The sequence below is a fragment of the Schistocerca americana genome, chromosome 7 (assembly GCF_021461395.2).
Source record: "Schistocerca americana isolate TAMUIC-IGC-003095 chromosome 7, iqSchAmer2.1, whole genome shotgun sequence".
Taxonomy (NCBI): Eukaryota; Metazoa; Arthropoda; class Insecta; order Orthoptera; family Acrididae; genus Schistocerca; species Schistocerca americana.
Window position 1 is genome coordinate 594,828,992 of NC_060125.1, and position 72,089 is coordinate 594,901,080.

Genomic DNA, 72,089 nt, shown 5'->3' on the forward strand with positions numbered 1-72,089 from the left:
GTCTTGTGTTAAGTAGCGAGGAACGCAACGGGCATATAGACTACTGGCCATTAAAGTTGCTACACCACGAAGATGACGTGCTACAAACGCGAAATTTAACCGACAGGAAGAAGATGCTGTCATATGCAAATGATTAGCTTTTCAGAGCATTCACACAAGGTTGGCACCGCTGGCGACATACAACGCGATGACATGAGGAACGTTTCCAACAGATTTCTTATACACAAACAGCAGTTGACCGGCGTTGCCTGGTGAAATGCTGTTGTGATGCCTCGTGTAAGGAGAAGAAATGCGTACCATCACGTTTCCGACTTTGATAAAGGTCGGATTGAAGCCTATCGCGATTGCGGTTTATCGTATCGCGACATTGCTGCTCGCGTTGGTCGAGATCCAATGACTGTTAGCAGAATATGGAATCGTTAGGTTCAGGAGGGTAATACGGAATGCCGTGCTGGATCCCAACGGCCTCGTATCACTAGCAGTCGAGATGACGGGCATCTTATCCGCATGGCTGTAACGGATCGTGCAGCCACGTCTCGATCCCTAAGTCAACAGATGGGGACATTTGCAAGACAACCACCATCTGCACGAACAGTTCGACGATGCTTGCAGCAGCATGGTCTATCAGCTCGGAGATCGTGGCTGCGGTTACCCGTGACGCTACATCACAGACAGGAGCGCCTGAGATGGTGTACTCAACGACGATCCTGGGTGCACGAATGGCAAAATGTCATTTTTTCGGATGAATCCAAGTTCTGTTTGCAGCATCATGATGGTCGCATCCGTGTTTGACGACATCGCGGTGAACGCACATTGGGTGCGTGTATTCGTCATCGCCATACTGGCGTATCACCCGGCGTGATGATATGGGGTGCCGATGGTTACACGTCTCGGTCACCTCTTGTTCGCATTGACGGCACTTTGAACAGTGGACGTTACATTTCGGATGTGTTACGACCCGTGGCTCTACCCTTCATTCGATCGCTGAGAAACCCTACATTTCAGCAGGATAATGCACGACCGCATGTTGCAGGTCCTGTATGGGCCTTTCTGGATACATAAAATGTTCGACTGCTGCCCTGGCCAGCACATTCTCCAGATCCCTCACCAACTGAAAACGTCTGGTCAATGGTGGCCGAGCAACTGGCTCGTCACAATAGACCAGTCACTACTCTTGATGAACTGTGGTATCGTGTTGAAGCTGCATAGACAACTGTACCTGTACACGCCATCCAAGCTCTGTTTGGCTCAATGCCCAGGCGTATCAAGGCCGTTATTACGGCCAGAGGTGGTTGTTCTGAATACTGTTTTCTCTGAATCTATGCACGCAAATTGCGTGAAAATGTAGTCTCATGTCAGTTCTAGTATAATATATTTGTCTAATGAATACCGGTTCATCATCTGCATTTCTTCGTGGTGTAGCAATTTTAATGGCCAGTAGTGTACGTTTGAGCACCCCCACAGGCGGACGAGTGTGTCAGCACTACCAACGGAGATTTCCAGTTTAATAGCGAAGTGTTTCACTGTGTTCCGTGGGTCACCTCGAGTGAGAGTGTCCGCATGTTCCATCGCGACAGGTCACAGCTGCGTGCGGCCGGCTGGCACGCGGTAGATCGGACGAGTTTACGCGACCTCGTGGCGGTGATAACAAACCTCTCGCCCAACGGCTCACCGTGCTTTCGTTCAGCGCCAGGTCTCCGTAGACATTCTTCAAGCGCCTACGAATATCTACGAGGCTCTCGTTTTCCTTGAAAAGAAATTCAGTGACAACTCTGAGCCTGGAACGCACCTCCATTGCAGACGCCATTTTAAAGGCTACGTATAGCGCCGGCACCTATCGGAACTTCATCTACATCTACATCTACGTGATTACTCTGCTATTCACAATAAAGTGCCTGGCAGAGGGTTCAATGAATCATCTTCATGCTGTCTCTCTACCGTTCCACTCTCGAACGGCGCGCGGGAAAAACGAGCACTTAAATTTTTCCGTGCGAGCCCTGATTTCTCTTATTTTTCGTGATGCTCATTTCTCCCTATGTAGGTGGGTGCCAACAGAATGTTTCGCAATCGGAGGAGAAAACTGGTGATTGAAATTTCATGAGCAGATCCCGTCGCAACGAAAAACGCCTTTGTTTTAATGATTGCCACTCCAATTCACGTATCATGTCTGTGGCACTATCTCCCCTATTTCGCGATAATACAAAACGAGCTGCCCTTCTTTGTACTTTTTCGATGTCATCCGTCAGTCCCACCTGATGCTGATCCCACACCGCACAGCAATACTACAGAATAGGGCGGACAAGCGTGGTGTAAGCAGTCTCTTTGGTAGACCTGTTGCACCTTCGTTGTGCCAATAAATCGCAGTCTTTGGTTTGCTCTACCCACAATATTATCTATGTGATCGCACCAATTTTGGTTATTTGTAATTGTAGTCCCTAAGTATTTAACTGAATTCACAGCCGTCAGATTTGTGTGACTTATCGCGTAATCGAAATTTAGCTGATTTCTTTTAGTACTCATGTGAATAACTTCGCACTTTTCTTTATTCAGGGTCAATTGTCACTTTTCGCACCATACAGATATCTTATCTAACTCATTTCACAAGTAGTTTTTAACATCTGATGACTTTACAAGACGGTAAATGACAGCATCATCCGCAAACAATCTCCTATGTCGTTAATATAGATAAGGAACAATAGAGGGCCCATAACACTTCCTTGGGGAAAGCCGGACATTACTTCTGTTTTACTCGATGACTTTCCATCTATCACTACGAACTGTGACGTTTCTGACAGGAAATCATGAATCCAGTCGCACAACTGAGGCGATACTCCGAAGGCACGCAGTTTGGTTCGAAGACGCTTTCGAGGAACGGTGTCGAAAGCCTTCTGGGAATCTAAAAATATGGAATCAATTTGACATTCCCTGTCGATAGCATTTATTACTTCATGAGTATAAAGAGCTACTTGTGTTTCATAAGAACGATATTTTCTGAACCCGTTCTGACTATATGTCAACAAATGGTTTTCTTCGAGGTACTTCATAATGTTCGAATACAGTGTATGTTCTAAAACCCTACTGCAAATCGACGTTAGTGATATATGCTTGTAATTCAGCGGATTACTCCTACTTCCCTTTTTGGGTATTGGTGTGACTTGAGCAATTTTCCAGTCTTTACGCACGTATCTTTCTATGAGCGAGCGGTTGTATATAATTGCTAAATATAGAGTTTTTTTATCAGAATACTCTGAGAGGAACCTGACTGGTATACAATCTGGACCGGAGGCCTTGCCTTTATTAAGTAATTTAAGCTGCTTTGTTACACCGAGGATATCTACTTCTATGTTTCTTATCTTGGCAGTTGTTCTTGATTGGAATTCAGGAATATTTACTTCGTCTTCTTTGGTGAACGAGTTTCGGAAAACCGTGCTTAATAATTCTGCTTTAGTGGCACCGTCATCAGTGACTTTACCGTTGTTATCGCGCAGTGAAAGTATTGATTGTGTCTTGCCACTGGTGTGCTTTATGTATGACCAGAATCTCTTTGGATTATCTGCCAGATTTCGAGACAGAATTTCGTTGTGGAAATTATTAAAAGCATCTCGCATTGAAGTACGCGCCATATTTCGAACTTCTGTAAAACTTTGCCAATCCTGGGGATTTTGCGTTCTTTTAAATTTGGCATGCTTGTTTCGTTGCTTATGCAACAACGATCTGACCCGTTTTGTGTACCATAGGGGATCAGTACCATCACTTATTAATTGATGTGGTATATATCTCTCAATTGCTGTTGATACTATCTCTTTGAAAACATTCCACAATTTTTCTACGCTTACGTGATCAGATCGGAAGGAGACTGTGTCTTAAAAAGGCGTTAGCCGGCCGCAGTAGCCATGCGGTTCTAGGCGCTACAGTCTGGAGCCGCGCGACCGCTACGGTCGCAGGTTCGAATCCTGCGTCGGGTTCGTGATGTCCTTAGGTTAGTTAGGTTTAAGTAGTTCTAACTTTTAGGGGACTGCTGACCAAAGAAGTTAAGTCCCATAGTGCTCAGAGCCATATGAACCATTTAAAAAGGCGTTAAGAGCTGAAGCGGGACTATTGCACGATGTCCCACAAGAAATTCTGCATTTTTCCAACCTAAAATGGCAGAAGAAAGTGTTGCATTACTATTGAACACCCCTTGCATGCGAACACAGAACAGACAGATGCTGAATCCATAAACGCACGACCGCGACGAAGTGTTGACCCTGCAATACTAGAGAATGGGAGTAACTCACCGAAGTGCGTCGTAGTTCGCACGCCGTGACGTTTTGCTAGCTATCGCAGGTCCTTGGAAGGACGATGACGTGTTCAGGGCACACCGAGGGTAGCAGCCTTGAGGACAAAATTTGTTGCTGCGTGATTCAGCGGCGGAAATCCGGCTGAATCAGGCAGGGAGCGATAAGGGGCGGAAGGTAGCGTCCTGAGCAGGTATAAGAGCGGCGCCAACCCACCGACAGCGCACACACCTAAGTTAAGGCCCCGACGTCGCCGCGTCAACATGCTTCCCGCCGTGAAGGTCGTCCTGCTGGTGAGTCTGCTCTACGCGTTGCTCTGCACAGCCCTGCGGGAATCGCATTCTGTGTGTCTGGGGCGCCGGGAGGTAGCACACACAGACAATGTTCTCAATAAGGCGATCTGTATCCAGAAAGCGACTAAAATTCCTTATCTACCAAAATGGTAGGGATATTTCTCTTTAAAAAGACGCATGTATTTTGTGCTGAGCTCACTTACAATATTTTTACTTTATTTTCTAAAAAAAATGGAAGTGGCTTAATGCGAGTAGGACTCTTGTACTGATTTAGCCAAGATGTCTGTAGGTGCAAAAAGTGGCAATTGACCCTGAATAAAGAAAAGTGCGAAGTTATCCACACGAGTACTAGAAGAAATCAGCTAAATTTCGATTACGCGATAAGTCACACAAATCTGAGGGCTGTAAATTCAACTAAATACTTAGGGATTACAATTACAAATAACCGAAACTGGAACGATTACATAGATAATATTGTGGGTAGAGCAAACCAAAGACTGCGATTCATTGGCAGAACACTTGGAAGGTGCAACAGCTCTACCAAAGAGACTGCTTACTCCACGCTTGTCCGCCCTATTCTGGAGTAGTGCTGTGCGGTGCGGGATCCGCATCAGGTGGGAATGACGGATGACATCGAAAAACTACAAAGAAGGGCAACTCGTTTTGTATCATCGCGAAATAGGGGAGATAGTGTCACAGACATGGTACGTGAATTGGAGTGGCAATCATTAAAACAAAGGCGTTTTTCGTTGCGACGGGATCTTCTCATGAAATTTCAATTACCAGTTTTCTCCTCAGATTTCGAATACATTCTGTTGAGACCCACCTACATAGGGAGAAATTATCATCACGATAAACTAAGAGAAATCAGGGCTCGCAAGGAAAAATTTAAGTGCTCGTTTTTCCCGCGCGCCGTTCGAGAGTGGAAGGTAGAGAGACAGCATGAAGGATGTTCATTGAACTCTCTGTCAGGCACTTTACTGTGAATAGCAGAGTAATGACGTAGATGTAGATGTAGAGGGTGTCATACAAACTTACTTGTTTGTACAATAAATAAATGTATATATGTGTGGAGGGGAGGGGGATAGATAGATACTGGTAAGATATTGGCCCCAGGAGTTCCAAAACCGTATCAAAATCTGTACGGCAGTTCATCAGACTAGCGTAGACATACAAAATGAAGCGAGCAGGGGGTTTCAGTGCATATTATATCCAGGGAGGGAAAATTATAAAAAGAATTTTTTTACCTACTAAAACATGACTCTAGATCAACGAGAAGCGCCATGTAGGTATTGATGAGTGTGTTTTCTAGTATCAAAGTATGTGACATAAATGGCCATATCTCTTGACTAAAGTGACTTAGAAGCTTAACATTTTTACATCTCCAAGAGACCACAGTCGTTAATACGTAACATAAATTTAACCTTGATACGTCGACCCCTTCCCGAGATAAAGGGCTCTTAAAAGTCGAACAGACAGACAAAAAGTGATCGTGTAATGCAGGGATGGCCAAGATTTCGGCTCGAGGGTTAAGCCTGGGCCGGCCTGCCAAAGCTGTCAGCTTCGCTTCACATTTCCCCGACCGCCAAGCCATGCTCAGCGAAAGGAGGTGGAAGGGTGGGGGGGTGGGGGGGGGGGTGGGGGAGGGAAACTGCGGAACGGGCCGCATACAAATGGCAGTGCAGTAGCACTGCGTGTTAGTTGGTTTTATGTTTCACTTCGCCCAGCAACAAAGATCACAAACAAGACAACTTATCAGTGTTAAATAATTATTTTTGACACACTGAAGACATAATGTAATTTTTATCCGGTAAAAACTGTCGGCATATGGACAGACGCAAACAATTTCACAGAGTTTCGCACTGACGTTGCCGCGTATTTGTGACTTATTTAGTTTCATAAAAGAAAAAAAAAGGTCTTTTACGCAGATGTATCGATCGAAATAGTGTAGCAGTTTTGCACCCTCACTATGGCGACTTGGAAACTCTACCTGAGGAAAGCAATGTAGACTTCAAAAATGGTTCAAATGGCTCTGAGCACTATGGGACTTAACATCTGTGGACATCAGTCCCCTAGAACTTAGAACTACTTAAACCTAACTAACCTAAGGACATCACACACATCCATGCCCGAGGCAGGATTCGAACCTGCGACCGTAGCAAATGTAGACTTCCCGGACAGTTTTAACGTAAAAAGATTTGTCACTGAAACTGGAATTACCTTGCAGGTCAATCAGCTACGTCTGCACATGCACAGGGCGCTTTCATGTGAAACGGCAAACGGTCTCGAAAACAGCTCCAAAACAGATTTAGGAATGGTAGTGTCCTCAAAACCTTTATGAAACTATCCTTTTAATTCTTGCAAGGTCATAGCGAATTGTACAGACCACGTGCTTTTTTTAACGCCAGTGAGCTTAGGGAACTGGACTGCCTCTGTCAGAACGCGTCCCTTCTACAACGCGATTTTCTTTTTAAACGCATCCTCATTGAATCAGAAAGAAGTTACCTTGCAATGTTTTAGTATGTGTAGCGTGCAGTCAAGTCTGCTTAAAATGTGAAGTCTTCAGTCCATTCCGTATGTTCTAATTTTCATTCCTGTACTCCTTTTCCCTTCATAAATTCAAAAACAGCGACTTTTAAATCGAAAAGTCGTTCCTGGCATACCACTTGTCTTAATCAATGTACTTTGCAATAATACACTACTGGCCATTAAAATTGCTACACCAAGAAGAAATGCAAATGATAAACAGATATTCATTGGACAAATATATTATACTAGAACTGACATTTGATTACATTTTCACGCAATTTGGGAGTATAGATCCTGAGAAATCAGTACCCAGAACAACCAACTTTGGCCGTAATAACGGCCTTCATACGCCTGGGCATTGAGTCAAACAGAGTTTGGATGGCGTGTACATGTACAGCTGCCCATGCATCTTCAACACGATACCACAGTTCATCAAGAGTAGTGACTGGCGTATTGTGACGAGGCAGTTGCTCGGCCACCATTGACCAGACGCATTCAGTTGGTGAGAGATCTGGAGAATGTGCTGGCCAGTGCAGCAGTCGAAGATTTTCTGTATCCAGAAAGGCCCGCACAGGACCTGCAACATGCGGTCGCGCATTAGCCTGCTGAAATGTAGGGTTTCGCAGGGATCGAAGGAAGGGTAGAGCCACGGGTCGTAACACGTCTGAAATGTAACGTCCACGGTTCAAAGTGCCGTCAATGCGAACAAGAGGTGACCGAGACGTGTAACCATCAGCACCCCATACCATCACGCCGGGTGATACGCCAGTACGGCGATGACGAATACACGCTCCCAATGTGCGTTCACCGCGATATCGTCAAACACGGATGCGACCATCATGATGCTGGAAACAGAACCTGGATTCATCCGAAAAAATGACATTTTGCCATTCGTGCACACAGGATCGTCGTTGAGTACACCATCGCAGGCGCTCCTGTCTGTGATCTAGCGTCACGGGTAACCGCAGCCACGATCTCCGAGCTGATAGTCCATGCTGCTGCAAGCATCGTCGAACTGTTCGTGCAGATGGTTGTTGTCTTGCTAACGTCCCCATCTGTTGACTTAGGGATCGAGACGTGGCTGAACGATCCGTTACAGCCAGGCGTATAAGATGCCCGTCATCTCGACTGCTAGTGATACGAGGCCGTTGGGATCCAGCACGGCGTTCCGTATTACCCTCCTGAACCCACCGATTCCATATTCTGCTAACAGTCATTGGATCTCGACCAACGCGAGCAGCAATGTCGCGATACGATAAACCGCAATCGCGATAGACTACAATCCGACCTTTATCAAAGTCGGAAACGTGATAGTACGCATTTCTTCTCCTTACACGAGGCATCACAACAGCGTTTCACCAGGCAACGCCGGTCAACTGCTGTTTGTGTATAAGAAATCGGTTGGAAACTTTCCTCATGTCAGCACGTTGTAGGTATCGCCACCGGTGGCAACCTTGTGTGAATGCTCTGAAAAGCTAATCATTTGCATATCACAGCATCTTCTTCCTGTCGGTTAAATTTCGCGTCTTTAGCACGTCGTCTTCGTGGTGTAGCAGTTTTAAAGGCCAGTAGTGTATCCATACTCTTCGTTCGTGTTCATTGAAAACTGTTGCAACTGACAATGGAGTAATGGTGTGACTTCAGGGATTTTATTATTTGTACCATCAGTTTCTTCAAGTTCCCCATGCCTGCAAATTTTACGCAAAGTACTTCTCGATGTACCTGTCTGTCGTTTATTCTAATTTTTGCTCTTCTCCCTGCATGGTACTGTAATGTCGTTTCACAGCAAGTAAGCAGTACCCGCCGTTTATACAAATTGAGAATCCTCATCCCTGTCTTCTGTCATTCCCATTCATTTTAAAGGATTTTAACGATAGAGCGCTAGATTGCTTCTTGTTATGCAAACAGCTACTGGGTCTGTGAGCGTCCTTCATCCCGAGAACCGATGGGTAAACAGCGCTGACACTACGACTCTGCCGAAGTCAGAGTGTTGTGTCGGCCGAAACATGCCGCACCGCAGTGCAAAATGAAATTTCGCGCTGTTCCGGGTACCTGCGAGAAGGGCCGAGCAAACACAAGTGACAGGCCGGCTCCTGGGACGCCCACGGCCAGCGCATGCCGCCCCCAGCCGTGCTACAAGGGCTCCGTTCTTATAGGGGAGTCTCGTAGGACCGTTGCTATACACAATATACACTCCTGGAAATGGAAAAAAGAACACATTGACACCGGTGTGTCAGACCCACCATACTTGCTCCGGACACTGCGAGAGGGCAGTACAAGCAATGGTCACACGCACGGCACAGCGGACACACCAGGAACCGCGGTGTTGGCCGTCGAATGGCGCTAGCTGCGCAGCATTTGTGCACCGCCGCCGTCAGTGTCAGCCAGTTTGCCGTGGCATACGGAGCTCCATCGCAGTCTTTAACACTGGTAGCATGCCGCGACAGCGTGGACGTGAACCGTATGTGCAGTTGACGGACTTTGAGCGAGGGCGTATAGTGGGCATGCGGGAGGCCGGGTGGACGTACCGCCGAATTGCTCAACACGTGGGGCGTGAGGTCTCCACAGTACATCGATGTTGTCGCCAGTGGTCGGCGGAAGGTGCACGTGCCCGTCGACCTGGGACCGGACCGCAGCGACGCACGGATGCACGCCAAGACCGTAGGATCCTACGCAGTGCCGTAGGGGACCGCACCGCCACTTCCCAGCAAATTAGGGACACTGTTGCTCCTGGGGTATCGGCGAGGACCATTCGCAACCGTCTCCATGAAGCTGGGCTACGGTCCCGCACACCGTTAGGCCGTATTCCGCTCACGCCCCAACATCGTGAAGCCCGCCTCCAGTGGTGTCGCGACAGGCGTGAATGGAGGGACGAATGGAGACGTGTCGTCTTCAGCGATGAGAGTCGCTTCTGCCTTGGTGCCAATGATGGTCGTATGCGTGTTTGGCGCCGTGCAGGTGAGCGCCACAATCAGGACTGCATACGACCGAGGCACACAGGGCCAACACCCGGCATCATGGTGTGGGGAGCGATCTCCTACACTGGCCGTACACCACTCGTGATCGTCGAGGGGACACTGAATAGTGCACGGTACATCCAAACTGTCAGCGAACCCATCGTTCTACCATTCCTAGACTGGCAAGGGAACTTGCTGTTCCAACAGGACAATGCACGTCCGCATGTATCCCATGCCACCCAACGTGCTCTAGAAGGTGTAAGTCAACTACCCTGGCCAGCAAGATCTCCGGATCTGTCCCCCATTGAGCATGTTTGGGACTGGATGAAGCGTCGTCTCACGCGGTCTGCACGTCCAGCACGAACGCTGGTCCAACTGAGGCGCCAGGTGGAAATGGCATGGCAAGCCGTTCCACAGGACTACATCCAGCATCTCTACGATCGTCTCCATGGGAGAATAGCAGCCTGCATTGCTGCGAAAGGTGGATATACACTGTACTAGTGCCGACATTGTGCATGCTCTGTTGCCTGTGTCTATGTGCCTGTGGTTCTGTCAGTGTGATCATGTGATGTATCTGACCCCAGGAATGTGTCAATAAAGTTTCCCCTTCCTGGGACAATGAATTCACGGTGTTCTTATTTCACTTTCCAGGAGTGTACATAAATCACCTTGTGGATGACATCGGAAGTTCACTGAGGCTTTGTGCGGATGATGCTATGGTATATCGAGAGATTGTAACAATGGAAAATTGTACTGAAATGCAGGAGGATCTGCAGCGAATTGACACATGGTGCAGGGAATGGCAATTGAATCTCAATGTAGACAAGTGTAATGTGCTGCGAATACATAGAAAGAAATATCCCTTATCATTTAGCTACAATATAGCAGGTCAGCAACTGGAAGCAGTTAATACCATAAATTATCTGGGAGTACGCATTAGGAGTGATTTAAAATGGAATGATCATATAAAGTTGATTGTCGGTAAAGCAGGTGCCAGACTGAGATTTATTGGAAGAATCCTAAGGAAATGCAATACGAAAACAAAGGAAGAAGGTTACAGAACGCTTGCTCGCCCACTGCTTAAATACTGCTCAGCAATGTGGGATCCGTACCAGATAGGGTTGAGAGAAGATATAGAGAAGATCCAACGGTGAGCAGCGCGCTTCGTTACAGGATCATTTAGTAATCGCGAAAGCGTTGCGGAGATGATAGATAAACTCCAGTGGAAGATTCTGCAGGAGAGACGCTCAGTAGCTCGGTACGGGCTTTTCTTGAAGTTTCGAGAACATACCTTCACCGAGGAGTCAAGCAGTATATTGCTCCCTCCTACGTATATCTCGCGAAGAGACCACGAGGATAAAATCAGAGAGATTAGAGCCCACACAGAGGCATACCGACAATCCTTCTTTCCACGAACAATACGAGACTGGAACAGAAGGGAGAACCGATAGAAGTACTCAAGGTACCCTCCGCCACACACCGTCAGGTGGCTTGCGGAGTATGGATGTAGATGTAGATGTAGATAGACTGAGGCATGGAATCCTAATATGCTGACACAGGCTTATTGTGACAGGTGCTCTGAAAAAAAAAATTCTGTTGCTCAGACTGTTAAGTTATTGCACAGATGATGTACCTGTGGAACAGGCAGTTAAAGTTGGTTAACTTGGTACTACAGGCAATTATTCACATTTCAGAAGTCTCAAACATGGAGGTATAATAAAGGGAGAGGGCGCTGAATTTTATATGAAGACGGAAATGGTGTTCGGTCTGTATCCATTTCCTGAAAATGCTGAGAACATACTTTGCTACAGTTGATCGGTTTCTAGCGTTCCTTTTCACAGGGTTCACCCGGAGAACTTTTAAAGTTGGACTGACAGGAAATCTAAAGTCAAATTACAGAAATAAAAGGGCTGTAGTGAAAGTAAACAGCGCAACCAAAATTCACGTACTTAAAGGAAAAAATCGCTTGAACAAGTCTAGCTATGAATGAAATGTGATCCGTTTACACTGTAGACTACAATCAGTACGATTAGTACACCCGTAAATGAAGCGAGCTGAGATTATAGATCCAAACACTTCTACTAGATGCTAATGTTTGGGGCAACTGATATGAGGACCGTCAGCTTCAGATTTGTGAACACATGGCAACTCCTCTTATTATACCTCCATGGTCTGAAAAATAGCATTGCTTTGTGAATTGTATCGTTAGTTCATTGTAAACATGGCACGATTTTATAAAAGGATTTTTTTGTGATAATGTGGACAATACTACTAGGAGCAATGAGGTTGCGTATGAGGAGAAGTCAACTCCGAAATCCACTGCGACGTCCTCTGCAAAAAAGGTTCATGGATCTACGGACCAGAATTCTGGTCCAAATTACGTTTTCAACGCTCTCGCTCTGATTCTGTGGACTGCCATAATCAATAACTCAGTATCAGATGCTTCAAATGGCTCTGAGCACTATGGGACTGAACATCTAGAACTTAGAACTACTTAAATGTAACTAACCTAAGGACATCACACACATCCATGCCCGAGGCAGGATTCAAACCTGCGACCGTAGCGGTCGCGCGGTTCAAATCAAAGTGGTATAGTGGGAGCCTCAGAACAGTACATCTCTTGTTCTTTAAAACTATAGCTGCTTCAGAAAAGAGCTTTGAATTGTTATAAGACACAACTTGTAAAAACCTATTTCTTCTTAAGCTCAATTTAAAATTAATTTTGTTCTGGACGAAACATCCAGTTACGTCCTTTTTGTGAGTTGCGATTGTGGGGTATTTATTGGTCTGAATAGTACGATACGATGCGTTATCAAGAACAACAATAATATTGGGATTTTAGGAATCAGTTCCTCTTCTAACCATTCGTGATAATTATCCCCATTCATATCATCGTGATAATCTTAGGATTTAGATTTCGAATAACAAATTAAGTCTGTTCCCTCTGTGAAACCCACTACGCCTCCAGCTTGGACAGAGATAGCACTTTGCCTGCACCCGGAACTTTTACGTGCTACCAGTACTTTTTCATGGTACAGTGCATATGCTCTCACGTGTCGTCCATGGGTGCCATTGGTTTATTTGGACCTTTTTGATCGTTTCTGGTTGTCCTCAAATATTCCGCGTGCCTTGTAACAATGTTGGTACATTCTGTTAGTACGGTTCTGTTATTTTTACAGTTTCTGAAACGAAATACCATCTTTTTCAAAATTATCCGAAAACGTTTCCCTTCACCCTTGAAAATTTATCTCAGTTTTCCAAGTACACTACTGTTTGTAAGACGTGAAACACCAGTACCGATAGATGTGGTCACAATGAAATTTACGAGGGCAGTTCAATAAGTAACGCAACACATTTTTTTTCTGAAACAGGGGTTGTTTTATTCAGCATTGAAATACACCAGGCTCTTCCCCAATCTTTTAGCTACACAACACTATTTTTCAACGTAATCTCCATTCAATGCTACGGCCTTACGCCACCTTGAAATGAGGGCCTGTATGCCTGCACGGTACCATTCCACTGGTCGATGTCGGAGCCAACGTCGTACTGCATCAATAACTTCTTCATCATCCGCGTAGTGCCTCCCACGAATTGCGTCCTTCATTGGGCCAAACATATGGAAATCCGACGGTGCGAGATCGGGGCTGTAGGGTGCATGGGGAAGAACAGTCCACTGAAGTTTTGTGAGCTCCTCTCGGGTGCGAAGACTTGTGTGAGGTCTTGCGTTGTCATGAAGAAAGAGAAGTTCGTTCAGATTTTTGTGCCTACGAACACGCTGAAGTCGTTTCTTCAATTTCTGAAGAGTAGCACAATACACTTCAGAGTTGATCGTTTGACCATGGGGAAGGACATCGAACAGAATAACCCCTTCAGCGTCCCAGAAGACTGTAACCATGACTTTACCGGCTGAGGGTATGGCTTTAAACTTTTTCTTGGTAGGGGAGTGGGTGTGGCGCCACTCCATTGATTGCCGTTTTGTTTCAGGTTCGAAGTGATGAACCCATGTTTCATCGCCTGTAACAATCTTTGACAAGAAATTGTCACCCTCAGCCACATGATGAGCAAGCAATTCCGCACAGATGGTTCTCCTTTGCTCTTTATGGTGTTCGGTTAGACAACGGGGGACCCAGCGGGAACAAACCTTTGAATATCCCAACTGGTGAACAATTGTGACAGCACTACGAACAGAGATGTCAAGTTGAGCACTGAGTTGTTTGATGGTGATCCGTCGATCATTTCGATCGAGTGTGTTCGCACGCTCCGCCATTGCAGGAGTCACGGCTGTGCACGGCCGGCCCGCACGCGGGAGATCAGACAGTCTTGCTTGACCTTGCGGCGATGATGACACACGCTTTGCCCAACGACTCACCGTGCTTTTGTCCACTGCCAGATCACCGTAGACATTCTGCAAGCGCCTATGAATATGTGAGATGCCCTGGTTTTCCGCCAAAAGAAACTCGATCACTGCTCGTTGTTTGCAACGCACATCCGTTACAGACGCCATTTTAACAGCTCCGTACAGCGCTGCCACCTGTCGGAAGTCAATGAAACTATACGAGACGAAGCGGGAATGTTTGAAAATATTCCACAAGAAATTTCCGGTTTTTTCAACCAAAATTGGCCGAGAAAAAAAATGTGTTGCATTACTTATTGAACTGCCCTCGTATTCCACCGATTAGCGTCATGACGTTACGCATTACAGACCTGCGCGTCCACTGTAGTGCGACTGTGTGGCGCAATCACAGCCCAATGGTGCCTCAAACCATCATACTTGGCGTTTGTCCTCTATGCCGCTCAACAATATTGTCTGCCCGATTGCGTTCACCACGGCGACATCGAACGCCTGTAGGGCAGCTTGAGGCAGGACTCATCCGCGAGCACTTCATTTTGCCACCCCAGTGTCTGCGTTCACGTGCCCATCGCTGTCTGCGGAAGCTGCTGAGGAAGAAGAGGCTGTTTCACTCTAGGTTCGACAGAGAGCGCACAAATGACGACAAACAAATGTTAGTAGAGATGCGTGCGTCTGTGAGAAGATCCACGCGAGAAGCATACAACAAGTACCACCGTCACTCCTTAGCAAAACATCTGCCAGAGAACTGGGGGGAATTCTGGTATTCTGTAAAATCGCTAAGCAGGTCTATGGGTTCCATTCGGCCCGTTGTTGACCAGTCTTGTGCGGCAGTTCAAGATAGCAAAACGAAAGCCGAACTTTTAAATTTCACATTCAACAAATTGGTCATACAGGAGACTCGTACAACCATACCATCATTTGACCATAGGGCAGACTCCTGTATGGACGACATAGGAATAAGCATACCTGGCATCGCGAAACAACTGAACGACTTGAAAACAAATTAATCAGCAGGTCCGGATGGAATCCAACTTCGATTTTACAAAGAGTACTCTACAGCCTTGGTCCCTTACCTAGTTTGCATTTCTCGTGAATCTCTCGCCAAAAACAAAGTCCCAAGCGACTGGAAAAGAGCGCAGGTGACTCCAGTAAATAAGAAAGGCAAAATAACGGACCCGAAAAATTACAGACCAAAATCCCTAATTTCTGTTTGCTGCAGAATCCTTGAACACATTCTCAGTTCGAATACAATAAACTTTCTTGAGACTGAGAAACTTATGTCCAAGAATCAGCATGGTTTAAAAAAGCATCGCTCGTGCTAAACTCAGCTTGCCCTCTCCTCACATGATATACTGAGAACTATGGATGAAGGGCAATAAGCACATTCCATATTTATATATTTCCGGAAAGCATTTGACACGGTGGCCAATTGCAAGGGATTAACGAAGGTACGAGCACGTGTAATAAGTTCACAAATATGTGAGTGACTCGAAGACTTCTTAAGTAATACAATTCTAAGGAAGTGTGATAGGACCGATGTTTTTCTCTATATACATAAATGATTTGGCGGACGCGCTGGGCAGCAATCTGCGGTTGTTGGCTGATGGTGTACGGTAGATGTAGAAGTTGAGTGACTGTAAGAAAATACAAGACGACTTAGAAAATAATTTCCAGTTCGTGTGATGGCTAGCACCTAGTCCTAAATGTGGAAAAATGTAAGTTAATGTGGATGAGTAGGTAGAACAAATCTGTAATGTTCGGATACAGTATTACTATTGTCCTGTTTGACATAGTCAGGTCGTTTAAATATCTAGGGTTAACGTTGCGAGGCGATGTGACATGGACCGAGCGTGTGAGATCTGTGGTTGAGAAGCCGGATGGTCGACTACGGTTTGTTAGGAGAATTTTAGGAATGAGTGGTTCACCTGTAAAGGAGACCGCATGTACAATTCTGGTGCGACCTATTCTTGAGTACTGCTAGAGTGTTTGGGATCCGTACCAGACCTGGTAGAAGGAACACGTCGAAGCAATTCAGAGGCGGGCTGCTAGATTTGTTACCGGTTGGTTCGAACAACACTTTGTAAGTAGGCTGTTTAGGTTTTTTTATTGGTAACGCCACGTAGCGCTCTGTATGAAAATCACTGGCTGTGCTGTGTGCAGTCTGTGGCTGGTTTGCATTGTTGTTGGCTATTGTAGTGTTGGGCAGCTGGATGTTAACAGCGCATAGTGTTGCGCAGTTGGAGGTGAGCCGCTAGCAGTGGTGGATGTGGGGAGAGAGATGGCGGAATTTTGAGAGCGGACGATCTGGACGTGTGTCATTAAGAAAGAGTAAATTTGTAATACTGGATATCATGGACTGATATATATATTATGACTTTTGAACACTATTAAGGTAAATACATTGTTTGTTCTCTATTAATATCTTTCATTTGGTAAATATGCCAATCAGTAGTTAGTGCCTTCCGTAGTTTGAATCTTTTATTTAGCTGGCAGTAGTGGCGCTCGCTGTATTGCAGTAGTTCGAGTAACCAAGATTTTTGTGAGGTAAGTGATTTGTGAAACGTATAGGTTAATTTCGTCAGGGCCATTCTCTTGTAGGGATTATAGAAAGTCAGATTGCGTTGCGCTAAAAAATATTGTGTGTCAATTTAAGCACAGTCATGTATAAATTTTCGAAGGGGACGTTTCAACTTGAGTATTTCGGAGTTGCACAACGAATTTTTTTGGGGTAGGGGATGCATTGTTGTGACTGTTATTTTGTCTCAGGATCAAGGTGATGAAACCCTGTTTCGTCCATTGCCACACACCTTGCAAGAAAGCCGTCTTCATCCGCTTCAAATTGGCGGAAGATTTCTTCACAACACTGCACACGCTCCCATCTCTGATCTGCATTGAAGTCTTTCGGGACCCACCGAGATGAAACTTCAGCATTCCCAAAATATCCACAACAATGCCATGACGACGCCCATGGGAGATTCCAAACGTGGTTTCAATGTGCTGCAACGTTTTTCGACGATCCTGCATTTCATCAGTGGCAACGGTGACAGGCCTTCCGCTCCTTGGCGCATCTTCTACACTCGTTCTTTCATGTTTGAAGTAGGACCCCCCAGTGCACTGTTGCATAAGACGGAGCACTGTCCTTAAGTGTATTCCGTATTTTCTCCGCAATTTCTTTGGGCGTCATTCCCTTCAATCAAGATATTCAATCACAGCACGGTTCTTGATTCTCTCGATATTCGCCATTTTGCTTACACTGCGCTGTACAAAGCATCCTAGCGGCAAAATTAACGAAGTTGGTGCCGCGAAATATGACTTGCATACCCACAAAGGGTCACCATAAAAGTGGGTGGTGTTGTTTGTGCGAAACATCACGGTAACTATCTCGGGCTAGAAACTTTTCGACCGCCTCTCGTGTAACCATCATTCTCAGTGTGGTGTTTTCTTTCTTCTGCTCGTAATAGTCAGAAAATTTTCTAAAAATAATTGGTGTATCGAAATCTTCTAGAGAAATTACTTTTGTAGAACGACTTTGTTTTCTAGAAGTTTTAACTTTTTTCTCCGCTTTCTTCCGCTTCCTTAAAGTCTTTCAAAATAAATTTTACTGTTTTTTTTTTAACTTCCCTACCATTTTTGCAGTCCGAAAGACTGTTTTCCGTAGAGTTATCATTACCTGATTATGCCTTTTTTCTTCCTGGAAACATTTTACAACCTTGAATATAATCGCTTTTTCAAATGAATGTGTCGGCTTTCGCCAAGGACCTTCACGATTATGGATAATACTGCGCTGCAGTACTGACGACTTCTCACGAGGACACAGCGAACCGCTTGATAGTGTATGCGTAACCGAGGACTTGAAAATATTCTCATTGCCATGGGTTTTCCCCAGTCACCGCTGCACTTGTTTCCGGTAACGTCGCCGCGTGTTTGCGATAACGGTCACGAGAGAGATAACGGTCACGAGTGACCAAGACCAGCATTACCGTGGCTGCGTAGTACTATAATTATAAGTGGCTCCAGTAAACTTATATGAAGACTCCAATTATTAATAAACGTAAACGTGATCCGTAGTAGCCTTTAACGTGGTGTTTATTTAATCGTGCGATTATCTAACGTCGACTAAGCGTCATTGTCAAGCACGTCTGTAACATCTGTATTTCATTTTCAAATCACTCTTAATTACACGGTTCTAGGCGCGCAGTCCGGAACCGCGCGACTGCTACGGTCGCAGGTTCGAATCCTGCCTCGGGCATGGATGTGTGTGATGTCATTAGGTTAGTTAGGTTTAAGTAGTTCTAAGTTCTCGGGGACTGATGACCATAGATGTTAAGTCCCATAGTGCTCAGAGCCATTTTTTTGAACTCTTAATTACAAGTAAAAAGTAGCCACATTTCGTCATTCACGTAAGGATCCACACTACAATGACAACTTTTAAGATCGTATTCTGAACTTTGCTCTATGTACAGCAACTTTAACCGTATACATTCGTTCAGCATCTTTCTCCAAATATGTTGAGATTTAATTACATTATCCCATACCGTACTGGACAAAATCCGTAAAATTTTGTTCTTGGGGGGATCCACTACCTGCAGATTCTTAATAAACTTATAGTCCGTAGTAGAGTGTAATGCGACGTCTGTTTAATCATGCGATTAGCTAATTTCGACTAAGCGTCATTGTCCAGCACATTTGTAACATCTGTATTTCACGTCATTTTCAAATCACTCTTAATTACAAGTAAAAAGTAGCCTTTTACTGTTACCAGGTTGCTGTACATAGAACAAAGTTCAGAATAGGATCTTAAAAAGTGTCGCTGTAATGTGGATTCTTTCGTAAAATGACGGAATATGGCTACTTTTTATTTGTAATTAAGAGTGATTCGAAAATGGCATGAAGTACAGATGTTACAGATGTGCTTGACGATGACGCTAATCGCACGATTAAATAAACATTGCATTACGGTCTACTACGGACCATGTTACATTTATTAAACACCTGGAGCCAGTGGGTCCCCACAAATACAAAATTTCAACTTCAATTATTATTCATTTGTGGAGTTCTTAAATTACGAACTGGTATGTGTATATGTACTCAAACTACATTGAACAAAAAACCCTTCAATAAAACAATGTATAACAGACTCGAGCATAATGTAATCTCCTCAGTATATTGGTGACACCAAAGCTCAGCTTATTCTGTCATACCAGTATTACTGTAACTCAAAGTTTTGTGACGTACATATGCAGACAGAAAGCGACGAATGAAAATTTGTATCAAGGTCGGAATTCGAACCTGAATCTACTGCTCACTGGGCAGATGTGCTAACAATGCATGATCCATATAGTTTCATTTGATCAAAGTTTTGTATTAACTCTGTACTGTTTATTACTATTGCTGACTGTATGGTCAATGTCGCCTAAAGCCAAAACACCTAACTGGATTTTTTCATTTTGAGAAGAGAGAAGCAGCGATCTGTTTAACTTGCTAAAAACATTCTAAAGCCAAGAACGCATAACTATTTCTTTATTTAAAACAACCGGTTTCGGCAGTCTTTGCTGTCATCTTTAGCTCTTAAAAGATCTTTTTGTTACGAAACGCGTTCATTTTAAGTTGGACATTGCGACAAATTGCCGTGTGGATAAAAAACAGTACATTATAAAAGGTTTGTCATAACTAATGGTTTATATTTTTAAATATTTTAGTTGTGACAAGCATTTTATAATTTGCTGTTCTTTATCCACATGACAACTTGGCGTGAGTTCCAACTTAAAATGAACATGTTTTATAACAAAAAGATCTTTTAAGAACTGAAGATGACAACAAATTCTGTCGAAAATGGTTGATTTAAATACAAAAATATTACACGATATTGGCTTTAGAACGTTCTTAGCAAAATACCTAAATAACTAAATAAAAACAAAGGAAGTAGGGTGTGCCTCGATTAATTTTGTTGCCTCAGTGGTGTACCTACACTCGAAAAAAGGAAATTGCCGTAGTGAGGAAGCTGCGCTAACGTCTCCCACCGCTTATCATTATGCGGCGGGGCGGGGGCGATTTTCGGGCTCTTAGGTTGGCCATTCTAAGGTGTCGCCACTCGAGAACACGAAGAAGAAAGGTCTTCGTATGCGCCAGCGTGGACTCGAAGACAAATTAAACTAAACGGCTCTTCTCCTTCAACGATCTACGCCATCTTCGGGCTTTTTTTTTTTTTAAACAATTAGCTTGGCAGGTATTGAAGGCATGTTGACCGTACCATCCGATGATCGATGGTACAGTACTTCAGCAACACATAGGCGGCTCCAGAATGCCAAGCAAATTTGCATATTAAGTTTACCAACTAATTGAATATGCACGCAGTCGACCAGTGATTGCAGTCATTGGATTCGATCATTTCCCCTCCTGCGTGAACCTTTGACTGGATTTCACGTTGTTGCTGTTGTGGTTTCATGCAGCTCTCCATGCTACTCTATCCTGTGTGAGTCTCTTCATCTCCGAATAATTAATGAGAACTACCGGCTCGATCTTTGCAATCACCGATATCACCCATATTATCAACATCAGATATTCATTAATCGCCGGAAACATGATATGGCTAACAATTGATTGAATTAAGCCTTCTGCTCTCGTCTCTTGGCCTCCATCCCCAATTTTGACCACACACACTTCCCTCCAATATTAAACTGGTGATCCCTTGATGTCGAAGGATGTGTCCTATCAAAAGATCACTCCTTTTAGTCAACTTAAGCCAAAAATTTCTATTTTCCCAATTCCATTCAGTACTTACCCATCAATTACGTGGTCTACCAATCTAATATTCAGAAGTCTTCTACAGCAGCACATTTCAATAGCTTCTAGTCCCTCCTTGTCTAAACTACTTATTGTCCACTTTTCACTTGCGAACAAACCTACACTCCAGACAAAAATGCCTTCAGAAAATGCTTCCTGACTCTTAAGTCTATATTTGATGTTATCAAATTTCTTTTCTTCAGAAATGCTTTGCCAGTCTACATCTTGAATCCTCTCTACTTCGCCATTATCACTTATTTTATTGCCCAAATAGTAAAACTTAGCTACTACTTTTCATATCTCATTTCGTAATCTTATTCCCTCAGCATCGATTGATTTAAATTGCCTGCACTTAGGACAAAAAAAGTACCGCAAAGGAATTATCCGAATGCTACGGAAACGGGTAATGTGATGTACATGTACAGACTAACAAATGATTACAGTATCAGAAAATTTGGGTGATTTATTCAAGAGACAGACCATGACAAATTGGGCAAGCCAATAACGCGTTGGTGCACATCTGGCCCTTATGCAAGCATTTATTCGGCTTGTTATTCATTGACAGTGACAGCGACGAATGAAAATTTGTATCAAGGTCGGAATTCGAACCTGAATCTACTGCTCACTGGGCAGATGTGCTAACAATGCATGATCCATATAGTTTCATTTGATCAAAGTTTTGTATTAACTCTGTACTGTTTATTACTATTGCTGACTGTATGGTCAATGTCGCCTAAAGCCAAAACACCTAACTGGATTTTTTCATTTTGAGAAGAGAGAAGCAGCGATCTGTTTAACTTGCTAAAAACATTCTAAAGCCAAGAACGCATAACTATTTCTTTATTTAAAACAACCGGTTTCGGCAGTCTTTGCTGTCATCTTTAGCTCTTAAAAGATCTTTTTGTTACGAAACGCGTTCATTTTAAGTTGGACATTGCGACAAATTGCCGTGTGGATAAAAAACAGTACATTATAAAAGGTTTGTCATAACTAATGGTTTATATTTTTAAATATTTTAGTTGTGACAAGCATTTTATAATTTGCTGTTCTTTATCCACATGACAACTTGGCGTGAGTTCCAACTTAAAATGAACATGTTTTATAACAAAAAGATCTTTTAAGAACTGAAGATGACAACAAATTCTGTCGAAAATGGTTGATTTAAATACAAAAATATTACACGATATTGGCTTTAGAACGTTCTTAGCAAAATACCTAAATAACTAAATAAAAACAAAGGAAGTAGGGTGTGCCTCGATTAATTTTGTTGCCTCAGTGGTGTACCTACACTCGAAAAAAGGAAATTGCCGTAGTGAGGAAGCTGCGCTAACGTCTCCCACCGCTTATCATTATGCGGCGGGGCGGGGGCGATTTTCGGGCTCTTAGGTTGGCCATTCTAAGGTGTCGCCACTCGAGAACACGAAGAAGAAAGGTCTTCGTATGCGCCAGCGTGGACTCGAAGACAAATTAAACTAAACGGCTCTTCTCCTTCAACGATCTACGCCATCTTCGGGCTTTTTTTTTTTTTAAACAATTAGCTTGGCAGGTATTGAAGGCATGTTGACCGTACCATCCGATGATCGATGGTACAGTACTTCAGCAACACATAGGCGGCTCCAGAATGCCAAGCAAATTTGCATATTAAGTTTACCAACTAATTGAATATGCACGCAGTCGACCAGTGATTGCAGTCATTGGATTCGATCATTTCCCCTCCTGCGTGAACCTTTGACTGGATTTCACGTTGTTGCTGTTGTGGTTTCATGCAGCTCTCCATGCTACTCTATCCTGTGTGAGTCTCTTCATCTCCGAATAATTAATGAGAACTACCGGCTCGATCTTTGCAATCACCGATATCACCCATATTATCAACATCAGATATTCATTAATCGCCGGAAACATGATATGGCTAACAATTGATTGAATTAAGCCTTCTGCTCTCGTCTCTTGGCCTCCATCCCCAATTTTGACCACACACACTTCCCTCCAATATTAAACTGGTGATCCCTTGATGTCGAAGGATGTGTCCTATCAAAAGATCACTCCTTTTAGTCAACTTAAGCCAAAAATTTCTATTTTCCCAATTCCATTCAGTACTTACCCATCAATTACGTGGTCTACCAATCTAATATTCAGAAGTCTTCTACAGCAGCACATTTCAATAGCTTCTAGTCCCTCCTTGTCTAAACTACTTATTGTCCACTTTTCACTTGCGAACAAACCTACACTCCAGACAAAAATGCCTTCAGAAAATGCTTCCTGACTCTTAAGTCTATATTTGATGTTATCAAATTTCTTTTCTTCAGAAATGCTTTGCCAGTCTACATCTTGAATCCTCTCTACTTCGCCATTATCACTTATTTTATTGCCCAAATAGTAAAACTTAGCTACTACTTTTCATATCTCATTTCGTAATCTTATTCCCTCAGCATCGATTGATTTAAATTGCCTGCACTTAGGACAAAAAAAGTACCGCAAAGGAATTATCCGAATGCTACGGAAACGGGTAATGTGATGTACATGTACAGACTAACAAATGATTACAGTATCAGAAAATTTGGGTGATTTATTCAAGAGACAGACCATGACAAATTGGGCAAGCCAATAACGCGTTGGTGCACATCTGGCCCTTATGCAAGCATTTATTCGGCTTGTTATTCATTGACAGTGTTATTGGATGTCCTCCTGAGGGGTATCGTGCCAAATTCTCTCCAATTGGCGCGTTAGATCGTCAAAATCTCGGACTGGTTGGATGGCACTGCCCGTAATGCTCAGTCGCCGGATCTCTCCCCAACTGAAAACGTACTGACCGTCACGGGCAGCGCCCTCCAACCAGTTCGAGATTTTGACGATCTAACGCGCCAAATTGGAGAGAATTTGGCACGATACCCCTCAGGAGGACATCCAATAACTCTGTCAATGAATAACAAGCCGAAGCCGGCCGGTGTGCCCGTGCGGTTCTAGGCGCTTCAGTCTGGAACCGCGTGATCGCTACGGTCGCAGGTTCGAATCCTGCCTCTGGCATGGATGTGTGTGATGTCCTTGGGTTGGTTAGGTTTAAGTAGTTCTAAGTTCTAGGGGACTGATGACCACAGATGTTAAGTCCCATAGTGTGTAGGGAAGCAGCCTACTCACGCCATAGTAAATTCACATCAGTCTTTCCATTGTGTGCCAGCCAGTCCGCTGTAACTAGCTCTGACGTCATAAAGGTTGCGCAATACTTTAAAAATCAAAATACATTTGTTAGTCTGTACATGTACATCATATCTACCAATTTCGGTCCCATTCGAATAATTCCTTCGTGGTGCGCCGTTTCTTTTTTTTTTGTCTTAGGGTGTAGTTTCCATTAATCTTATTTTACTTTTACTTAGTTTTAACTTATATCTTCCTTTCAAGACACTGTCAATTCCGTTGAACGGCTCTTACAGTCCTTTTCTGTTTGTGACGGAATTACAAAGTCATCAACAAACCTGTTTCTATTTCTTCTCCCTGACTTTTAATACATTTTGTAAATTTTTCTTTAGGTTTATTTACTGATTACACATTGTATAGATTGGACAACATCGCGTTTAGGCTGCGCCACTGTCTCACTCCCTTCTCGACAAATGCTGCTCTTTCACTCCTATAACTGCCGTTTGATTTGTTTAGAGTTGTACATCAACTTTCACTCCCTGTGTTTTATCCCACTGCTTTTATAATTGCAAAGAGTTTATTCCAATTAGCTTTGTCAAAAGGTTTCTCTGATTTGATATCAGTTGAGTAATTCAGTCATGTTCCTTTGTAAGGTGTGAATGAAGCGGTCCCTAAGGACTCTACGCATGTGTGGGGCACATTTAGGAAAAGCCATAGGTTTCCATCTTAAAAGTTATTCGACTTGAGTAGCTGAGCGCTATCTGCTGCACAAGCACCGTGTTTAGCATTACCTGCTCAAGTGCCAAATCGTCTGAAGTACCACGAATATTAAATGATTACTAGCCCTGGAGAGAAACCTGTGCAACAGGATTTTAATTAGTGAACTTCAGAAGGACCAGTCAGGGTTTGGTCTTCATTAAACATATCAAGTAATTTTCTATCACAGGGTACTTTCGATTACAGATTAGAGGCAGAAGGAAAACGTGGAAGTATGCACATTCTAGTGAAGTGTAGTGAACTAAGGGTCTGAATTATATATTTATTTAACAGATGGAGCTTGCTCCTGAAACTGCATTTAGCTACACGAAAATCACATGAAAAAAAAAACAATCCTATAGTCCCATACGAGCGAACAACACTTACGATCATTATTAGTCAGCAAGGATTTGTGGACTGAAGAAGTACGACTTGGACGTGCAGGTTACTCACTACACGAAAGATTTGAAAGCAAAACTCACCACTTTCCACTAGTAAATAAATCATCAAAGCCAGCCAGTGACTCACAGTGAAGTGGGCAGACTACACGCAGCGTGCATCGTAACCGATCAAACACCGAATTCGATTCCATCTGACTTTATGTAAAATGATACTGAAATCATAAGTCACGAGAATTTCACACTGCTTCTAACGATGGAGTTTATCGTTATAGTGAGAACTAACTCGAAACTGGACTAACTCACATCGAAAAGTCACTAGTTACTTGACCACGCAGCGGCGACTGCTTACTGCGACAGGTGTTATCCTCGCCTCGGTAAGTTCTCTCCAAAGCCTCCACACACAGAGAGCGACCAAAGTTGGTGGGGGCATACTGACCAATCAACAAGCTCCTTTTCTGAGAAACAGCAGGCGTTTCCCCAGTTTTCCGAGCCGGTGAAAGGCTGGAACTTTGAAGACGACGTCACAACGCTCGGACTCGAAATGGCCGACCGTGCGGCCACACCGCTAGAGGTGGGTCTCCACATATGGCGACAGAGCTCTGTCCGGTGCGACGCGTCGCCACCGGAGCTGGATTCGAAAATAGCATTCGGCTGCCTTCCCAGACTATTACTGCGTAGATACACCAAGAGTTTCCATCTGAATCTCAATAGTTGCTTGATTTTGTTATAAGACTCATTTAAAATGTGTGTGGATAAATATCTTACGTCAGGATCGGAAAATTACTTCACTAATTACCTGTTTCAGCTCATTACCGAACCGTCTTCAGATCACTCTAAAATGTTTTTCTGTGTGTGACACTCATTATATATCTTCGGTTTTTTTAAAAATTATTGATCAAATTGCTGATTACCTTCGTCAGTTTACATAACCAACTACGATATTTTATTTAACTAGGGCCACTAAGCTAAATAAAAAAAAACGAAGATTCGTAATGAGTGTCACACACTGAACAACATTTCAGATTGCTCGAACAGTCCACGGGTATACTGCCGGTTCATAGTGTCCAACGGGCACAATATTTCGGAGATCAGACATGTCGCCATCGTCAGGTGCGCTGACGAACTGAGCTCGTAAGGGCGGGCGACCGCCCGAAATCCCCTTCGCCCGCGAGGCGTTCTCTCCGCGGTCCGCGCCCGCGGCCGCCCGTCGGCGGTCGCTGAGAGGCTGGCGTCGGCGTCTGTGGCGGCGTCGGTGTAATTGCCTCGTCCGCCCTGGTCGCTCGTTCGTTTTCTTTCCTGAGCGTCTTTTTAATTAGACTCAGTGCTCGTTTCCATGCCTTGCTGAGGTTATAGCCGCCCTGGTACGAATTTCGACAGCCTCTCTGACGACGCTGTCCCAGTATTTAGATGTCTGTGCCAAGACCCTGGTATGTTGGTAGTCCATTTCGTGATTTTCGGACAAACAGTGCTCTGCGACTGCCGACTTGTTGGGGTACATAAGTCGAGTGTGCCTCTGATGTTCTCGGCAACGATCTTCGATGGTGCGCACTGTCTGTCCAATGTAAGTCTTCCCACACTCACAGGGAATCTGGTATATGCCGGCCTTCCGCAAACCGAGATCGTCTTTGACACTTCCCAATAATGCTAGTGTTTTATTGGGCGGGCAGAAGCCATTTCCTACTCGGTGTTTCCTAAATATTCGTCCTATTTACCCCGATAGTGCGCAAGTATATGGTATATAGGCGATGGCTCTCTCTTCCTCCGTGACTTCGTCCATCTCCACACGCTGTACTGTAGAGGTGGGGCAGAGAGCGCGTCTGATCTGCCATTCCGAGTACCCGTTTTTCCGAAATACAGTTTTGAGATGTTCCAGCTCATGGGACAAACTCTCTGCGTCCGAGATGGTGCGCGCCCTGTGCACCAGTGTTTTTAGCACCCCATTCTTCTGCGAAGGGTGGTGGCAGCTATTTGCATGCAAATACACGTCGGAGTGCGTTTTCTTCCTGTATACCCGTGGCCCAGGGTCCCGCGGACCGCGGAGAGAACGCCTCGCGGGGGATGGGGACTTAGGACGGCCGCCCGCCCTCAGGAGCTCAGTTCGTCAGCGCACCTGACGATGGCGACATATCTGATCGCCGAAATATTGTGCCCGTTGGACACTATGGACCGGTAGTACACCCGTGGACTGTTCGAGCAAGAAATACGCCGGGAGAAGTTGAACAATCACAACATTTCAGATTGATCTGAAGATGGCTCGGTAATGAGCCGAAACTGGTAATCAGTAAAGAAAATTTGTGATCTTGACGTAGGATTTTTATCCACACATGTTTTTTTAAATAGACAGGTCGCATAACTCCCCACATTGACAATACCAAAGAATATAATTCAAAATTAATGGTCATACATGGTTGGGACCGATAGTTATACGTACAAGTTGTGATGACTATTAGCTGTAACTGAGTTGAGAATGAAGACTCGCAAATTCAGGTTGAGCGTGATCTTCCTCCGTAGCATGGAGGATATGAGCACGGAGAATATCAGCAAATGACGGCAGAGAAAAGATACTGTGCCGAACTTGATAAAGCAAAACCTCCAAAATTATACGGGAGGTGGACTGATTGACGTCTTTCAATCTCCTCCCTTTGAATTTCAGCCCACATGAGTTCGCTGACATGGAGGGGGAGCCAGCTATTTTACGCAGTCTATGCTAACTTTCAACGTCGTGGTTCCATAGGGTGACGGCTTGCTCTGGTTGCAGGTGGTGGCGCTGGTGCTGTGGGCGGCAGCAGCGTCGCAGGCTGCGTCCGCCTCCGCCTCCGCCCCCGCCGCCCCCCGCGGCCGCTTCCCTGGCGGCGGCAGCTACGGCCCCAGCGCCTGCCCCGCCTGGTGCTACGACGGCTACTCGCAGGCCCCCGGGTACTACCCGCCCCCGTCTCCCGGGTACCACCCACCCTACCCTGGAGCTCCCTACCCACAGTGGGGCTACAACCCGTTCTCCGCCAAGAAGAAGGACAGCACCGGCTGAGGAGCCCGGAACACAGCGACGCCAACCTTCGCTGCTGCTTCGACATTGCAAGACTGCTATTATCACGAGCTCTCTATTTTTTATTGTTTTCTTCGCTTTCGAGCGACATTATTCACCAAATGTAATTACAGTCACATTACAACATTAAAATCATTGCCTTATTTGAAACTGTGAAATTACTAAGATGTAGCGATGGTAATACTGCTAGTAATTTTTGTTTTTCTGCCTCGATCGCAAAGTATTTTTATTAACATATATCCTTTTGCCCGTGGCATCGCTCGCGCTCGCCAGTGTCACATGTACTTCACACACACACACACACACACACACACACACACACACACACACATACACACACACACATTTATTTCACAAACATGTAGCACATTTCACACATATTCGTACAGATGTATCATCCACATCTCTGATGAATTTTGCATTTCTGGTTAATTTGAATTCTGAGGAAAGTTGTAAACTATCGCTGGCAAACGTGGTTCTCCACTTTTTTTTACACAGTATAGGGTACAGAGGAGGTTAAATGTATCTGTGGCTTTGAGGAAGCATTTGCTGTGTCTGTGGTAGCAGAGATAAAACGCGAACGATATTCCTCAATCTGACTTTATTGCGAAAACTCAATAAACAAGAACATTGCTGATGTCGACAAATTGAAACACAAACACTCCGAACTTCTCACATATTGTGCATATACTATGACCAACAGAAACGTGTGCACTGAAATGAATGCTTACAAGTTACTTAATTTGATGAACTGGTGTCAATGACAATTTTATAACATGAGAATTCAATTACAAAGGTACAGAAAAAATCATTAAAACATAATAATACAGATAACATTTGTAGTAATACGTGATTGTTGTTATCTTCAGTCCTGAGACTGGTTTGATGCAGTTCTCCATGCTACTCTATCCTGTGCAAGCTTCTAAATCTCCCAGTACTTACTGCAACCTATATCCTTCTGAATCTGCTTAGTCTATTCATCTCTTGGTCTCCCTCTACGATTTTTACCCTCCATGCTGCCCTCCAATGCCAAATTTGTGATCCCTTGATGCCTCAGAACATGTCCTACCAACCGGACCCTTCTTCTTGTCAACTTGTGCCACAAACTCCTCTTCTCCCCAATTCTATTCAATACCTCCTCATTAGTTATGTGATCTACCCATCTAATCTTCAGCATTCTTCTGTAGCACCACATTTCGAAAGCTTCTATTTCTTCTTGCCCAAACTATTTATCGTCTATGTTTCACTTCCATACATGGCTACACTCCATACAAATACTTTCAGAAACGACTTCCTGACACTTAAATCTACACTCGATGTTAACAAATTTCTCTTCTTCAGAAACGCTTTCCTTGCCATTGCCAGTCTACGTTTTATATCCTCTCTACTTCGACCATTATCAGTTATTTTTCTCCCCAAATAGCAAAACTCCTTTACTACTTTAAGTGTCTCATTTCCTAATCTAATTCATTCAGCATCACCAGCCTTAATTCGACTACATGCTTGCTCAATATACAGATTGAATAACATCGGGGAGAGGCTAAAACCCTGTCTCACTCCCTTCTCAACCACTGCTTCCCTTTCGTGCCCCTCGACTCTTATAACTGCCATCTGCTTTCTGTACTAATTGTAAATAGCCTTTGGCTCCCTGTATTTTACCACTGCCACCTTTAGAATTTGAAAGAGAGTATTTCAGCCACCATTGTCAAAAGCTTTCTCTAAGTCTACAAAAGCTAGAAACGTAGGTTTGCAATATTGGGAGTAAATTTTTGTTTTTCTGCCTCGTTCGCATAGTACTTTTATTAACATATACTCTTTTGCGCGTGTCGTCGCTTGGCTCGCGCTCGCCAGTGTCACATGTACTTCACACACACACACTTTTCACAAACATGTAACACATTTCACACATATTCGTACAGATATATCATCCACATCTCTAATGAATTTCACATTGCTGGTTGATTTGAATTCTGAGGAAACTTGTAATTCTGACAGTAACTGAGTGTAGTTTCGAGAAAAAGGACTATAGCTGGCAAATGTGATTCTCCACTTTTTTCTTTACACATTAGAGGGTGCAGAGGACGTTAAATGTATCTGTGGCATTGAGGAACCATTTGCTGTGTCTGCGGTAGCAGAGATAAAACGCGAACGATATCCCTCAGTCTGACTTTATTGGGAAAAATCAGTAAACAAGAACATTGCTGATGTCGACAATGTAGTTGAAACAAAACAAAATCTAAGCAAGAAACAAAGTATGGATCCCACTTCGGATCTTATAACTGAAGAATAACAAAGTAAAATGTTTCCGTCACAAGTATCTCGTTCGAGAAAGAAAAGACGTAAATGAAACTACTGGAGAGTGGTCGGCGCACCATTACCACAAAGCCGTCCAGGGTGGCCACACCACCGCTACACGACGCTCTTGAGTCACAGTCCGAAGCTACGACTCGTGACAATCCAGGACTACCAGCAGACGACGCACGTGGTTGTTGTGCCCGGGATGGCAGATCCCTCAAGTCTGGACGGAGTGTCGAACTGCCTTCTGGCCGGCGGGGTGGCGGCTGAGAAGGCCGGTGGAGGATGGATCTTCTGGGACTGTTTCCGTTCACGTGAGTGGCGTAGGAAAATTGTCCGCTTGTTGATCGCGGCCTCTGACGCTGCTGTCGAGCCGCGGTGCTCGGGTAGCGGGTCCTGGCGGCCGTTGGCTGAGATAGAGCTATCTCGGGCAGCGGCCTCGGTCGTACCATAACCACCTCCATTCGCTGTGATGAAAGCATCCCTCATTTCTGTTCTGTCATGCGGGGTGCCGATGTCGCAGGCGGACGGAATGAAAGTTGCACCATTTTTGGCCTCGAAACACGCTTAGGGAAGGTTCGAGAACATTTTTGCACACAAGCTAGTTATCATTTGGCATACGTCCGCCCTTTTCCTCCATACGCTTTCATCTGTGTCAGTTTTCGCTGCTAATTGTATATAAATCTTGCCCTTCGGAATCCCTCCCAGGCTGGCGCCCCAAGCACCGGCTAGTGTCATTTGGGCTTTAAACCGGTCCTGAACACGATGCCAATGTCAACAGCTCGTTTTCGAACATTTCTGCATATCACTTCTTTTCATCGTCACCACCACCCCTAGCAGTGCTAGGGATATCTAACGTACGTGCAAATATTTCATTGAAATTGCTCCAGACGTTCCTGAGTGAAGTTTCTTTGCAATGCCCTTTTCACCTTCCCCCTTCTACCCCCCCCCCCCTCCCTCGTATATGATAGGCGGCTTTTACCCTCCACAGAAACTTTCACGAGCGTACAAACTACAACTCACCAAAGTTTCATCGTAATAGGAATGCATTGAAGACAAAAAATATTCATTTTTATAGAGTGTTTCAAAAGTCGACGGCGAAACTTCCCGGATTTATTCCTTATATAACAAGAAGAAAAAAGTCTAGTAAACATGGGACGTAAAACTTTTTTTTCTTCTTGTTATATGAGGAATCCATTCCTGACCATGAAATACCCTGTATATTAGATGACCGGTTTCAGTGCCTTACGTACCATCATCACATCTGAAAAGAGATAACGAACGAGGGGTGGGGGAGAGGTGGGGAGGGTAACTCAATCAGGAAACAGAATATTTATCAAAGTATCATACAACACAACTGAACACCTAGCATGCGAGAATATACATTATTTTATTCACAAGGGCTGGAACTTTAATAGTGGCAACTATTTATTTACAGCTCGTACAAAGTAGATACGTGTTTCAAAGTTTTACTGACCTTCAAAGTAGTCACCAGCGTTGTGTATCACCCGTTGCCAGCATTGTGGAAGTCGTAGGATTACTACGTAATATTTAATATAAAAAGCATGATTAACAAAAAAAGGGATAATTAAACGGTCGCCAGGCCTCTAGGCAATGCTTATGAAAAATTCTAAGAAAGATAACGGCAAAGAAAACTAAGCAAATAATCACTGGCGTGGCAGTAGAAGGTCGACACGCTTTTCCACAGGACAGCAGTTCACGAGAAAATAAATGAATCAGAAAGCACTGAGTTTGCAGTTACTTATTCAGAAATACTAAATTTTGAAAGCAAAGTGAAATGAACTTGATAGTTAAATAAACGACTGACTGTCACTGAAACTTCGTTACGTAAAAAATGACTTTCAGTAACTTCAGCGTAACATAATGCAAAACTTGGAAAAAGGCAAGCAATTTACTTTTAATTATTGAAAGATTGCATTGAATTTGCTACAAGCAAATGAACACCAGGTTTACTTTTAATATAAGAACAATAAAATACTCACCAAATCAGCTGAAGTCACTCGGTAAACTAAATACAGAGTAAATGAAATTGCTCGCCCTTAATTTGTGTTATATCTTTAGGCATTAGTTCTGCCACTGAAATTTTACGTTACTGTAAGTGAGTGAAGTTAATACTCAAAATTGCTAATTAGTTAAGCCTCTGTTAGGCAGTACCAGAATGAATGATTGCTGAGGCACCAAAATTTAGACTGAAAAGCAAACAAACAAAACTGGCAGTAAATAGTTAATCAATTTTCATATTTTTACGACAACCGGTGACTGAAAGGAAAGGAAATGGGCCTTGCTTCGTAATAATGTCTGAGGACAATGACAACACAGGTGCCATACAAATTTCAACTATTGCGGATTATTATTCAAGAAGTTAAGTCATTAAAGTTTGTTAGAGATATATCACTGAGTAATGCCTGTACAATATTAGTTACACTCTGTCAGTTAATAGTCTTATGATGTTACAGCTGTGCGGACGACGAAGAATGTAGCCGACAACAACGTTGAATTGCTGCTGTTGTTGCTGGTCGAGAACCACGAGTCGTCTCCTGAGCCACGGATAATTATTGGACAGGCAGTAGTTAGAATTGCAGCTTCCTCCGACTGTCCATTCCGGCCGTGTTCTCAATACTACATGCTTAATGAAGTAAATGCGCTTACATTGGCGCGATATTAACTGCATATCGCATCTGCGGGAGCGCCCAACAAACACTTCCGTACTTTTCCAAGACTCAAGCTGCTGTGTGTTCTCTCTACTCGCAGCGCGAGAGAAACTCTACATGCACAAAGATAACGCCACAGCTACTGTCATTACGTTGGTTGGTTCCTCGATCTGGGTGAGGGAACCAAACAGCGAGGTCATAGGTCCCATCGAATTAGGGAAGGACGGGGAAGGAAGTCGGCCGTGCCCTTTCAAAGGAACCATCCTGGCATTTGACTGAAGCTTTTTTAGGGAAATCATGGGAAACCTAAATCAGAATGGCTGAACGCGGGTTTGAACCGTCGTTCTCCCGAGTGCGAGTCCTGTGTGGTAACGACTGCGCCGTCTCGCTCGGTTCCATTTCGTCGTTTCTACCGATACATTTAAAGAGACTTCCCTTGGCGATTACCCAGCCATTTACAATATTTACATTATAATTACAATCAGTTACATACATTCACAAATGAATACACCATTGCATCCACTACGTATTAAATAAAGTTTCTGTAATAAAGCTTACAGATTCAGAAATAGCAGTATATTACAAGTTATCAACAGACTTAGAACAGCGAAAAATTTTGGATAGTTAATCCAATCACCGCCATTACCGATTATAAGTGTCACCTTCTTTTCATGCTTTTCACGAGATTTCCCACATATTCTCTCGGTAACGATCTCCATATCGTCCTGATTTTATGTAACAGCTGCTTAAAAGTATATACTGGCTTTCCTTTAAGCTTCATCTTAATATACGACCAAACATTTGTGATCGGATTTACATACGGAGACACTGCAGGCCAGTCCATTGTGAACACCGCTTATCCTGTTTCCACGCTCTACAGAGACGGCTGCTATGTTTCGGATCATTATCCTCTAGAAGCACGCAGTTTGCCTCGTTTCAACCGGACAGCTTCTTAACGGACCTCAGAAGACATTTTTCATAAGTATTACACTTTTTTTCAGCTTTTAAATTGGCTATAAATAAGTGCAATAGCCAAAAACGCGTTTAGAGAAACGTCTTTTTCTTCCTTTATTGTATTTCAAGTCCCCATCGTGGCGGGCTGGCAGCAGCATATGCGATGTTCTTCAGCCGAAGGACATAGAACAAACAATAGAAGAAAAAATGGTTCAAAAGGCTCTGAGCACTATGGGGCTTAACTTCTGAGGTCATCAGTCCCCTAGAACTTAGAACTACTTAAACGTAACTAACCTAAGGACATCACACACATCCATGCCCGAGGCAGGATTCGAATCTGCGACCGTAGCGGTCGCGCGGTTCCAGACTGTAGCGCCTAGAACTGCTCGGCCACTCCAGCCGGCAAACAGTAGAAGACATTTAAAAATAATAAAGGAGAAAACATGGTGAACATAGATATAAAAAAAGGGGGAACATCATGGAAGACAATAGCCAAAAAAGGGGCAACTGTAAAATGGAGATAAAAACCGTAAAAACGTAGCTCACACAAAAAACCACACACTGGGACAATTAAAAGAACACAAGCGCAGTATGACCGGAGCATAAAAGTATCGACGGATGACGTAGCACATAACAAACACTGACAGTAACACTAAGTAAAAGGCCAGCACACAATTAAAATCACACCTCTCGATGCATAGGAGAAACAGCACTAAACACAACACTGATGTGGCACACTGACGATGATCAAAACGGAGGATCTGCCAGGTGCAGGGAGATGAGGATAAGGGAGGGAGGGGAAGAGAGGGGGGGGAGATGGGCGGGGCACTGACTGTATAATAGTGGACTTGATAACGTTTTTTCCACCGCAAGAAAGGAGCATTATTTTCGGGTCATCAATGTAAGAAAGGAGGTATTTTGTATTAATTGAGCACAGTTGATCCAGTAATGACGATTTACCTTCACTCTGAAGACTACTCCTTAGCTAAACTCATACTTACGCTGCTCTCTGCTTCCACCCATTCCCTTCCACCCATTAGAGTGAATCAGTTAATTGAACCTCCAGCTTCGTAAAAGTTAAGTTACGCCAAAGAATGGTTTGGGAAGTGGGAGGCAAGGGCAAGGGAAGACTCAGCAGGAAGTCATTTGCGTTTTTCCCTTCTTCAAGGCGACACCGCGACACGCTTGTCACGTGCTTGCACGACAGTAACGAGCGAGCCCGAGGGACTGTCAGGGAGATAAAGGGGCGGCAGTAGCGGCTGACGCGGCGCTCCTGCGACTCTGTGGCAGACACGCAAACAGCCTGACAACTTTACTACGCGTCAGGCTTGCTGCGTGCCAGCTTCCAACAAAGACAGCTCGTTACGGAAGTAACCGAAGCGCATCAACATGTATGAGCCAAAAAATTATGAGCACTTGCTTAATACCATGTTGTTCCACCTTTGAAATGCAATAGAGCAGTCATTCAGTGTGGCATGGACTCGACAAGTCCTTGGCATGTTTCTGGAGGTATATGACACCACATGTCTTGTCAAACGTCATACACTTCCAACAAGTTACGGGCCGTTGCTTTTTGGTAGCTGATCTGGCGCTCGACCTTATGAAAGCAAGTCTTCTGGTACAGACTGTATACCAATTAGGTTCCTTTCGGATTATCTCATGCATTAGCCCCATACTTAACAATCATATACAACCGTTCCCTTGACGAAAGATCCGTACCCAAAGACTGGAAAGTTGCACATGTCACACCGATATTCAAGAAAGGTAGTCCATTAGTATCCACTAAATTACAGGCCCATATCGTTAACGTCGATATGCAGCAGGATTTTAGAACATATATTGTGTTCGAACATTATGAATTACCTCGAAGGAAACTGTCTATTGACACACAGTCAACATGGGTTTAGAAAACATCGTTCGTGTGAAACACAACTAGCTCTTTATTCACATGAAGTGCTGAGTACTATTGACATGGGATTTCAGATCGATTCAGTATTCCTGGATTTCCGGAAGGCTTTTGACGCTGTAGCCCGTAGTAAAATTGCGTGCTTATGGAATATCGTCTCAGTTATGTGACTGGATTACTGACTTCTTGTCAGAGAGGTCACAGTTCATAGTAATTGACGGAAAGACATCGAGTAAAACAGAAGTGATTTCAGGCGTTCCCCAACGTAGTGTTACAGGTCCTTTGCTGTTCCTTATCCATATAAACGATTTGGGAGACAGTCTGAGCAGCCGTCTTCCGTTGGTTGTAGATGACGCTGTTGTTTATCGACTAATAAAGTCATCAGAAGATCCAAAACAAACTGCAAAACGATTTAGGAAAGATATCTGAATGGTGCAAAAAGTGGCAGTTGACCCTAAACAACGAAAAGTGTGAGGTCATCCACATGAGTGCTAAAAGGAACTCGTTAAACTTCGGTTACGCGATGAATCAGTCTAATCTAAAAGCCGTAAATGCAAATAAATACCTAGGTATTACAATTACGAACAACTTAAATTGGAAAAAACACACAGAAAATGTTGTGGGGAAGGCTAACCAAAGACTACGTTTTATTGGAAGGACACTTAGAAAATGTAACAGATCTACTAAGGAGACTGTCTACACTACGCTTGTCCGACCTCTGTTAGAATACTGCTTCGCGGTGTGGGATCCTTACCAGGTAGGACTAACGGAGTACATGGAAAAAGTTCAAAGAAAGGCAGAACGTTTCGTATTATCGCGAAATATGGGAGAGAGTGTCACAGAAATGATACAGGATTTGGGCTGGAAATCATTAAAAGAAAGGCGTTTTTCGTTGCGACGGAATCTTATCACGAAATTACAATCACCAATTTTCTCCTCCGAATGCGAAAATATTTTGTTGACACCGACCTACATAGGGCGGAACGATCACCACGATAAAATAAGAGAAATCAGAGCTCGGACGGAAAGATATAGGTGTTCATTCTTCCCGCGCGCTATAGGAGATTGGAATAACAGAGAACTGTGAAGGTGGTTCGATGAACCCTCTGCCAGGCACTATTTGCAGAGTATCCATGTAGATGCAGATGTAGACGGCGTCCCAAATGTGTGCCATCGGGTTCAGATCAGGAGATGTTGGTGGGGATTGCTAACACACCAATAGTGTATGTTTCGGCGGTTTAGCTGGTCGTGATTGCAGAATGTGGCTTCATGACTAAACAGCGTGAGTTCCATATCATGCTCAGGAAACCACTGCAACACGATTCTGGCGGACAGTTATCCTGCTGGAAAATGCCACTGCTGCCGTGGAAAATATCAAGCATGAAGAAATGCTGATGGTCAACACTAATGTACACGTTGTCGACAGATTCGCAATAACGTTCACATAGTCCGCAGATGCCTTCGATTACTACCACTGGTCGCACGGAAACCCACGTGGGTGTCCCTCATAGCATAATACAACCCTCGCTGGACTGTGCCTGTGGTGTGGTGCATGTTTGGAGCAGCTGTTCGCCTGAATGGTGGTCTGTTCGGACACAGCCATCGATCTGGTATAAAGAGAAGCGGGATTTACCCAATCAGGCAACACGTTTTCGTTGATCCGCGGCTCCATCCCGATGATCTCATGCCCACTGCAATCGTATGTTGACGATGTCGTTGGGTCACCGTGGGAACACGTAGAAGTCTGATATGATCTATCTTCAACAATGTGCGCTGAACTGCGCGTTCCGAAACACCTGCAAGTTTAAACGCAGCCAAAAACTCTCAAACAAACAGAAACTTAACGATGTCAAAGTTAGCGCAAGGAGGGCTATGCGTGAAGCGTTCAGTGAATTCGAAAGTAAAATTCTATGTACCGACTTGATAGAAAATCCTAGGAAGTTCTGGTCTTACATTAAATCAGTAAGTGGATCGAAACAGCATATCCAGACACTCTGGGATGATGATGGCATTCAAACAGAGGATGACACGCGTAAAGCTGAAATACTAAACACCTTTTTCCAAAGCTGTTTCACAGAGGAAGACCGCACTGCAGTTCCTTCTCTAAATCCTCGCACGAACTAAAAAATCGCTGACATCGAAATAAGTGTCCAAGGAATAGAAAAGCAACTGAAATCACTCAACAGAGGAAAGTCCACTGGACCTGACGGGATACCAATTCGATTCTACACAGAGTACGCGAAAGAACTTGCCCCCCTTCTAACAGCCGTGTACCGCAAGTCTCTAGAGGAACGGAAGGTTCCAAATGATTGGAAAAGAGCACAGGTAGTTTCAGTTTTCAAGAATGGTCGTCGAGCAGATGCGCAAAACTATAGGCCTATATCTCCGACATCGATCTGTTGTAGAATTTTAGAATACGTTTTTTGCTCGCGTATTATGTCATTTATGGAAACCCAGAATCTACTCTGTAGGAATCAACATGGATTCCGGAAACAGCGATCGTGTGAGGTGCAACTCACTTTATTTGTTCATGAGACCCAGAAAACATTAGATACAGGTACTGTCGCCTGATAAACAAAGTAAGAGCTTACGGAATATCAGACCAGCTCTGTGGCTGGATTGAAGAGTTTTTAGCAAACAGAACACAGCATGTTGTTCTCAATGGAGAGACGTCTACAGACGTTAAAGTAACCTCTGGCGTACAACAGGGGAGTGTTATGGGACCATTGCTTTTCACAATATATATAAATGACCTAGTAGATAGTAAAAAGTTCCATGCAGTTTTTCGTGGTTGATGCTGTAGTATACAGAGAAGTTGCAGCATTAGAAAATTGCAGCGAAATGCAGGCAGATCTGCAGCGGATAGGCACTTGGTACAGGGAGTGGCAACTGACCCTTAACATAGACAAATGTAATGTACTGCGAATACATAGAGAGAAGGATCCTTTATTGTATGATTATATGATAGCAGAACAAACACTGGTAGCAGTTACTTCTGTAAAATATCTGGGAGTATGCGTGCGAAACGATAATTGTTGGTAAGGCGGGTGCCAGGTTGAGATTCATTGGGAGAGTCCTTAGAAAATGTAGTCTATCAACAAAGGAGGTGGCTTACAAAACACTCGTTCGGTCTATACTTGAGTATTGCTCATCAGTGTCGGATCCGTACCAGGTCGGGTTGACAGGGGAGATATAGAAGATCCAAAGAAGAGCGGCGCGTTTCGTTACAGGGTTATTTGGTAAGCGTGATAGGGTTACGGAGATGTTTAGCAAACTCAAGTGGCAGACTCTTCAATAGAGGCGCTCTGCATCGCGGTGTAGCTTGCTGTCCAGGTTTCGAGAGGGTGCGTTTCTGGATGAGGTATCGAATATATTGCTTCCCCCTACTTATACCTCCCGAGGAGATCACGAATGTAAAATTAGAGAGATTCGAGCGCGCACGGAGGCTTTAAGGCAGTCGTTCTTCCCGCGAACCATACGCGAGTGGAACAGGAATGGGAGGTAATGACAGTGGCACGTAAAGTGCCCTCCGCCACACATCATTGGGTGGCTTGCGGAGTATAAATGTAGATGTAGATGTAGATGTAGATGTATACCTGTGCCTGCATCAGGACAGTACCCTGTCGTCAGATCTGCCATAGGTTGCAACATATCCTGCTTTACAGAGAGGTTGGTTGGTTGGATGATTCGTAGAGGGGACCAAACAGCGAGGTCTCCGGTTCCATCGGAATAGTGAAGGACGGGGAAGGAAGTTGGCCGTGCCTTCTCAAAGGAACCATCCCGACATTTGCCTGAAGCGATTTAGGAAAATCTGGGAGAACCTAAATCAGGATGGCCAAACGCTGGTTTAAACCGTCGTCCTCCCGAATCCGAGTCCAGTGTGCTAACCACTGCGCCACGTCGCTCGGTTTTACAGAGTGGACAGGCCTTTCAGTTCCAGGTTTTGTGATGAGGCGATTACATCCGATACCTTCTTTGGTTCATCAAAGAGTCCCTATGTTCACACACAGCAGTGAGAGACGTGCTGGTATTTGACGATTCTGCATTTAATTGTCTGCAGATCCGTTACGTATCTGTAACTATAGGTCTTCGTAATGTCGCAGCTGTCGTCAGGAGCTTTGTATCGAGGTGCAGCAGTTCCAGACTGCGTACAGTCTGAAATACGCTCACTGAAGTTGTTTACGGATAAATTCGTCTACGCTGCTATTCTGCAGCACCCGCGAAACGATTTCAGTTCAATGATTGATACGACGCAGTTCAAGGATTACACACACCAATGCACGGTCCTCTAAATTTTCAAATCCGATGTTGTGCACACACATTACTACGCCAGTGACCCACCAATTTGCATCCATAGCTCATGTGAAAACTGTCTTAGCTCATCCAAGAATAAAAGTGTAGGTCACAATTCACAGTTCACTCAGTACTAATCACTGTCTTTCTGTGGTTCACTTGATAAGACACACATTAATTTAATCGTTTTATCCACGCCTTTACACAGGAAAAACCAACCCATCAGCCGTCCCTCCAAGACAATAAGATACATACATGAACATTGAACCATTTAAACTGAAGTGCCAATAAACTGGTGTAGGCATGCGTATTCAAATACAGAGATATGTGAACAGCCAGAATACGCTGCGGTCGGCAACGGCCTCTATAAGACAAGTGTCTGGAGCAGTTCAAAAATGGTGCAAACGGCTCTGAGCACTATGGGACTTAACATCTGAGGTCATCAGTCGCCTAGAACTTAGAACTACTTAAACCTAATTAATCTAAAGACATCACACTCATCCACGCCCGACGCAGGATTCGAACCTGCGACCGTAGCGGTCGCTCGTTTCCAGACTGAAGCGCCTAGAACCGCTTGGCCACAGCGGCCGGCCTGGCGCAGTTGTTAGATCGGTTACTGCTACTACAATGGCAGGTTATCAAGATTTAAGTGACTTTGAATGAAGTGTTATAGTTGGCACACGAGCGATGGGACACAGCATCTCCGAGGTAGCGATGGAGTGGGGGTTTTCCCGTACGACCATTTCACGAGTGTACCGTGAATATTAGGAATCCGGTAAAGCATCAAATTTCCGACATCGCTGCGGCCAGAAAAGATCTTGCAAGAAGAGGACCAACGACGACTGAAGAGAATCGTTTAACGTGACAGAAGTGCAACCCTCCCGAAAATCGCTGCAGATTTCAATGCTGGGCCATCGACAAGTGTCAGCGTGCGAGCCATTCAACGTAACATCACCGATATGGGCTTTCGGTGCCGAAGACCCTCTCATGTAACCTTGATAAAAAGCTTTACGCCTCCCCTTGGCCTGTCAACACCGACATTGGACTGTTGATGACTATAAACACGTTGCCTTTTTTGGAATTTTTATTTACTTATTTATTTTTATTTACTGTTTTTAATATATTCTTAATTCGGTTTTACTTTATACCACAACAAAAATAAATGTATCTAGCACCGCATCGTGCTCTGAGTAAAGAAAAAAATATCTCGGCACGTTCCTACACCGAGGTAACGTATATGCGGAAAACGAAGAAAAAGTGCTGCGTACATGATGCAGAAGGGTGTGTCGCTACTCTCCTTACGCTTCATCATCCAGGTACGTCTTCACGTATGTCGTATGTTATTCCACCTAGAATCGAACTTAGCCTTGTCGGCTCACTCAATGGGTGTCTTCTCCTACCTGTTGATGATCCAGCTGCGTGGAGGGTCGCGTAGAGCACTCCGTAAGTAATTAGAAAAATACTGTCTGTATTTTAGGTTCCGTACGATCTTGCAATGACGTTCTTGTAGGTAGTTCCAAAAGTCTAATACGTCTTTGCGTCCATCGTGAAATAAGTAGTGTACCGCATGCGCACGGATCCACGTGACAGCGTTGGTCTCGGTGCGCGGGAAATACTGTTGATCCGGAAATAGTAGAAACCGAAGTGTAATGTGTTCCGGAGTCGCTCGTAGAGAATACGACTAAATTTGTCGCACCAAGCGCCATACGTCCTCTGCCGCGCCACATGTGAGACGGTGTGTGTCCGTGTCTGGCATCCCGCAGTCTACACATAGAGGCGATTCCGCCATGTTTATCTTGTGGAGGCGTGATTGGGTGATCTGTTTACCATTGACTGTGATGTACCATGTGGATCGGACGTCTGTGGTCAGTGTAACCGCGTGAATCGTCTTCCACACCACCTTCCAATTAACCTGAGGGCTTTTGGTCTCCACGATGTTTGGTGGGCGCCTCTGCTGTAGGACATAATATATATCCCGCGCCGACGCCTGTTTCGTCGGTGGTACTGCGATACGGACATAGCTATGTTCAATGTAAAAGTTCCCGAAGTAGTAGAAGGGTGGGGGTATGTCTTGCGTCGTCAGTGGGGGCATAAGGGAGGGCGGAGCTAGAGACTCCAACAGCAAACCTGTCAAACGTTCCGGGTGGTGGCGCCACAGCTTGATGTGCGAGCTGACATACAGGGCCACAGCTCTGTCGTGGACATGGACTAGGCCAAGACCTCCCCTTTCTGGGGGAAGGGTCAGCGACTCATAACTTTGAAGAGCATGCCTGTACTGACGTAGGCTCCGAATGCCGCTAATAGACATCGAGCCACCAGTATTGGAAGAACGGTATTGGAAGAACACGCGCTATGTGTGGAAGGCGCGATGCGAGGTAAACATTGAAAAGGCGTGTCCTTTGTAGAATGTAGAGGGTCCGCAGACGAAGGTTGAAGATCTGGACCCGAATTTGTTGTAATAAGCGGCGGTAGTTAAGAGCCGCAGTGCGCCGTATGTAGCCGTGAAACTCTATTCCGAGACATTTGATAGTGCCACGAAGCCGTAGGGGTTCGACACACGCTGGGGTCAACCCGTCTCCTATGGCCATGGCGACCGATTTGGCGACGTTGAGACAGCTGCCGGAAGCCACACCGTACGCGGTAATCCATTCTAGTGCTCTGTTGACATCGTCGCGATTGCGGTACACGAGAACCAGGTCGTCTGCATATGCTGTACAGCGAAATGTGACGTCACGTATGGTAACACCGATGAGGCGTTGACGGAGACCACAGAGGAGCGGTTCCAGTGCCAGAGCATAGTAACGTCGACAAGGGGCAGCCTTGACGCACGGAGCGGAAAATCGGGAGGGACTGCGAGAGACGCCCGTTAACGAGCAGTTTGGAAGTCGCTCCTCGGAGTAGGCGCATCACGACGTCTGTGAATTGCTGTGGGTACTGCATGTGCTGGAGAACGGACGTTAGGTACGCGTGATCCACTCGATCAAAAGCTTGGCTAAAATCTAGTGATGCCAGCGCTCCCGGGATGCGGCGTGCCCTGGCTAGGGCTATTAAGTCACGGTATCGACACAGTGCTGTGTGGATGTTATTGATACCCCCTAGGGAAGTCTGATCTGGTGAGATGACGTAAGGTAGGGTCGGTCGTAGATGGTTTGCTAATAGTCTGGTGAATATCTTCATGTCGCAGTTGACGAGTGTTAGCGGGCGGTAATCTTGTATTCGAGCCCCACCTTTAGGTTTGTGAACCGGTATAATTATTCCTTCTACGAAGGTCGCAGGGAGCGGCACCGCGGGGGACATAAGCTCCCGATAGATGTCTGTCAACTTGGGAGCCAGTAAATACTGGAAAGAAACTTCCTGGCAGATTAAAACTGTGTGCCCGACCGAGACTCGAACTCAGGACCTTTGCCTTTCGCGGGCAAGTGCTCTACCAACTGAGCTACCGAAGCACGACTCACGGCCGGTACTCACAGCTTAACTTCTGCCAGTATCTCGTCTCCTACCTTCCAAACTTTGCAGAAGCTCTCCTGCGAACCTTGCAGAACTAGCACTCCTGAAAGAAAGGATATAGCGGAGACATGGCTTAGCCACAGCCTGAGTGAAAATCTCATTCTGGAAACATCCCCCAGGCTGTGGCTAAGCCATGTCTCCGCTATATCCTTTCTTTCAGGAGTGCTAGTTCTGCAAGGTTCGCAGGAGAGCTTCTGTAAAGTTTGGAAGGTAGGAGACGAGATACTGGCAGAAGTAAAGCTGTGAGTACCGGGCGTGAGTCGTGCTTCGGTAGCTCAGTTGGTAGAGCACTTGCCCGCGAAAGGCAAAGGTCCCGAGTTCGAGTCTCGGTCGGGCACACGGTTTTAATCTGCCAGGAAGTTTCATATCAGCGCACACTCCGCTGCAGAGTGAAAATCTCATTCTGGAAATACTGGAAAGTTCCATAAAACTTCACAGGGAGCCCGTCGGGGCCAATAGACTTATTTACCGCTCCTTTACCGAGGACGTCGATAACTTCGTCTTCCGTAATGTCGTTCAATAATTCAGTTTGTAAATCCTGTGGGACAATGCCGTAAACCAGTTGTGAGACTGCTGTCACCGTCGTCGGGTCGGAACATTGAGCAGAATAAAGTCGAGCGTAATGGTCGAAGAAGGCTGCAGCAATATCGCGTTGTGTGGTGTGATGAAGGCCGTCCTCAGTGGTGATGGCATGTATCAGCACCCGTCTTCGCAGTGTACGTTCTCGGATGACGTGGTACATGATGGGTCGTTCCGTTGCGAGTCTGTCTTGTGTTCGCGCTCTGACGATCGTCCCTTCGAGGTGTCGGCGCATATGGGCTACGATCTGTGCCTTCGCACGCTGAACTGTCAACTGCCGTTCCGGTGTGGGTGGCAAGGTTCAAAATGGCTCTGAGCACTATGGGACTCAACTGCTGAGGTCATTAGTCCCCTAGAACTTAGAACTAGTTAAACCTAACTAACCTAAAGACATCACAAACAGCCATGCCCGAGGCAGGATTCGAACCTGCGACCGTAGCGGTCTTGCGGTTCCAGACTGCAGCGTCTTTAACCGCACGGCCACTTCGGCCGGCTGGGTGGCAAGGAGGCGCATTCGCGAAGGACGGTGAAATAAAAGTCGAGGGTCTGCCGCCTCCAAGCAGCAGTCTCACGACCATACGTATTAAACGTTATCCGTAGGGCCGGCTTGGCGCAGTTTAACCACCAGCTAATCGATGTAGGATACATCGGGAGGCGGCGGGCGCACAAATTCCACGTGTCTTCGATGGCGCGTCGACAATCCGGAGAAGCGAGATGAGCAAGGTTTAATTTCCAGGGATGTCGGCTGCGCCACACCCGTTGGCGACGAAGAGTGGCGGCACATATATAGGCCTCGTGATCAGAAAAGGCTACTGGCCACACCTCCGCGTCGCTCATAGTTGCCGCGAGAGAACGGGAGACGTACATTCGTGAAATGAGTGTATCCCGGTCTATTTCCTCGGACATGTTCCCATGTATCTACCAGCTGGAGAACGCCGATGAGTGTCCCAAGTTCGGGGCACGGTGAATGGCGTGGCAGCTGATCTGTAGGTGCTTGGGTGCAATTGAAATCGCCCCCTAATATCAAGTCATCGTGCCTGCCCTGAAAAAGCGGTGCTGTTCCTTCTGCGAAAGAGCGATCGGTCACGACGGCGATTCGTTCCGGAAGGTGCGTACACATTGATAAACCGGACGCCTTCCACCGTTACGGCCATTCCTCTAGCTTCGGGGAGATATCGGACTTCGTCCGCTTAGAGGCCCTCTCTGAGGAGAACTGCGACTCCACTGTTAGTTGGCGAGGCGTGGGACGCATGAGCCGTATAACCATACATACCCGCGAAATCTGCGACGAAGACTTCTTGGAGAAAGACAATGTCAACGTCTGGTGCATTGAGCATGTCTTGGAGCAGCGACAACTTCGTACGTGTTCGAATGGTGTTAATGTTGATGGTCGTTAAGCGATAGGTCTGCAGACCGTCTCCTGCGGTGGGGGCCGCCGTCAGTGTCGCCGTAAAAGGTGGGGCCTGTGATCTGCAGGCCGCGTCCGCGCCGTCATCTGTTGCTACTCGGGAGGGGCCGAGGTGTGGGAGGAGAGACCCCTCTCCTCATCCACCACAGCGGGCGTAGAATCGTCTTCAGTGTCATCCGCCCATGGTCCGTAAGTTAACGGTGGCTGCGGTAGAACACTTGTGGGCTGAGTGACTAAGGGTGAATCCGCAGTTGTTTCCGGTTGTGTACCAACGGCGGGCGCTGTGCTTGCCATCTGTTTGCCCGAGAGAGCGAAATCGGGTTTGTCAAAATCAGACAAAGTGACAGGTGAGGGCGATCCTGTGTCATCCATTTTCCTCGTCGTTTTGTCGGCCGTCAACTGGAGAAGACGTCCGCTGGAGGCAATCATCTGAGGGTGTGCGACGTCGCTTTTTATGTTTTCTCGGTGACCTTTGTTTGCGGACGTGGTTTTCTGTGTCCTAAAGAGTTTATGGTTCGCGTATCGCATCCCCCTCAGGGAGAAAGGCAGAGGGTCGGTACAACCCCAGCGTCGAGTTCCATTCTCTCGTCCGAATCTTCATGTGGAGTCGATGGGTGGCGTTTTTCAATCTCTGCGGATGCCGTAATGTTGTCGGTCAATCCAGGATTGGCGACAGGTGTGCATTCTAATGCTTCCTGTCTGCCAAGTGGTTTGTCGTCTGTCATGACGGTCGATTGTGTCAACCCTGCGTAATTGAGGGGGAGGGCCGTGAGCGTAGGAGGTGGTGCTGTGTCTTGTAATGGAATTTGTGTAACCCGACGTTGAATACACGCCGAGCGCACGTGATCCTCCTGGCAGCAACCAGAATAAGTACGAGGTTGTCCGTCGTGCATGACTATTGTTCGACAGTCACCTATTGCAAAGTAGGATGGCACATGTTTCTTTAATTCAATTTTCACTTGTCGGACGCCGTTGAGGACCAGGCACGTCTCGAAGGTGTTCCATTTTTCGGCCACGTGGCTAATTACCGTCCCATAAGGGCGGAAAGCTGAGGTAAATACGTCCGGTGGCACTTCGAAAGGGAGTTCGAAGACTCTTAGTGTGCGTAATCCTAGTCCAGCATGGTCAACAGTAACCTCTCCGATGTGACCATCGGAGAGTTCGAACTTGAGAGTGTTCGCGCATCTGTTCACAACTGCGTGACATAACTCGTCATCGACCATCTTGACGTAAACGACTCTACTTGTGATGGATAGGTGGATACCGATGATGTGCTGTGTTGGTATTTGAAGTTCGTCACGGATGAATCGTTCGACTTCAAAGGCTCGTGGTCGTGCGTAGTCGGGCTGGAAGCTGATCTTGACAGTAGCTTTTCTGTACGAATGAGCCATGGCGACTCAATGTGAACGGACGCGAGTATTAGCTGCGGCGAGGAAGTAAACAAACTACGCGCGCTCGCGACTCTGCGGACTGGACGTAAACAAGACGTCCTCGCCGCTCACCGGCCGAAAGCAGGCTTTGCCTGGTTTTTTTTTTTTTATTATTTATTGTTATTTTAAAACCTGTACAACTCAGGTAGGCTGGCAGCGGCACACTACGCCGCTCTTCAGCCATAGCGTTTTACAAGAGTATAAAACATGGTGAATGACAATGAACAAAGTGACGGGCAAAAGAGAGAGGGCACAGAGACATAAAAAACACGGAGTCGTTCACATGTGACGATAACAACACTGAAAACACGTTGGCACGGCGCACAAAATACTGATGAGTCCGACGGCACAAGTGAACGTAGGAGTGGGACGGCGGACACCAAAAACACTATACGACGTCACACACACGAGACACAAAAGGCGACGATCTCCGGCGCGCGAATGTTCACTATACGTGTGCGAGTCCGGGGACCTGCCAAGAGAGGAGGAGGAGGAAGGGGAGTGGGAGAGCGAGAGGGGAGAGCAGAGATGCCACGGGCAGGGGAGATAGGGGGGAGGGAGGAAGGGGGAGAGGAAGCCCGGGGGAAGAGGGGGAAGGGAGGGGACAGGGAGATGGAAAAAGAAGGGAAGAGAAGAGAAGGGAGGGAGGGTGCCGAAAGGAAAGGACACGGGAGGTGGGGGCCGGGGCAGGGTCAAGGTTGATAGGAGGGGTAGATGGAGGGGACGAGGACATCATCAGGGAGAGGGAGCTGGCGGAAGCCACCTTGGGAGAGGGTATGGAGGGTGGAGAGATGGAGACCGGGTGGGACGTGGGAATACAGGCGCGGCAGCGGGCGGGGGTGGGAGAGGATCGGGGAAATGAGCGGGTGAGGAGGATCAAGTTTACGTGAGGTGTACAGGATACGTATCCTTTCAAGGAAAAGGAGGAGGTGGGGGAAGGGGATGAGATCATACAGGATCCGCGTGGGGGAGGGGAGACGGATGCGATAGGCAAGGCGGAGAGCATGGCGTTCAAGGATTTGGAGGGATTTATAGAAGGTAGGGGGGGCAGAGATCCACGCTGGATGGGCGTAACAAAGGATAGGGCGGATGAGGGATTTATAGGTGTGGAGGATTGTGGAGGGGTCCAGACCCCACGTGCGGCCGGAAAGGAGCTTGAGGAGACGGAGTCGGGAACGGGCCTTGGCTTGGATTGTCTGGAGATGGGGAGTCCAGGAGAGGCGACGGTCGAGGGTGACGCCAAGGTACTTAAGGGTGGGAGTGAGGGCGATAGGACGGCCATAGACGGTGAGATAGAAATCAAGGAGGCGGAAGGAAGGGGTGGTTTTGCCTACAATGATCGCCTGGGTTTTGGAGGGATTGACCTTGAGCAACCACTGGTTGCACCAAGCGGTGAACCGGTCAAGATGGGATTGGAGAAGGCGTTGGGAGCGTTGCAGGGTGGGGGCAAGGGCGAGGAAGGCGGTGTCATCGGCAAACTGGAGGAGGTGGACGGGGGGCGACGGCGGCGGCATGTCCGCCGTGTACAAAAGGTACAGAAGGGGGGAGAGGACGGAGCCTTGGGGCACACCGGCGGAGGGGAAAAAGGTGTAGGAATCGGTGTTATGGATGGTGACATAGGAAGGACGGCGGGAGAGAAAGGAACCGATCAGACGGACGTAGTTAATGGGAAGGGCAAAGGTTTGGAGCTTGAAGAGGAGACCGGAATGCCAGACACGGTCATAAGCGCGTTCGAGGTCAAGTGAGAGGAAGATGGCGGAGCGACGGGAATTAAGCTGTTCGGAAAGGAGATGAGTGAGGTGAAGGAGAAGATCGTCGCAAGAGAAGGATGGCCGAAAGCCACACTGGGTGACGGGAAGGAGGCGGTGCTGGCGGAGATGCTGGTGGATGCGGCGGGTGAGGATAGATTCTAGGACCTTGCTGAAGACCGAGGTAAGGCTGATGGGACGGTAGGAGGAGACGGTGGACGGCGGTTTGCCAGGTTTAAGGAACATGAGGATACGGGAGGTTTTCCACAGGTCGGGGTAGTAACCGGTGGACAGGACTACATTGTAGAGCCTGGCCAGGGTGGAGAGGAAAGAGACAGGAGCTTCACGAAGGTGACGGTAGGTGGCACGATCGTGACCAGGAGCGGTGTTGCGTTTTGTGCGGAGTGTGTCAATGAGATCCTGTGTAGTGATAGGGGCATTGAGTTCCGTGTGTGTAATGTTGTCCAAGTACTGGAAGCCAGGAGCGAGGGGAGGGGAAGAGGTGTCAGTTCGATCGCGGATATCTGGGAAGAGGGAGTAATCGAACTGGGGATCATCGGGGACGGAAAATACATCGGAGAGGTAGGAGGCAAAGTGATTGGCCTTACTAAGGGAGTCAGGGAAAGGGTGATCATCATGGAGAAGAGGATAATAGGGGGAGGGTTTAGTTCCGGTAAGGCGACGGAAGGCCGACCAGAACTTGGACGAGTTGATTGGTAGGGTTGCATTTAAACGGGTGCATGTCTGTCGCCAGTCCCGGCGTTTCTTAGCCGCGAGCAAATTACGAACGTGTCGCTGGAGTTGCCGGTGGCGTCGTAGTGTGTCCGGGTCACGCGTGCGGAGGAAGGCACGGTAGAGACGACGGGATTCACGGAGGAGGAGAACGGCCTGTGGGGGTAAGGTAGGACGGTGGGGGTGGATGGCGACAGTAGGAACGTGGGCCTCCACGGCCTCAGACAAGGTCCGCTGGAGAAAGGAGGCGGCATGGGTGACATCGTCAGGGTGGTGGTAGGTGAGAGGGTGGCTATCGACCTGGGTGGAAAGGGTATCCCGGTAGGCATTCCAGTCGGCTCGGGAATAGTCGTGGACATACTTAGGGGGAGGGTCAGTACGAGGGTCGGGGCGAGGGCGACGACCGTCTGAAACGGTGAGGAGGACAGGGAGATGGTCGCTACCAATAGGCTCCAGGACATCCACCGTTATGCGGCCAAGGAGGTTGGGGGAGGAGAGGATAACATCAGGAGTGGAGTTGGATTCAGGACGGGTATGCCGGGGGATGGGGACGAGGTCACCTTGAAGGGTGGAGAGGAACCGATGCCATCGCCGTAACTGGGCAGCGGAACGACTATGGATGTTGAGGTCGGCGGCGATCACGTAGGAGGAAAAGGTACGATCGACGTGGGAGAGGAAGTCGAAGGGAATAGGAGCGTTGGGGCGGACATAGATGGTGGCGCAGGTAACGGTAAGGCCAGGGAAGAAGAGACTAAGGATCAGGTGTTCGGTGGGGTCGGGAAGGAGAGGTTGGAGCCGAACGGGGATCTGGCGGTGGTGACCAATGGCAACTCCGCCACGCGCAATCGGGAGGGGATTATCGGAGCGGTGGAGGAGGTAGGGCGAAGTGTGAATGGTGTGGTGGGGTTGGAGGAAGGTTTCATTAAGGAGGAAGGCATCCACACGGTGGGTGGCAAGGGTGTGCAGGAAGAGGTTCCTGTTGGCGGGTAGGGAGCGGATGTTGTTGAAAAGGATACGTTGCTGTCGCGCCATGATAGGGATTTAGACGAGGGTGTTGAGGCGGGAGAAGGTGAAATGGGCCTGGTTGTTGGAGTAGGTGGCGTACATCTTGAGTTGGAATATGGAACAGGCGGCGAGGGAGATCTGTTGGAGGGTGTGTGGGCGCTGAAAGGGATGAACATTCTGGAGGACGATGGTAAGGAACCTGATGATGTCCTCAGCGGTGGGGGGGGGGGGACGAAGGGAATTGCCAGGAGGGGTGGGGGCGTCCAGGGGACGGACAGGGACGGTGAGTTCAGGAGTAGTTGGAGGGGGTCGGGCTTTACACTTTTGGGAGTAGGTGGGATGGGGGAGATTGCAGGTATTGCAGGAAGGAGGGGATTGGAGGTTGGGGCACTGCCTGAGGAAGTGCGCTTGCCGACAATGCGGGCAGGTGGGGGCCTCGCGGCACTCAGCTGTGGGGTGCGCGTTATAGCGTAGACACCTCTGGCAGCGCAGGGATTGAGGAGGGGAGCGGGAGGGGTCGACCTTGTACCGCTGGTTAAAAAGGAGGGCACCCTCCTTCAGGAGATGGTCAATGGAGGGGGCGTGCTCAAAAAAAACCCGCATAAGGCGGGTGGGGCCGGCAGCGTTATGTATGCGGCGAACCGCACGCACCCCCAAATGGGGATGCGCCTGGAGCTCCTCCAATACCTCCTCCTCCGTGATCACTGGACTAAGCCGAGTGATCACGGCGGTGAGAGTTGGCGGGCGATGCGGAGGTTGGGGTTGGCGGGAGGGAGGTGGTGAAGGAGCAGGGGTGAGAGAGGCATGAGGGCCAAAGCGGGTGACAGGGATGCGGGAAAGGAGGTAGGTGTGGAGGGTTGGGCTGGGGGAGGAGATGAGGACCGAATCTCGGCGAGGAGTGAGGAGGGAGATGGGGGCACCAGGACAATGCTGGCGAAGGAAGAGGGTGAGGTTCCGGGCTTCAAGGAGAGAGGGATCAGGATGGGAGAGGAGGTAGCGGTAGGAGGAAGGGGGAGAGGAGGAGGATGAGGGGGCAGGGACAGGCGGGGAGACTTCCATGGCATCATGGGTGGGGGAAGGAGGACGAGGCGCAGCCTTTTTGGAAGCAGAGGAAGCAGGAGGGCCACCGGGGCGCTTGACGGCGGTGGAGGAGGTGTGGGGGATGGGAACAACGGGAATGTGGCGGGGAGGGGCAGGTCCCGGGGCCGGAGTCGGCGCCGGAGATGGTGACAGTGACGGCGAAGGCGAAGGCGACGGCGACGATGACGAGGACGGTGGCAGTGGCGGCGGTGATGGCGAAGGTGACGGGGAGAGCTGGGCGTGGGCAGTGGCCCGACGGGCCACCACCCGCGCCGGAGCTGCAGTGACAGGCTGGGGGAGTGGGGGGAAGGGATCAGAGCGAGAGGAGCGGGAGGAAGAAGCGGGAGAGGGGGCGATAAAGATAGAGGGTGAAGGGAGAGTGAGGAGAGGTGGAATGGAAGGAGGGGGGTGGGACTGGGCACACCAAGTTATAGTGGTGGAGGCGGCGGAAGGGGAGGTATAGACAATGGCGGTGGTGGTAGTAGTGACAGTGGTGGTGGGGGCGGACATGACGGGAGAGAGAAACAAGAACGAACAGAACGAAGAGGAGAGGACAGAAACTGGGGACAGACAAAGACGAAGACGGATGAAGACGGCCGTAGACCAGGGTCAGGACGGCGGCGATGGCGGCGACCAGGCGGCACCGGATGGCGGCGGCGGCGGCGGGCAAGGATGGCGGCGGCGGCGGCGGCGGCGGGCACCGGCGGCGGCGGCGGCGGCGGCGGCGGCGGCGAGCCCCGGCAGGCGGCGACGGCGGCGGCGGCGGCGAGCACCGGCAGGCGGCGACCAGGCGGGGGCGGCGAGCCCCGGCAGGCGGCGACGGCGGCGGCGGCGGCGGCGGCGGCGAGGACCGGAAGGCGGCGACCAAGCGGCGGCGGCGGCGGCGGCGGCGGCGGCAAGCAGACGACACGGCAGGAATCTTCCACGTCGAAGGCGCACCCTGAGAGTAGCCCAGGCAGTGAAACTCTTCGATGGAGAAGAGAGGGAATCCAACCCTCGAATGCGTCCGGCTTTGCCTGGTCGGTCGAGTTCCTTTTCAAGTTGTATCGTGCGGATGGACATGTATGGGAATGGAGACAACCTCATGAATCCATGGACCCAGCATATCAGCAGTGTACTGTTCAAGCTGGTGGAGGCTCTATAATGGTGTGGGGCGTGTGCATTTGGAGTGGTATGGGAACCCTGATGCGTCTAGATACGACTCTGACAGATGGTACGAACGTAAGCGTCCTGTCTGACCACCTGCATCCACTGTTGTCCATTGTGCATTCCGACGGGCTTGGAAAAATCCAGCAGGACAATGTGACACCTTACATGTCCATAATTGCTACAGAGTGGCCCCAGGAACATTCTTCTGAGTTTAAATACTTCGTTTTGCGTCACTTCTGCGTGCTCGCTGGGACGTTGCAGGATATTAGGTGTACCAGTTCCTTTGGCTCTTCAGTATAGCTGGGAGCCGTTTTAAGTTCTGTTCTCCGAAATGCGCAATTGTTGGCAGCTATTTATCTGTTGGAAACTGTGTGCCATGTTGTGATTGCACTACTTTACTTTCTGGCTCAGCTGTGCCCGAATTCTGCCCCTCTATACTGCTACGTATATTTAAATCAGTTTGTTGTCCAGAATGAGATTTTCACTCTGCAGCGAAATGTGCGCTGATATGAAACTTCCTCGCAGATTAAAACTGTGTGCCGGACCGAGACTCGAATTCGGGACCTTTGCCCTCCGCCGGCAAGTACTCTACCATCTGAGCTACCCGAGCTGGTTGTCAGGAGAGATTGTGTGAAGTCTGGAAGGTAGGAGACGAGGTACTGGCAGAAGTAAATGTGTGAGAGGGGGGGGGGGGGACGTGAGTCGTGCTTGGGTAGCCTAGTGGTAGGGTACTTGCCCGCCAAAGGCAAAGGTCCCGACTTCGAGTCTCCGTCCGGCAAACATTTTTAATCTGCCAGGAAGTTTCAGTTTGTTTCCCCTTTAAAATGAGTTTTCTATGCCCGTTTCAGGAATATAGCATTTAAAATGTTTTGCCGTGAAGCCAGCGAAAAACGCTAAGTCCCTGTAGTTCTGTCAGTGATTGTTAAGCTACATTCAATCTGGGAGGTGTGATTATCTGTTTGCTGCACGTTACTGGTATTCGGTTACTTAGGTTGGATATCCCTCTTAATCTCCCAGTGCTCCTGAAACTTGAGTCGTACAATTAGATACTAATATCCTGTCTTTTTGCACTGTGGTTATGTAAAGACGAAAGGTGTGGTGTCACCGCCAGACACCACACTTGCTAGGTGGTAGTTTTAAATCGGCCGCGGTCCATTAGTACATGTCGGACCCGCGTGTCGCCACTGTCAGTGATCGCAGGCCGAGCGCCACCACAAGGCAGGTCTCGAGATACGGACTAGCACTCGCCACAGTTGTACGGACGACGTAGCTAGCGACTACACTGACGAAGCCTCGCTCCTTTGCCGAGCAGATAGTTAGAATAGCCTTCAGCTAAGTCCATGGCTACGACCTAGCAAGGCGCCATTAGTAGTTTATTGCATGTATCTATGGAGTCTCACTTGTATCGCCACAATCTCCAGATGTACCAAAAGGATGGATTAAAGTTAAGTGTTCCAGAAGCTACGTACTTTTCTTTATAGCATTCATACGTATCCTGTTTCAGACCTCACGCACCCTGCTTTGGCTTAGCGCGTGCCTTTCGGCTTCCTCTCATTGTGTCTAGGGTGTCTTGTCTAGACACGACAAAAGGTACAAGCCGACTAGTCGTAACTAGTCACCTCCTTGTCTGAAAGTTCGTCTATAAGAGCCACAATATTATCTGTGTGGTATTTACCGAAATAATTGGTTTCTCTGATCAATTAATTCAACGTTTGCCGTCTTAAGACTGAGTAAAAGGTTGACAGCTTCACAAGAGTCACAACACTTGACTGTAAATTTGTCCGTTTTTCTACCCGAGGCTGCCTCAGGCGTGGGTGCGGTCGGGCGCCGTCAGTGGGGCCTACGCTCTCTCAAGGGACCGGAATGCAGCGACAAAGTGTTAACGAAAGAGCGCCTTCCTTGAGAAAAATCATCAGTTGTAAATCATGCTATTTTATGTAAGAGGAAATAGAGGTGTATGATTCTGCTGGGCTCATCAGGCTGTAGAACAGAAAAAACCAAAATTGCTGTTTTAAAGATCTTGTTTTTTCTGTTTTTCTCTAGGACAATGCAGTGGAATCGTGTCATGCTTGAAGTCCCCTTGGTAAGGCATTGGTTGTATCCTTCTGAAGGTTAACTTGAGTACGGAACTGTGATTTTTTATTTGAAGCTGATGTTTAAATTCAGTTGCGGTATAGTTTCACTAGCCGTGCCTATTTGTTCACGTTACAAGAGTCATCCTGTTTTACGTTGAACCATTTATATACAAATATTCTATCTTTCTTAAGAATTTAAGCTTTTAATAATTGTGCGGCCTAAAGCGCTGCAGTCATGGACTGTGCGGCAGCTCCCGGTGGAGGTTCGAGTTCTCCCTCGGGCATGGATGTGTGTGTTTGTCCTTGGGATAATTTAGGTTAAGTCGTGTGTAACCTTAGGGTCTGATGACCTTAGCAGTGAAGTCCCATAAGATTTCACACCCATTTGAACCTTTCTTAAAATTATTGTGTGTTATCTTTCACCAGCTTGTGGTGTCACCGCCAGACACCACACTTGCTAGGTGGTAGCCTTTAAATCGGCCGCGGTCCGTTAGTATACGTCGGACCCGCGTGTCGCCACTGTCAGTGATTGCAGACCGAGCGCCGCCACACGGCAGGTCTAGAGAGACTTCCTAGCACTCGCCCCAGTTGTACAGCCGACTTTGCTAGCGATGGTTCACTGACAAATTACGCTCTCATTTGCCGAGACGATAGTTAGCATAGCCTTCAGCTACGTCATTTGCTACGACCTAGCAAGGCGCCATTGTCAATTCCTATTTATCTTGTGATGCATGTACAGTCAGACAGATGTTCACCAATTATGGATTAAAGTTAAGTATTCCTGAAGCTACGTACTTTTCTTGATAGTATAATTACTTTACCTGTTCCAGACCTCACGCCAGCCTGCGTGAGCTTAAACGCGTGCCTTTCGGCTTCCTCCAAACCCCGTGAATTGGCTCATGCCAATTCACAACAGAGCTAATCGCCGATGGCTCCGAACTATGAATTTAATATATTGACAGATTCAGTTTTTCATTTTATTTTTTATGTTTTTTTTAGATAAGATTTGCCAGGTAAGAACCGGTTTTTGTGTCTGAATACCTATGCTAATACCAGTGTGGCGTGATATTATGCTATTGTGTTGTGCTAAATAAAGGAAGCAAAAAGGGTATTTTTCAGTATATCCATTGTGGATGACGAACTGCGACTGTGATTTAAACTGGCGTTCCTGTGAGCCAGTGTAAAACCAAGTATAGCCACATACTGTATTCATTGCGTACATAGCATAAAAATGCACGTTATAAGATGCAATCTGTAGTGGATACCACAAGGCAGTGTAGTCAACACAAGCACTACATCTAGCTACACTTGGTCCACAAGACAATGTTTCTCTAACCAGATAAACGCAAAAAAGGGTATTATTACGCTACTGGCCATTAAAACTGCTACACCACGAAGATGATGTGCTACACACGCGAAATTTAACCGACAGGAAGAAAATGCTGTGATATGCAAATGATTAGCTTTTCACAGCATTCACACAAGGTTGGCGCCGCTGGCGACGCCTATAACGTGCTGACATGAGGAAAGTTTCCAACCCATTTCTCATACACAAACAGCGGTTGACCGGCGTTGCCTGGTGAAACGTTGTTGTGATGGCTCGTGTAAGGAGCAGAAATGCGTACCATCAGGTTTCCGACTTTGATAAAGGTCGGATTGTAGCCTATCGCCATTGCGATTTATCGCATCGCGACTTTGCTGCTCGCGTTGGTCGAGATCGAATGACTGTTAGCAAAATATGGAATCGGTGGGTTCAGGAGGGTAATACGGAACGCCGTGGTGGATCCCAACGGCCTCGTATCACTAGCAGTCGAGATGACAGGCATCTTAACCGCATGGCTGTAACGGATCGTGCAGCCACGTCTCGATCCCCGAGTCAACAGATGGGGACGTTTGTAAGATAACAACCATCTGCACGAACAGTTCGACGACGTTTGCAGCAGCATGGACTATCAGCTCGGAGACCATGGCTGAGGACACCTTGACGCTGCATCATAGACAGGGGCGCCTGCGATGGTGTAGTCAATGACGAACCTGGGTGCACGAATGGCAAAACGTCGTTTTTCGGATGAATCCAGGTTCTGTTTACGGCATTATGATGGTCGAATACGTGTTTGGCGACATCGCGGTGAGCGCACATTGGGAGCGTGTATTCGTAATCGCCGTACTATCGTATCACCTGGCGTGATGGAATGGAGTGCCATTGATTACATGTCTCGGATACCTCTCGTTCGCATTGATGGCACTTTGAACAGCGGACGTTACATTTCAGATGTGTTATGACCCGTGGCTCTACCCTTCATTCGATCCCTGCGAAACCCTACATTTCAGCAGGATAATGCACGACCGCATATTGCAGGTCCTGTACGGGCCTTTCTGAATACAGTAAATATTCGAGTGCTGCCCTGGCCAGCACATTCTCCAGATCTCTCACCAACTGAAAACGTCTGGTCAGTGGTGGCAGAGCAACTGGCTCGTCACAATACGCCAGTCACTACTCTTGATGAACTGTGGTACCGTGTTGAAGCTGCATGGGCAGCTGTACCTGTGCGCGCCATCCAAGCTCTGTTTGACTCAATGCCCAGGCGTATCAGGGCCGTTATTACGGCCTGAGGTGGTTGTTGTGGGTACTGATTTCCCAGGAACTACGCACCCAAATTGCCTGAAAATGTAATCACATGTCAGTTCTAGTATAATATATTTGTACAATGAATAACCGTTTATCGTCTGCATTTCTTCTTGGTGTGGCAATTTTAGTGGCCAGTAGTGTATATTGACAGTTTTAGTTTGTCATTTTATTGTTGTATTATAGTTAGATAAAATTTACCGGTTAAGAACCGGTCTTTGGGTCTGAATACCTATGCTAATACCAGTGTGGCGCGATATTATTCTATTGTGCTTTGCTAAATAAAGGAAGCAAAAAGGGTATTTTTCAGTATATCCATTGTGGATGACGAACTGCGACTGTGATTTAAACTGGCGTTCCTGTGAGCCAGTGTAAAACCAAGTGTAGTTACAAACTGTGTTTATTGTGTACACAGGGTAATGATGCACGTTATAAGAAGCAATCCGATGTGGATACCACAAGGCAATGCAGTCAACACAAGCACTACATCTAGCTACACTTGGTCCACAAGACAATGTTTCTGTAACACCTTCATCTGAAGATGAGCCTGTAGTGACTCGAAAACATGTTCATGGTTGAATAAATCGTTCAAAAGCGACAGGTTGCACATTTATTACCAAATAAACGCCAAAAAGGTTATTGTTATATTGTACCCTTAAATGTGTCTGGTCCTCCTACGCCCGCAGCCGTGTGCTATGCAGTCACTTATCAAGTACATTTCTCAATAAGGCTAACCGGTGTCAGCACCGATTTGAAACATTTGGAGGTCATGGGCCATGACTCATGGCACATCATGGCTCCCCACACCGTAACACCTGTACCAGCATGTTCGACGATGTTCCTGGATGCATTACGTGTTCCAATTTCTCGTACGCCTACAGTCACTAGTCAGAGTGAATCTGCTCTCATCCGAGAACAGAACGCGACCCCGCCCCTTGTCGGTCCAGTCCCTACGCTCTCGGCACCATTGGAAACGGTGTCGCCACTGTACGAGTGTGACCGGAACACAGCACTCTGGTCATCGGGCAGAGAGACCAGCGCACGCAGTCGCCGTCCCCCTCCGGAACGAGGGACTGCGTGCCTTGCAGTGCTGTCAAATGTTACTACAAATGCACTCGCTGTTTCACGTAAGTCTCTTCTTGCCATTTGCACAACGTAGCGGTCGTTACCGCTGGAGTTGACCGTGGTCGACCATCTCCTCTCCTTCGGGCGCTTGTCGTTCGGAACGCTCTCCAAGCGCTTGAAACAGTTCTGTGGACGACACTAAACTGTTGGACTACGCTTGTAACATTTCGTCGTTCTACCAGTTTCCTTCGGATTTTTCTTCCTGTAAAACCATCCAGATGTTGTCTCAGACCCATGTTTTAGTGAATAACGCACCATAACTGCTCACAGGTTGATGCACTCTGCTTTTTCCCTGTTCCTTCAACTGACTCGTGTTATGGAGCCAGTCCCACTTGATGCTATTGTCACGGCGATCTCACGCCACGTGACTCTAACTTCCTGCAGCACTACTGGGAGGTCCCTGGCAACGTGCTCAGACATTTTCAGTAATTTACACCCAGTTTGTAACAGCTTATCTTATCCATCTCGCCCTTAAGTTTCACGAGTATTTTCGCGGATACAGAGAAGTTGCGAAGCTAGAAAATTGTACCGAAATGCGGGAAGACCTGCAGAGGGTCGACGCTCAGAGCAGATATTACCAGTTGACCCTCAATATAATCAAATGTAACGTATTTAGCGTAAGTAGGGAGAAAGGCATCCAAACATTCCGTCATTTGACCATCGGACAGACTCCCATATAGGCGACATACTAATAAGCATCTCTCTCGTAGAGAAACAACTGAAAGACCTGAAAGCAAATAAATCATCAGGTCCGGATGAAATCCCAATTCGATTTTACAAAGAGTACTATACGGCATTGGCCCCTTACTTAGCCTGTATTTGTCGTGAACTTCTTGTCCATCAAAAAGTCCCAACCGACTGGAATAAAGCGCAGGTGACTTCACTACATAAGAACACTAAAAGGACGGACCCACAAAATTCTGCTTGCTGCAGAATCCTTGAACATATTCTCAGCTCGGATACAATAAACTTGCTTGAGACTGAGAAGCTCATGTCCACGAACCAGCACGGTTTTAGAAAGCATCGCTCGTGCGAAACTCCAGCTTGTCCTTTTCTCACATGATATACTGCGAACTATGGATGAAGGGCAACAGGCAGATTCCATATTTCTAGTGGCTCGAAGACTTCTTAAGTAATAGAAAGTAATATGTTGTCCTCGACGGCGAATCTGCATCACAGAGAAGGGAAACGTCAGAAGTGCGCCGGGAAGTGTGACAGGACCGCTGCTTTTCTCTATATTGAGAGGCACCCACGTGCCTCGCTCATACTGTGGCATCAAGCAGTCAGGCCTGCAAGATGAGTGGTCTGCCAAGCGAGTGGATTCATTCTTATTTATCGAGTAACATGAACTCTAGTACTCACACTTAAGTTACAAGTTATCCTCCTATATGATTAATACGCAACGGAAACACGCATCTGACTATCAGTAATTTACAGAACTCTGACTGTACACTACGCACTGGCAATACCACATTTTCTTTTTGTCTTTTATTTAACGGCTTTTGTCAACACATGGCCAGCGCACTGAATATGAATGGCGCACACATTATAAATTTGGGACATTATGACAACATACAATTCGAAGGAAAAGTCCACCAATCTTTTTCTTTTCACTATCTTATTTATTCCGATAAATTCTCTAACCTAAACACACAAATTCTATAACCTACAACAATAACACATGAGAAATTCCGCCCAGTGGGCATGGCTTTACATTGGTGAATCTCTATATTATGGTCTCGTAATTATTTAACGCTACAGTGCACTTTCTGGATAGGATGGTGGATCTTTTATTATTTCTCACACTTCGACTCTCACAATCATCATCACGAAACTATCCTCCAGACTGAGCAGTACAGAAGGAACAAGCATAATCTTTTGAAACTACCTTGCTACTATCCCATGCAAACCACACATGCTTAAATTACATGACATACACTACACTACAACATGAAATGCTACACAGGGAATAGTCACAACATTATTACTTTCAGCTTTCCCACTTCAATTAATATTTATCCCAGTTTCACACGACACTGCCCCACTTCGTAATTCTACTTTCCTACTATGAACTCTGGAGACATATGCACGTCTTCCTGTGCAATGCAAGCCAAGTGGCGTTTCTGGATAGACGGCCGACTCACCTTGCTTCTCTCTCAGAGTTTGAATCTAGCGTCACACGGAATCATATCACGCAAAGTAATGTTAAGAACATATTCATCACACACGCGAGTCCTCAACTGATACCATGGACGAGTACTTCTCTTTATCCTTTGTCTCATACACAGGTTGAGACTCACACAGTACTCACCACGTGGAAGTACTCGTCTCTAATTTCAAGTCCTGCGCACGCCATTTCTTAAATATTTCAACTTATGGTACACACGCTATTTCTTAAATATTTCAACTTATTGTACACACGCTAGTAATTCAGCTTAACTTAAGCACACGGAAGTATTTCAACTTATTGCTACAGGTGGTTTCATTGTGACCGTTGGTCACTTTCGAAGATTACTACAGTCCCATTAATATTACCTGCCTGACATTTAATTCTCCCCACAAAAGTTCCTGAAATAGAGAAATTATTATTTCAAACTACTCTTAAATATTCCACATGCATACCATGTCTCCACTCTTTTGTGTTTACGGAGCACAACTAAAACAGGTCTTAACAGCAAAAGATCCAGCGGCAGAGTGCTGAAACATGGCCGTTCTCTAGGTCATCTCGCACCTCTGTCGAGGTGGGGGAAGACCATGCTACCGTATTGGTCAGCCACATTTCAGGCGCTCAAAGCTCAGGTAAATTTCATCTCTTTGGTCCCATCAAAGGTGGCCAAAGGATCGTCTCAAAGATGATCATATATTCACATTCACTATCTGTGGTTAGCAGACGACCATACATTCATTCATTTCACAGATCTCACCAAACTGGATGTAGGGATTTACTTTGTGGGAGTGCACATGTGATCAATTAAATAAATAAATTGTCATTCTTTCCCACACTGGTATCCGGCTTCGCTGTATTAATTGAAATTGAGTTAGTTTTACAAAAAAAATGTGTTGTTCTGACAAAAATAATGAAGTATGTTGTACCTATTTTCAATGTCGGGCTGTACTGTACCCTTTCAATATACATAAATGATTTGGTGGACAGTGTGGGCAGAAATCTGTGGTCGTTTGCTGATGATGCTGTGGTGTATGGCAAGGTATCGAAATTGAGTGACTGTAGGAAGATGCAAGACGACTTAGCAAAAATTTCTAGTTGGTGTAATGAATGGCAACTAGCTCTAAATGTGGAGAAATGTAAATTAATTCTGATAGGTACGAAGGACAAACCTGTAATGTTCGCATACAGTATTGCTAGTGTCCTGCTTGACACAGTCGAATAGTTTAAATATCTGGGTTTGACGCTGCGAAGCGACGTGGAATGGAACCAGCATGTGAGAACTGTGATAGGCAAGGCGAACGATTGTTTTCGGTTTATTGGAAAATTTTTGGGAAAGAGTAGTTCACCAGTAAAGGAGACCTCTTATAGGACATTGGTACGACCTGTTCTTCAATACAGCTCTAGTGTTCGGAATCATAGAAGAGCGGTTTGAGGGAAGACGTCGAGGCAGTTCAGAGACTACTAGACCGGTTACCAGTATGTTCGAACAACACGTAAGTGTTACACAGATGCTTTGGGAACTCAAATGAGAATCCCTCGAGGGTAGGCAACGTTCTTTCCGGGAAACACTATTGAGAAGAATTAGAGAATCGAAATTTGAAGCCGAACGATTCTACTGGCACCAACATACATTGCGCGTAATGACCTTGAAGGTAAGATACGAGAAATTAGGGCTTATACGGAGGTATAAAGACAGTCGTTTCTCCCTCACTCTATTTGCGAGTGGAACAGGAAAAGAAACCACTAGTAGTGGTACAGGGTGCCCTCCGCCACGCACCGTGCTGTATCTTGCGGAGTATGTATGTAGATGTAGAAAGTCACATTATTATATGATTACACGATTGCTGATCCGTAACTAGAATCAATTACTTCCACAAAATATCTAGGAGTATGCGTGCGGAACGGTGTAAGGTGGAACGTCGACATAAAACTATTCGCAGGTTAAGGTCAGACTGAGGTTCCTTGGAAGAATCATCAGGAAGTGAAGTCCATCTACAAAGGAGGCAGCTGTCGAAACCCTCGTTCGACCAGTACTTAAATATTTCTGGGCTGCGTGCCAGACATGACTGATGGAGGGAATAGAGAAGGTCCAAAGAAGAGCAGCACATTTCGTTACGTGTTGATTTAGCAAGCGTGAAAGGGTCACAGATATTCTCAGCCAAGTCCAGCGGCAAACGGTGCAAGAGAGGCGCCCTGCATCACAGTTTGATTTACTGTTAAAACTCAGAGAGCGAGCTTTCCTCGAAGAGTCAACCAACATAGTGCGTTCTCCCATCTCACGAAAAGACAAATTCCGAGACTGAAATGGAAAGGGGGGGGCGGAGGGGCGGGGGAAGGCACTGTGGTACGTACAGTACCCTCCACCAAGCACCTTAAGACTGCTAGAGAAGTGCAGTTATAGACGCAGACGCAGATATAATACGTGAAAGAATGGGAAGTATCGTCTGCCATATACTTCACAGTGGTTTTGCAGACTACGGATGTAGAAGTAGAGCACCAAATCTTTGTTTTCCATTTCATTTGTAATATTAGGGCGACGTCGTACCTTCCCTGTTCTCGAGATATGGAGTGCCACGAAAGTATGCTCGAGCGCCACGACAAGCGCAGCCGTCTGCCCTCACGACCGCGCACGTCAACAAACTTTCCATCCCTTCAGAGCAGCGTTGTGTGCTTAAATGTCGGTAACGAGTGATACGAGTTGTGTCGCCAGCCAGTTCCAGTTCCTTTTGGGTAGCTCCGTGTGTGGACGACCTAACCTCATCGTAAGCCAGTAAACTAGGTGAACTGTGCTGACCCCAGCTTATGCGTTGCTTTAAAACTTTGCTGTTACTCTGCGTTTGGTTTCCCGAGGTTATTGCGCCTATGCAGTGGTTCTTCCTGTTTCTACGTGTAGCAGCAGCGATGTGTATGGATATTTGCACCGGGTACCATCTTTGATCTGGTGCTTATAGTTCCGGCTTGGCGGTGTGCAACTGGTCGTTCGGTTGGAGCGAATCAGCAAGCAAGTTCCCGCGCGGCGCAGTCGGCCGGGCAGTGTCGGAGCGTGTGGGGGCAGCTCCGAGTGCTACGAGGTTCGTGGCTTCCGACCCAGGACATGAAAGTTGAGTGGTGATTTAATTACCAAAGCCACGTCTGTCCACATTGTCCCCTTGGTAGGTGGTTCCCTGTTGCGGTATTCCTGGGAACAACAGCGAGTGTTCGAGTTGGTGAAGATTTAGCTGCCGTATGGTGGAATTGACTATATTTGTCGGTTTGAATATCAAGTGCACCAGCGGGATGTTCTGCCTTGTGGCCGTTAGTGTTCTGGTTACCTGCCCTGGTCAAAGACGTAAATTCATGCAGTGCCCTTTCCTCACCTGTTGTCACTGCCCAACATGGTGTGTAGTTTTTGATAGCATAAGGTATTTTTGGTTGTGGGCAGCTATGTCTGTAATGTTTTGCGTTTGGAATTCTCGTATACTGGTCAGTGATTAGCAAGTCGTCTTGTCGGTGGATCCCTGACCGTCTCTTGGTTGTGTTGACAGTGGATCGAGTATAGCTGGGCCGACTTTTTGTCTCACCTAAGAGAACATTAAGATTTCAAGGGCAGACCGAGCCTCCTAGAAACTTCTGAGCGCCGTTGCCTAGACTGCCTTTCTTGTTGGCGTTTAATTGTGTATTTTTAATGGCTCATAGCCGATAGTTGGAATTTGAATACTTGTAATGTTCTGCCTTGTGGCCGTGGGGGCTGCTGTGTTTTTAAAATCGAAGGCCGTCAGCCATTTTAAAAGTAAGTTTTTCGAAATTGGGCAAGTCTTACATTGTCTAAAGATAAAGCTTAGGCCTGCTGCCTGTTGAAAATTTATTGTATTGTTTTAAAAAAAAATGGTTCAAATGGCTCTGAGCACTATGGGACTCAACTGCTGTGGTCATGAGTCCCCTAGAAGTTAGAACTACTTAAACCTAACTAACCTAAGGACAGCACACAACACCCAGCCATCACGAGGTAGAGAAAATCCCTGACCCCGCTGGGAATCGAACCCGGGATTGTTTTAAAGTATCGGCCTTCAGCTGCTTTAAATTTTAAGGATCTTGCTTATCAAGTATTACCTTTTGGAAGATAAAGCTGTAGGCTTTCTGCCTGTTGAAAATTTATTGTAGTGTATTGTTATTAAAAGCATCGGCCTTCAATAACAATAGTGTGTGAAATCCTATGCGACTTAACTGCCAAGGTCATCAGCCCCCAAGCTTACTCAGTACTTAACCTAAATTATCCTAAGAGCAAACACACACACCCATGCCCGAAGGAGGACTCGAACCTCCGCCGGGATCAGCCGCACAGTCCATGACTGCAGCGCCTCAAACCGCTCGGCTAATCCCGCGCGGCCATCGGCCTTCAGCCGCTTTAAGTTTTAAGGATCCTACTTATCAAGTATTACCTTTTGGAAGATAAAGCTGTGGGCTTTCTGCCTGTTGAAAATTTATTGTAGTTCTATTGCTTTTAAAAAAGCATGGGCCCTCAGCCACTTTAAGTTTGAAGGTTGTTACTTATCAAGTATTACATTCTTTCAAGATAAAGCTGTGGGCCTTCTGCAGATTGAAAATTTATCATAGTTGTATTGTTCTTAAAATGATGGGCCTTCAGCCGCTTTAAAATTTTGGATTCTTACTTATCAAGTCTTACATCGCTTGGCCTGAAATACTTGGTTCAAATGGCTCTGAGCACTATGCGACTTAACATCTGAGGTCATCAGTCCCCTAGAACTTAGAACTACTTAAACCTAACTAACCTAAGGGCATCACACACATCCATGCCCGAGGCAGAATTCGAACCTGCGACCGTAGGGGTCGCTCGGTTCCAGACTGAAGCACCTAGAACCGCTCGGCCACAACGGCCGGCACCTTAAATAGTATTAAGGTGGTGGTGGTGGTTAGTGTTTAATGTCCCGTCGACAACGAGGTCATTAGAGACGGAGCGCAAGGTCGGGTTAGGGAAGGATTGGGAAGGAAATCGGCCGTGCCCTTTCAAAGGAACCATCCCGGCATTTGCCTGAAAGGATTTAGGGAAATCACGGAAAACCTAAATCAGGATGGCCGGAGACGGGATTGAACCGTCGTCCTCCCGAATGCGAGTCCAGTGTGCTAACCACTGCGCCACCTCGCTCGGTAATAGTATTAATATATATATGTAGGGTGTCCCAGCTATCTTGTCCACCCAAAATATCTCTGGAACAATAACAGCTATTGGAAAACGACTTTCGCCGGTATCAATGTAGGGCTGGGGCCCATGAATGTACATATTTGGAAACATTCTAAAATGAAAGCATATGTGTTTTTTAACACAAACTTATGTTTTTTTAAATGGACCTCCTATATTTTTTCTTCACCAATCCACAGCATGACAAAGCACATACACAATGGCGTTGATTGCATCGCAATATTCCCATTACATCCCGAGATATTGAGACGCGAAGTTGACGCTTGAAACACCTGACATGCGCTGCTAGCGCAGGGCCTGAGGCTCAGGCGTGAACCCCATGCTGCCCGTAATCGCGATGTGATTGACATGCGTAATCACACTTCCATACTTATCAAGAGGTGCGCTAGCAGGACGTGCGCTAGCAGCGCATGTCGGGTGTTTCAAGCGTCAACTTCGCGTCTCAATATCTCGGGATGTAATGGGAATATTGCGATGCAATCAACGCCATTGTGTATGTGCTTTGTCATGCTATGGATTGGTGAAGAAAAAATATAGGAGGTCCATTTAAAAAACATAAGTTTGCGTTAAAAAACACATATGCTTTCGTTTTAGAATGTTTCCAAATATATATATATATATATATATATATATATATATATATATATAGCAGTTGTATTTAATTCATGGGCCGTCAGCCGTTTTAGAATCTCAGACTTTTCTGTCGATAATCAAGTTCAGTAGTTGCGCTGTAATTTTTGGACAACTAAATAAAGTGTTATGTTTGGAGTGTAGGTGACAGCCGCTCATTCTGTCCGCCTTCCACAATTGCTACTAATTGTCCTGTCCTGCGAGTTTAGCAGCGCGTCTCACTACGGTCCGCGAAGTTGTTGCCTAGAAATGTCAAGGGACGGAGACGTTGGAGAGCAGGTTTTTCGACTCGCGGTGTAGCGGGGGGGGGGGGGGGGGGGGGGGCAGCGGCAGAAACAGACACCCCCGCGTCGGCGAGCGGCGCGACCACAAGACAAGGCAGCCGTGCAATCGATATTGGCCGAGAAAGCCGAGTTGCGGCCGCCGTGCCGGGAGAGAATTACGCGATGAGGCGTGGCTGGTCAGGGGGGAGGGGGAAGAGAGTGGCGCCGGCAGCAGAGGGGCAATTGGCCGTGAGGGCCTGGGGCAGCGCGAGGAAGGACAGCGAGGGAGTCCGTGGCAGTCACGTGGACCAGGGCTGCGGGTCACGTGGCGGCCGCCGGCGCTGAGCGGGCTACTCTTTGGAAGGACCGGCGGCGTGATAAAGGACGGGCTAAGCTGTTACTCGCCGCAAGTTGCCGCGTTAATTATGCGATCACTGGAACGTAATCTGCTAAGGATCACCCCAATGCGAAAGAAGGCATATGCTGCCTGGTGTAAGTGTTAATGAAGAACCATTATTTTCGGTCCAATTTTTGTGCAGAGCCAAAGCATTACTCCCTAGAAATTACATAGTGGATTTTTGTTTCCATAGCCAGATAAAGAGTGGGAAAAGGACAAATGCCGTTTCAAACTGATCAGTGAGAGGTTCAAATGTGTGTGAAATCTTGTGGGATTTAACTGCTAAGGTCACCAGTCCCTAAGCTTACACACTACTTAAACTAAATTATCCTAAGGACAAACACACACACACCCATGCCTGAGAGAGGACTCGAACCTCCGCCGGGACCAGCCGCACAGTCCATGACTGCAGCGCCCCTGACCGCTCGGCTAATCCCGCGCGGCTCGGTGAGAGGTCTGCTTTTGCAAAAGAAAGCTTTAATTGCTTGAAAGTTATGCCGGTAATTAAGGAAACTTAATTAGTGATTTAAGGGCAAAAAGAAACCCTTCACGAGCAGCTACTGCTAGCTATGTATTACGTGTTCCCACCTTTCGCCATCTGAGGGTACGTAATGCACCCAGAAACATTGTAAAACGTGATCGTTTTGTGGTCCAGGTGTCAAGGAGTGTGTGTGTGTGTGTGTGTGTGTGTGTGTGTCTGAGAGATAGAGAGAGAGCACCAGTTAACATTATTGTAGCACTGTTCTTCTCCGTGTGCGTCTTTTCAGGGGTGTCTATTTTCATTTTTTAGGGTACCGTACCACAATCGGTAAAAAAGGAACCCTCAGACGATGACTTTGTCTCTCTATGCGACTGTCCAGACTTCCGGCATAAAAAGTCTTGTCACAGAGGGCGGAAGAGTGGACTCTCTCTTGCTCTTGGGGCGGAAAACCGCTCCTAAAGGCGGAAGACAGCAGTTGTCAATGGCATGAGGCTGCAGAAGGCAATGGAAACCATTGCATAAAAGACGCACAAAGTGTATCCACGGGACATGTGGCCTGTAATGGAAAAGTGTCATGATGATCTCTCCATTGGCAAAAGAGTCCGGACTAGTCGCCCATCCGAATCTCCGGCAGGGGACCACCAAGGAGGAGCTGACTGTGAGAAAAGGATTGCATAACCAACGAAAGGATATAGTTCTACGAGTCGGGCTGTGCGATGTCAGATGTTTGTACGTGGTAGGGAAACTGGAAAATCTGAAAAGGGAAATGCTAAGACTCAATCTATATATAGTGGCGGTCAGTGAAGTGAAATCGAAAGAAAACAAGGATTTCTGGTTAGATGAGTATAGGGTAATATCGACAGCAACGTAAAACGGTATAACAGGAGTAGGGTTCCTTATGAATAGGAAGGTAGGGCATTGAGTGAGTTACTGTGAGCAATTCAGTGACAGGATAGTTCTCATCCGGATCGACAGCAAACCAACACCGACAACGTTAGTTTAGGTACACATTTCGATATCAAAAGCCGAAGATGAAGAGATAGAGAAAGTATATGTGTATATTGAATGAGTAATTCAGTACGTAAATGGAGACGAACATTTTATAATCATGACGGACTGAATCGCGGTGTAGGGGAAGCAGCAGAAGAAACGGTTAGGGAAGAATATGGGCCGGGTACTAGTAATGAGAGAAGAGAAAGATTAATTGAGTTCAGCCAGTAATAGGAAATACTCTGTTCAGGAATCACAAGAGGAGGACGTATACTTGGAAAAGACCAGGAGTTGCGGAAAGATTCCAGTTTGATTACATTATGGTTAAACAGAGATTCCGAAATCAGATACTGGATTGTAAGGTGTACCCAGGAGCAGATATAGACTCAGACCATAATTTAGTAGTGATGAAGAATACGGCGAAATTTCAGGAAGAATTAGTGCACAAAGAATTGAGATACGGAAGTACTAAGGAGTGAAGAGGTATGCTTGTAGTTCTCTGAGGCTATAGATACTGCGATGCGGAATAGCTCAGTAGACAGTTCAGTTGAACAGAAAGGGATATATCTAAAAAGGCCAATCACAGAAGTTGGAAATATAACCGTTGGTATAAAGGAGATAACTGCGAAGAAACCATTGGTAACGGATGAAATACTTTAGTTGATCGATGAAAGAAGGAAGTACAAAATGTTCAAGTAAATTCAGGCATACAGAAATACAAGTCATTTAGGAATCAAATAAACAGAATGTGTAGGAAAGCTAAGGAGAAATGGCTGCATGAAAAATGTGAAGAAATCGAAAACGAAATGATTGTCGGAAGGACTGGCTCAGCGTATAGGAAAGTCAGAACAACATTCGGTGAAATTAAAAGCAAGAATGGTAACATTAAGAGTGCGACGGGAATTCCACTGTTAATTGCAGAGGAGAGAGTCGATAGGTGGAACGGGTACGATGAAGATGTCTATGAGGGGGGCGACTTGTCTGATGACGTGATGGCAGAAGGAGCAGCAGTCGATATAGAAGAGTAGGAGATCCGGTATTAGAATCAGAATTTGAATGAGCTCTGGAAGACTTAAAAATCAAATGAGGCGGAAGGGATGGACAACATTCCATCAACATTTCTAAAATCATTGAGGAAATTGGCAAAAAAAAACGACAATTCACTTTGGTGTGTTGAGTGTATGAGTCTGGCGATAGACCATCTGACTCTCGGAAAAGCATCATCCCCACAATTCCGAAGATTGCAAGAGCTGAAAAGTGCGAGAATTATCGCACGATCAGATTAACTGCTCATGCAACCATGTTGCAGACAACAATAATACACAGAAGAATGGAAAAGAGAATTGAGGATGTGTTGGATGACGATCAGTTTGGCTTTAAGGAAGGTAAAGGCACCAGAGAGGCAATTCTCACTTTGCCGTTGGTAATGGAAGCAGGACTAAAGAAGAATCAAGACACGTTCATAGGATCTGTCGACCTGGAAAAAGCGTTCGACAACGTAAAAAGGTCCAAGGTGTTAGTAATCTTGGGAAAAACGGTAGTGCTCAGAGCCATTTGAGTCAAAAACAGGAGTAAGGTATAGGGAAAGACGGGTAATATACAACATGTACAAGAACCAAGAGGGAGTAATAAGAGTGGAAGACCAAGTACGAAGTGCTCGGATTAAAAAGGGTGTACGACAGTGATGTAGTCTTTTGCCCCTACTGTTCAGTCCCTACATCGAAGAAGAAATGAAGCGAAACGTTCAAGAGTGGGATTAAAATTCAAGATGAAAGGATATCAGTGATAAGATTCGCTGATGACATTGCTATCCTCGGCGAAATTGAAGAAGAATTACAGGATCTACTGAATGGAAGGAACAGTCCAATGAGTAAAAAATATGGATTGAGAGTAAATCGAAGAATGACGAAAGTAAAGAGAAGTATCAGAAATAAGAACAGTGAGAAACATCAGGGTTGCTTTCTGCTACTAGGCAGCAAAATAACCCACGACGGACGAAACAAGGACGACATAAAAAGCAGACCACCACTGCCAAAAAGGGCATTCCTGGCCAAGATAGTCTACTAGTATCAAACACAGACCTTAATTTGAGAAAGAAATTTCTGAGAACGAACGTTTGGAGCGCCACAGCATTCTATGGTAGTGAAATATGGACTGTGGGAAAGTCGGAAAAAGAAGAGACTTGGAGTATTTGAGACGTGATGGTACAGAAGAATGTTGAAAATTAGGTGGACTGATAAGGTAATAAATGAGCAATTTCTCCACAAAATCGGCGACGAAAGGAATATATGGTATGGTGGCATTAATACATTCCAAAATTTCTTTTTGTAATCTAAGATAGTTCTGTTGTTGTTGTTGTTGTTGTGGTCTTCAGTCCTGAGACTGGTTTGATGCAGCTCTCCATGCTACTCTATCCTGTGCAAGCTTCTTCATCTCCCAGAACCTACTGCAACCTACATCCTTCTGAATCTGTTTAGTGTATTGATCTCTTGGTCTCCCTCTACGATTTTTACCCTCCACGCTGCCCTCCAATACCAAATTGGTGATCCCTTGATGCCTCAGAACATGTCCTGCCAACCGATCCCTTCTTCTAGTCAAGTTGTGCCACAAACTTCTGTTCTCCCCAATCCTATTCAATACTTCCTCATTAGTTATGTGATCTACCTATCTAATATTCAGCATTCTTCTGTAGCACCACATTTAGAAAGCTTCTATTCTCTTCCTGTCCAAACTATTTATCGTCCATGTTTCACTTCCATACATGGCTACACTCCATACAAATACTTTCAGAAACGACTTCCTGACACTTAAATCTATACTCGATGTTAACAAATTTCTCTTCTTCAGAAACGCTTTCC

At 46.3% G+C, this 72,089-nt stretch overlaps 1 protein-coding gene across 1 annotated transcript; it reads left to right on the forward strand.

The window, feature by feature from the left end:
- Positions 1 to 4,491: 4,491 nt before the first annotated feature.
- LOC124622467 (translation initiation factor IF-2-like) lies at positions 4,492 to 28,672 on the forward strand. The gene is made up of 2 exons (XM_047148171.1): positions 4,492 to 4,570; positions 28,238 to 28,672. The coding sequence occupies exons 1-2, from the start codon at positions 4,541 to 4,543 to the stop codon at positions 28,502 to 28,504; spliced, it is 297 nt and encodes a 98-aa protein (XP_047004127.1). The 5' UTR covers positions 4,492 to 4,540; the 3' UTR covers positions 28,505 to 28,672.
- Positions 28,673 to 72,089: the final 43,417 nt, after the last annotated feature.

Coding starts and splice junctions, on each gene's coding strand:
- LOC124622467 (XM_047148171.1), top strand. CDS start 4,541: ATGCTTCCCGCCGTGAAGGTCGTCCTGCTG. Junction 4,571..28,237: donor CCGTGAAGGTCGTCCTGCTG/GTGAGTCTGCTC, acceptor CTCTGGTTGCAG/GTGGTGGCGCTGGTGCTGTG.